This window comes from Nicotiana tabacum, chromosome 3 (assembly GCF_000715075.1).
Source record: "Nicotiana tabacum cultivar K326 chromosome 3, ASM71507v2, whole genome shotgun sequence".
In the NCBI taxonomy this organism is placed as follows: domain Eukaryota; kingdom Viridiplantae; phylum Streptophyta; class Magnoliopsida; order Solanales; family Solanaceae; genus Nicotiana; species Nicotiana tabacum.
The window spans coordinates 8121363-8193451 of record NC_134082.1 but is presented as its reverse complement, the minus strand read 5'-3'; the positions used below and the strand labels follow the sequence as shown (position 1 = coordinate 8193451).

Sequence of the window (72089 nt, the reverse complement as noted above, 5' to 3'; positions counted from 1 at the left end):
ATACCCGGATAAGTTGAAATTCCTTCTCTCTGAATCATCTTCAAAGCTGAGATTGAGGATAGTGAGTGGTCAAGACCCGTTTAGAATAGCTAACCCTGATTGATGAAAAGCGGATGGCCGCAGTTTGCCACGAGCAATTGTATCAACAAAGAATGGCCCGTGCCTACAACAAGAAAGTACAGCCCAGGAACTTTGAAGTGGGCCAACTCATTTTTAGACGTATTCTTCCGCATCACAAGAAAGCAAAAGGAAAGTTCGCTCCAAACTGGAAGGGCCCATACATTATAAGAAAATTATTGTCGAAAGGGGCATTGTATTTGGGAGACATTGACGGAAATAACCCTGAAACAACTGTCAATGCAGACGGGTCAAGAGGTATTACGTTTAACCCTTCTGCGATACCAATATTATCTAACTAGGATGACGAAGGCTTTCATTCTCGCTACCCCAAACACTTTAACCTCTTGCTAACCCTTTGAGCCAGTTACCTTTCTTTGATCACCCTCTTTGGAACTCGAAAACAGTTGTAATAAAAAAAATCAAAAATAAAGTTTCCCTGAACTACGTTTGACTTGATTCTGAAAGGATACGTAGGCAGCCTCTCTCTAGGGTTCAGTCACACCAAAATAAAAATCCAAATTCCCCCAAAAGTAAAACTAGGGCAGATGTTATAATGGTTCGGCAATGATCCCGCCGGAATAGTTCCAAAGTTGTAGTTCAATCCAAACTCTTGTTACCCAAAATCCTGTTCAAAGCTATTTGGATCGATCGGTAAAGAAGTTCATAATGGGAGGTTGTTGGATCTGATACAATCAAATGAGAGAAATAAAATGAGAGAGTCTTATTGGTGAAAACCTACATGGGCACCGTAAGGCGATGGTGAGCATAGAAACTGAAAATGAAAGAGTCTTGTTAGTGAAAACTCGCAAAGAGCACTATAAGGCGACGATAAGAAGAGAAACGAGAGAGGTCAGTTGGCGAAAACCCACAAAGGGCGCCATTGATCAAAAAGAAGGAACTCCCTACAAACATCGGCGCTGATAGAGTCCTGGAAAGGTTTCTCGGTTTTAAGATAGGAGTTATGATAGGTTTATGAGAGATTGAATGGTTGCGCAGATCGGGTATCCAGTCCAAGAAGCATGTTATTTCTATTGAAGTCTGCATGCACTCCAGATAAGTACTTCGTTCTTCCCCCGAAAGGGATACTTCTTGTTCGTTATCATGTCCTTTATTTATTTTTCTTGAATCCCTTTCAGTTTAATCCTTCTCCGAAATTAATATAAAGAAAAGGTGGCAAGATTGGTTTTACAGGGCTCCGTTTAACGAAAGCCAAAATTCAAGGAAAACCACCCAGCCTCAACAAGAGCATCAAGTCGATCTCGACTAGCCATGATGGCCGATGCTCCAGATTCTAAATTATTGAAAAGGAAAGAAATCCAAATTCAAGTGCCCATAAGAGCAGAATAAGATGAAAAGGCCAAAGCCCCACACGGGTGAACCATCATGTGAAATTTTGAAAAGTCAAGATCCCTGGGTTTAGAAAAGAGATCAATCCTCAGAAAGCCAACGAGCAATAGAGGTTTTCATCGAAAGAGTTAGGCCAAGATCAAAACAATCAAGGCCACAAAACCAACCACTGTTTCAAACTAAAAATTGTTCTTTGTTTGAAAACATGAAATAAGTGCAATCCAAAGCAACCTTGCAACAAGTAGGTGCAACCAAAAGAAGCTATGCAAGGGCTAGAAACAGTTTTGCAGCAATAATTAATCCAAAAAGGAAGTCTCTTCCAAATTTTTTCTTGCATTCTTACTCATTTTTTCTTAAATAAAATAAAAAAGAGAGAAGAAAATTCAAAAACATGGTAGCCTAGGGTCCCCAATCTCTAATTCCATTTTTTCCAACATAGGGTCTCCACTCCCTAGTTGAATTTATTTTAGACATAGGGTCTCCACTCCCTAGTCACATTTCCAACATAGGGTCTCCACTCCCTAGTTGAATTTACTTTAGACATAGGGTCTCCACTCCCTAGTCTGCTTTTTCCAACATAGGGTCTCCACTCCCTATTTGAATTTATTTTAGACATAGGGTCTTCACTCCCTAGTTTGCTTTTCCAACATAGGATCTCCACTCCCTAGTTGAATTGATTTTAGACATATGGTCTCCACTCCCTAGTCGCTTTTCCAACATAGGGTCTCCACTCCCTAATTGAATTTACTTTAAACATAGGGTCTTCACTCCCTAGTCTACTTTTCCAACATAAAGTTTTCACTCCCTAGTTGAATTTACTTTAGACATAAGGTCTCAACTCCCTAGTCATTTTTCCAATATAGGGTCGCCACTCCTTAGTTGAAGTTATTTTAGACATCGGGTCTCCACTCCCTAATTGATTTTATTTTAGGCGTAGGGTCTCCACTCCCTAGTCACTTCTCCAACATAGGGTCCCACTCTCTAATTGAAGTTAATTTAGACATAGGGTCTCCACTCCCTAGTCTGTTTTTCCAACATAGGGTCTCCACTCTTTAGTTGATTTTATTATAGATGTAGGGCTCCACTTCCTAATCTATTTTTTTCCAAGGATACACAATTCTGATTTTACTGCTTTTAATAAAGAAATAGTTTAAATTTTTGTTACAAATAACTCACGAAATTTTCCTAGTGAAAACTGGGGCAGAAAATTTCGTTCGTTTATTTGCTTTGGTGCCTGAACAGGTTTTCACCGTGAGGGACAAGGTTTGAGATGACCAAAAGAAGAAGTCTCAACCCAAATAAAAGAAAGGAAGAACAAGAAAAGAAGTTAAACTCTAAGTGCAGAAGCAGAGAAAAGATGCGGACTGCCCAAGATAAGATTGAAGTCACAAGTATTGCATGTCCCGCCTTGATCCGAAAAGTTGAAGAGAACCAACGGTTGCAGCTAACGAGCATCAAGATCCAAATCAGAGTCTACAGGAAAAACCGACCAAAACTTAAGATCAAGCTTTAGAAGGTTTATAGATAGGAATCTTGTAACTCGTAGTTGATAGGCTTAGCTAGTTTAGCTTTTCATCTTTCATTTTGGTGTAATAAGGAGTTCAGCAAGCAGAAACAACAACAACAACAACAGTGAAATCACAGTTTCCCAGTAGTCCCAGCTACCAAAACTTCCAGAACTACACTGACATGATTCCTTTATAGCCAAGGATATGTAGGAAACCTCTGAAGTAAGGTTCGATCAGAATTTTTCAAAAGTTGTTTCTCATGGAGTTTCAAACGGGTAAAAATCCCTCGTAATTGCTCATTTTATCTTTGCCCGAAAACCCTTTGTGTTTCCGAGCAAAGAGGGACAGCTGTGAGCATGTGATTTTTTTCCTATATTTAATTATTTGCCATTTTGTAGGATTTTCGTAGGATTTAATTAATTGTTTGCATTTTTGTGCACGTTTAGTTCTTATTAAAATCATGAAAATACCAAAATAACATGTATTGCATTTATATTTTATTTTTATACTTTTTAGGATTAATTAGTTAATTAATTGTATTAAAAATGAAAATCACAAAAATAGCTCATTTTACATTTTTTACCCTTTAATGTTTAGATTAGTGATTTTTCTCTTTTAATATAGGATTAAGTAATTTTATAATTATTGTAATTAGGTAATTAGTTTAATTTTGCAATTTAGATTAATTTAGGATTTTAAATTTAAGATTTTTAATTAAAAAAAAGTAGAAAAATTAAAATAAAAAGGAAATAAGGAGTTAATTGAAATGGGGTTCTAAATTCGGCAATTTGGCCATTTTTAAAGCCAAAAACCCGTCCAAAATTTGACCCAAAACCCAGGCCCAAAACCCCTTACCTGGTCCGTCCCCTTGTCATCCAAAACGACCCCGTTTCGTTCCCTCTCAATCATGACTGTTGGATCTTTATGATCCAACGACTCCGAACTCACTTTTTACTAACTATATCACTGTCTGAACCCACCCCTAACCCTAGAAACACTCCTCACTTCACAACCATCTCTGTCTCTAAACCAAAACCTAGCCGCCCCCAAAGCCTCATCGGCTCCGCCGCTCGGAAATCATCTTACGGCGGCGGAGCTTCACCAAATCAATCCAAATTCACACCTCATAACCCTGATGTCCTCCCAAACACCATCTTACTATCCATTTCCCCAAAATCACAGCACAAATCCACCAATTTTAGATCCAAAAATCGGACCCAAACCCTAACTTCTCCAAATCAACCCAAAACTTCACCATGCAATATCCTCCTCCTCCTCCTCTTCACAAATATCCCTTTGGTTCCTCTCAAATCAGCCCTAGCCTCGTCGAATCTTAAATCCAAGATTCTGGAACCTTAATGTCCCTGCTCGAGTTTTGTTTAAGGTGGGGTTATATGAACCTAAAGTGTCCATTAGCCGATTGTTCTCAACAAAGTACAGCCGATTAATGGACAAACAAGATCATATTTCCCCCTTTTCAAGTTTGGCCGAGTTCGAAGCTGCCTACGCCAAAGCCACAGGTCTTTCTTCTTCTTTTTCTTTTCCTTATTCTTGATATTTGTATTATCTTTGTGTTTTTCTTTCATGAACAAAAAGGTTCTGTTTCAAATAACCAGTAATTAGGTTTCCCCTTATGTTTAATTTCTTTACATGTTCATCTATTCTGTTGTTTGTTTTCTTTTGTCGATTAGGTTTAATTTGTAGTTAATTGTCAACTAATTGGTTAGTTTAGGGTTTCAGACTTCTTATTCCCTTGTTAATTAGTTTTTAATCTGCTATAATTAGTCAATTTTTGTTTTTAGTAAATCATGCAAGTTCAGTAGTTGAAATTGTTGATTGAGTTTGATTCTACACTTAATTGATTTAGCCTTAGAAACATTAGTTTAGATGATAATCCTTAGATTTTTCTTGGCTTCACCACCTTGATTTGTTTTGTGTAAAATAAAGGTTTTAAAATTAAGTTTAGACGTTTAAGTTTAGTCTTGTTTTGATTAGATAAACACTTTTGTCTACCAATTAGGTTAATTTTAGTTCAAATTGTATCATCTCTTTTATTTCTATTTATGTTGACATTTTTCAATTTGCATTTTTCTGATTTGTTGATAGATTTTTGTTTTGGTTTGCCCTAGTCTGTAAATCATTAGAACTTATAGGGACATAATTGAACTAAAGGAGAACTTAGGACAATTTTCAAAAATATCTAGGAAGAGGAAGTTTCTAGAAATGGTACAGCTGTCCTAGCTGTTACAAAAGATGCTGAAATAGGGTGAGGGGGAAAGCTGTATTGTACTATTTTTCAGACTTTAGGATAAGGAATATTCCCTAAAAATAACCATCCTAGGCAGCCTATATATAGAGACTCTCATTCTAAAAATGACACAGATTCAGCATCATTTTATTGCACAAAAGTTCTCTTTTCCTTTATGAAAAAGATCAGATTTTAGAAATTTTAGAAAAACATTCAAAACTTCTTATTCCTTGTTTTACAAGCTGAAAACATGGTTTGAAGTAAAGATTTTTTCTTAGATTCTTTAGCTGGGTTTTCTAGTTTTAAAGTTGGCTGGATTTGGTTTAAATTTCTGATTTCTTTTGGGCTGTTATTGTTGTTGTTTGATTTCTGCTCCTTCAAGCTTCAGCTGACTTTCTTTGTTCACCTGCTTACTTGCTGGTTTTATTGTTGTTTGTTCAAGGTACTATGTTTAACCTTTTTTCATGTAAAGCTCTTATTTGAAATGATATGAAACTGAAGCTGCTAGAATTCATATGATAATGCATTCTCATGATTAACTTGTGATTGTGTTGATTGGATTTGATTAGTTTTCTGTTTTATGAGCTTTTGATTTGGTCAGTTTGTTTAAAAGAACCTTGTAGTCTCTCCTTTTAGAAGTAATTTTGTGTGAATATGTCTTTTGGTCACATGGCTGTAATCTGCAGATTTGGCCACCATTTGGCCCAATTCAGCTAGATCTAAGCTAAAGATAGTATTCTGGTGGTTAAAGTTATACTGAAACTAATATTTTCCATGTGGTGGATCAGCTTGTGATGGACAAATCATGTCCAAAAGAGGCAAGGATTGGTTGGGTTGCTGAAAAATGTAATAGAGTAGTTTACATAATAGTTTATGTGTTAATAGATCTAATGCAGCATGTTTGGGATTTTTCTAAAAAAAAATTCTTCTTTCATTTGTTATTTAGTCGGGACTATAATATATCAGATTTTTATATCATGTTTAAGGATAAAAATATTTGCTTTAGGAGTACATTTGTTTGTCATTCCATTATCACCATTGTGGTGGAACAGGCCAAGTTATGAGCCATGTCCGTAAGGATAAAGGGTATCCTCTAATTCAAATGGGCTGAAGCTATGAGTAAGCCCAGATAAAAAAATACCAAAGAATCTACGCTTAGGCTATTGGGCATGAGCCACAAGCTTGAAAATTTGTCTGTCACCTGTAAAAGTTCCCTATATCAGTCAGATTATAAATATATATTTTTATGCATCTTGTAAACCATGTAATCAATTGATGAATTAGTGCTATGTTGTATATCCTGATTTTATTTAAAATCAAGTTGATTGTTAATTGTTATAAATATATGAGTAGAGGTGGACGGGCCTAGTTAGGAAACAAATAGTGACTGGGCCCGCCACTTACAGGCCCAATATAGGCCAGTTTTGTTCAAACAAAAATTTGGACTAGGAAGGGCCTGCTGGGGCTCTTTTGTTTTTCGGGCCAGGTCTTTGAGCCCAGATACAGCTTTTTAAAGCTGAATGTTTTCCGATTTAATCCAGTGATGAACGCCCAAGCTTAAACCCTTGTTTCAAGAGAAGTAATTTAAATGCCTAGCCTTCCCATACTTTAAGTTAAGAGAATGCTTAGTTTGAACTTCAAAATTTAGGATCCTTAGTCTTAATTAAATGAAATGCAACCCTTTGTTAAAATAAATTGAGGTGTGTCATACACAAACAAAACCCATAACCTATGGCCTTCACATTAATATTAACTTAGTATAGAAAAACACCTTTTTAAACACTCGCAGTTTGCTTTAATCGCGTTTATAATAAAATCATCATGGCTACGGGTACGGTTCCCGTGACGTAGCTGTGATACCTAATTACTAAATCCGGGAGTACCTTTATATGACCCGGCCACAACTTTGAATAACTTTTCATTAATTTAAACATGTTGTAGATCGTGGGTACGGTTCCCGTGACATGATTCGCAAAATGTAACAATAAATAATTAAAAGCGATTATAAAGTTTTAAAAATGCACAATAGGTTTAAAACATGTAGTAAATTAGATAATAGGCTAATTATTAATATTTTAAGCGACCGTGCTAGAACCACGGAACCCGGGAGTGCCTAACACCTTCTTCCAGGTTAACAGAATTCCTTATCTAGAATTTCTGGTTCGCAGACTTATAAGGTAAAGTCGAAATTTTCTCGATTTGGGATGGTAAAATAAACCGATAACTTGGGACACCAAATAAACTATTCCAAGTGGCGACTCTGAAATAAATAAAATAATCTCATTTCGAATAATGTTACTTTAATTGGAAAAATTCCCTTATATCTCATTTCGGATGGTAAAAAGGAGGTGACAGCCGGTATTCCATCTTACTCCACTTCTTTGAAGATAGTGGTACCCCAGATACACTATGGAAAATGTTCCTAGTACAAATCATGTCATAGTAATAATCTCTTCTTGTATTTCACTATGTTTGACTTATCAGCATTAGTAATCAAACCAGTGACAGTACTGAAATGGTCCAATACTTCTATAACTCTTTGAATAGATCTTTTATCCCTTTTGCAGAAGATCATGAGATCATCTACAAAAACTAAATGAGTGAGTTTGAGTCTCTTGCACATTAGATAAAACATGAAGTCAGGGAGCTCACTTATTCTCTGCATGGTTCTTGATAAATATCCCATTACTCTAACAAATAGTAGAGGGGGGGGGATTGGATCCTCTTGCCTTAGTCCTCTTATCCCCTCAAAGTATCCATGCCCTTCTTCATTCACCTTCACAAAAAAATTTGTAGAGGTTATGCATGTCATTATTAGTTGAACAAAGGAGCATGGGAAGCCATACCTAATTAGAGCCTCCTCTATGAAGTCCCAACTAACCATGTCACTAACTTTTTACAAATCAATTTTTATGAGGCATCTAGGAGTTGTCCTTCGGTTGTAGTGTCTCAGTATATCATGATAAATTAGGATATTATGTATCAAAGATCTCCCCTCCACAAATGCAATTTGCATATTTGTTACTAGCTAATTTAGCACTCTCTTCAATATGGTACAAAGAATCTTAGAAATGCATTTTTAAATCACATTGCAATAGCCTATAGGTCTGAATTGACTAGCCAACTAAGGATCTTGAACTTTAGGAATCAGAGATATCATGGTTGCATTTATTTACTTTAATAGCCTTCCATCTCTCAAAATCTGCAGCACTGCCTTTGTTACATCTTCCCATACTATATTCCAAGATTTCCTGAAAAAGTCAATACTATAGCCATCACGGCCTGGACTTTTGTTGATGTAAATACCAAACATAGCATGTTTCACCTCTTTCCCAGTGTACTCCTTCACTAATTCTAGTTGTTGATCTACTGATAAGGTGTATCCATTCTTCAAAAAACTGTTAAATGCTTTGATTCTATGCTCACATTTCTTTCCTAATAGTTCTTGGTAGAATTATACAAATATGTTGGCTATAGTCTCAAGTTTTGTCTGCATTTTACCTTCCCTGTCCTTCAACTAAACTATAGCTTGTTAGAGCTTTCTATGCTTATAAATGGCAGCATAAAAACATTTGGTATTATCATCCCCTAGTTTGATCAAATATGCATTTCTCCTTTGTTGAAGAAACACTTCTGCTAGATATGAGGATCTCCTAAACTTAAGGTATCTCTCATTTTCCTGTTCTTGCAGTCTCTGATCCAAAGGGTTGTTTTGCAATGCTAATTGCACCACAAGTAACTCTTTTCTATCCTTAGTTGCCTCAGAATCAACGTTTCTAAAATGTTTTCTGTTCGGCTCCTTTTGGCTTTGTTTTAGAAGTTTTAGCTTACTTACTACTTGTATCATAATGTACTGTCACGACCCAAATTCTCCCTTCGTGAACTTTTCGTGACGACACCTATTCTTTACGACTAGGTAAGCCTAACAATTTGCGAAAAATTAAGTGAAAACATAAAGGATAGCAACTAATAGTAATAGATAACTTAAATAACACATTTGAGATAGTCAACTCTCAAAATGTACATAAACTCTCCCAAAATCCAAATATCGTAAGTCACAAACTACAGAAAGAAACAGTATTTCTATACTCCAGAGTCTAAACAAAGGAAATACAAGAAGTGTTTGACATGGGGAAGAGTGGAAAGGGAATCCGAGGTCTGTGGAGGCGACAGATATACCTTGAAGTCTCTAAAGTTGTCTCGCCTTACTGATAATGTAGCTGATAAGCGGTACCTGGATCTGAACATGAAGAATATGTGCAAGGAAGGGCATGAGTACACCACAACAGTACTTAGTAAGTGCCAATCCTAACCTCGGTTGAGTAGTGACGAGATCAGGTCAGGGCCCTACTGGTATATATGTAATAAAATAAGACAGAAGGAAATATCATAGTAAAAATAAATACTGAATTTTAACAAGAATGTAATCATAGAAAAGCAAAAGCTCAGAACACAGAGATAACAATAGGGGACCTCACAGGATACCGCCTCGTAGTCCCAAACGTAATGTGCAGGGGGATCTCCCAGAATAATGTTTCGTAGTCCCAAAGTAAATATGCAAGACTGGAGGGGGAGGATCTCTCGGAATACCATTCCGTAGTCCCAAAGTAAAAATGCAAGGGGATCTCCCGGTATACCGTTCCATAGTCCCAAAGTAAATATGCAGCTCAAACAACAGAAATAATGATTACATTAAGAAACCCTGCAATTTCGACTAAGTACAAGCCAAAGAAAAACAAGAATTTCACTAAACATACTGCACAGAGTTCAGATAAGCAATTAAGGCAAGTAGACGTGCTATTCTAAGCTAACAGGATACTACACATGCTGATATAACTCAAATGAGAAGAAGAACAGGTTATTACTCAGTGAAAATTGGGGTTTTACAACAATTAGCCCGTGTGTACTCGTCACCTCATGTACATGGTGTCGTGCCCCCTTTTTCCATCGCGGAGTCCGAGTTTTGACATTCATTGGGAACAACTCGTTTCCTTTTGGGAATTGGGTATTTGAAGAGTTGCCACCTAACGGATTAAGGTGCGTTAGGGCACATAGAGCAAATTGACTCATATAACTAGCTTGCATTACCAGAGATTAGGGTAAGGACTCGAAATAACCTTGAGGAGAAGGTGTTAGGAACCCCTCACGGTCCATAACAGTGGGTCCCAGCCGAACTCAGTTATGTGAATTAGTCATTTAACAGATGAGCAGTCTAAGCACACATATATAAATAAAGGAGGTTTAACGGATAGGTAGTCTAAGCATACATATGTAAATAAAGGAAGGGAAGTCCTAGGTTTGTTAGCCTATAGGATTACATCTGTACAATACCCGATAAGCCTTCCTCAAATAGAGGGGTTACACGTGGCATTAACACACATGTCATCATATCCACTACTATCCGATTACCCTTCCCATTGGTCATAGCCTAAAATGTTCTAGCAATCTCAAGATGTATCATATGTGTGCACTACCTATCCCTTTGCTTATATAGTCCGGAGGTATTTGGGACTTCTAGTTAGGATGGGTCTAGACTATCCTATAGTAATTAAAAGGAGAAACTCTAGGCGACATACAAAACATATAGGACTACCAATTAAAGAACAATTAAAAGGGGCTCACATATCACCTCCATAAATAGAATAAACAAATGCACGTCTCGAACATCAGTGTTTTAAACATTTGAAAACAGTCCTAATGACAGGGTATCACAAGTCAGAACATATGTAATGCTAAGTTAAGGCAAAGTGTTAAAGACCTAATCAGTTTGCCTACTGATTTTAGGACCTGTTAAATCTGGGCAGTCACAATAAGCAAAGTAGTTTCATAATTTATTAAACCTTGATTACCTATAGGTTTTCCTAGGCGCGGATTAGCAGTAACATGTCATCTAGACATTAATGAAAGACCATAGTTCTAAATCAGTAATTGACATACATATTTTGTTTTTATTATTAAACCTCTATGCTCTCTAGGTGCTGAAAAACTTATCACAAGCATTACAGAATTGATTTCACATTTTTTATCTCTAAGAGTATGATGTCTAGGTATTGAGATTATTTTTATGCATACTCCTTATAGGCTAAGTGACAACTGATTTTTTACGCGTTCAAACTATAGGCATGGTTTTAAGTAAATGCAGTAAAAATCCTAGGAACATGGTCTCTAATGCACATAGAGCAGTTGTTGAACGTGATTATTAAGGACATAATTGATAAATGACCTGAGAACCAGATTTCAATGTAAGTAAGTGAATGCAGAATGTCAGTTTAGAATAGATAGTATAGTGATCTTATAAACATCTTTTCTAATGTATATAACAATCCGGTAGGCATGACTTCTAACTCGTACAAATAATCATAACAATCATATGAGCATGGTTTCTAATGCATCATAACAGTCCTATAAGCATGGTTTCTACCGCATATAAACAATCATAACAGTCCTATAAGCATGGTTTCTACTGCATGTAGACAATCATAACAGTCCTATAAGCATGGTTTCTACCCGATTACCACAAAATATATATAAAAGCCCCTCCCTTTTACTAATTTCCCCAATATATGTTTACAAAAAAATATTATTACAGACCAATAGTGAATGAATTACATAAATAAATATAAACTATCTATAGGAAGCCTGAATTAGGCCCAATAGTAAACATGAGGATGCCAGGCTATCAGAACAGTCTCAAATGCCAAAAGTCTCATAGCCAATGGTATGTCCTGGTGTGTCAAAGTTCCCTAAGGACCTCAAGAATCTCGGACAGTGCTCACACCAAGACCCTTTCTTGAAATAGAGAACCGGTTATGTGCAGTGTGGAAGGGAAAGCCCTGGTGTGCCAGAGTTTAGAGGAATCTCAAGGATTCCTAAGCAGTACACACACCAGAGGGGCAGAACTTAATAGTCTAAGAGTAAAGTGAGAGTGCTTGACATAGTTTAGAAAACACTTAGTAAAATTGTGTTGAAGTAAAACTTTCAAGAGTGAAAAAGGTTTTCAGGAATAAACACAGTTTTAGAAAAAATTATAAGAGTGGAAATAATTTTGGAAGCAATTCTGAGAAAACACACAATCACAACAAACAACTTAGAGTGCCCAGATTCAGAGCCATTTATTACTTGATTCTAAGTGAAGACAAATAGCTTTACAAACAAGGATCATGTGGGTTTGGGACATAGAGAGCTCAAATCAGAAACACATAAACATGGATAAGAGGAGAAGCATATAGACCAGCAAGTAGAAAGAACAAGTAGGAACTGATTGACATCCAAAACACAAAACTACTACTTCAAAGTGTTAACAAGGAATCATACTCAAAATTAGAATAGTAATAGGCAGTACGACATAGAGACAGGGTATGGGAGTGGTCATGCTGAGGACAAGGGTTTATTACAGAGAATTAGTCATGCCGCTTAGTGTTAATCAAGTACATTAGGAGTCTATGATACTAACATGAGCATACTAGTTGAGGGAAATAAACAAGAACTCGAGTAAACATGTTGGCTAAGTATCAAACAAGACAAGTGATACCCAGACATGTTGATTACACACTTTAACAAGAGAGGGCAAAACTTAAGCATGTTGAATAAAGCAGTAAACAAGAATGGCAATTAAATATATAAGCCATTAAATTAGTGCAGAAAGAGACATGGATTAACAGACATGGAGCACATAGAGTTGAGTTTCAGAATTGAACTAGGAACATACTGGTTAAGGAAGCAAAGTACAAAAAGTAAAGCAAGTAGAGTTCCACAGTCTAGCCTTGGCTTTCAGCCGGCTAGACAAGCAGTTAGCACAAGTAACAGAGAGAGAAGATGGATTTTTTTTTTGTATGTGGGTGTGGGTGTTTTTTAACTAATTGTTCGTGTCTTAAGAGGTAAAACAAGTGTGTATATATAGCAGTTTAAGAGTAGAACAAAATAAGGCAAAGGAAACAATATTTAATCAATTAAGGAAATCACAGGATCACAGAATCCAATCACATAAAAAGAGTTCAGAATAGACCCCTTGATTAGGGGTAATTGATCAAACGGTAATAATAGGGGTCTAATTAAGGAAAGAATCCCAATCATACCATGTAAAGGAATCAGTAAGAATCCCTGAACCATACGGATAGTTTACTATCGCAAGGCAGGTAAATATTGTAAATAAGGTAAAGGAAGTAACCAAATAACCAATCAAGCTTGATTGGGGATAGGAAATTAGGGAATTATACCATAAATAACTCTAATTGAATTTCAAATAAGGTAGGAAGTAGGTTTAACTGCCAATTAGGGTTAGAACTCTTAAATCCAATAATCAGTTTCACAAATAAGGCAACACGTGTAATTAGAGACTAATTAAAGGTTCAATCAACCCATAGATACACAAGAGATATCAATTAAGAACTTAAGATTAAGGAGAACAATCGAAGATAGTAAATTAGTTTGGTAAACAAAGGAAACCCTAGATAATTAGGCTAATCAATCAATTATTCAAATAATAACGGACAAGATGTTGAAATCAAACAATAAATAGTCAGACAATCGAACCAGAAACATAACCATGCAAGAAAGGGTTGAACACAAACATAAGACATTTCAGACAAATCTTTTGCGCAGACAGAGTAGAACCCCTGGATTTTTAAAAAGATACTTAAGGTTGATTAGTCCAAGGAAGATTATGTAAGCTTTAAAGAAATATCCATGGAAACAGAAAGCACCTCAAACATACAGAGATTTGAGCAACAAAAATCAGAGAAATCAAAAACCTAAATTATCATAGTTCTAAAAATCGGTTAATAGTAAAGGAATAAGATAAAATTAAAGAAAAATCATGGAAACTTGAAAACATTTCAAGTATGCAGAGATTCGAACAACAGATAACAAAGAACTCAAAAATATAAAGTAATATAGTGCTAAAAAAATCGGTTAATCAGTAGGGAAACAGAAGGACATTAAAAAACAATTAGTGATGAACTCGGAGTCTCTCTAGATCTACAAAGATCAGGAAAGATCCGTGTTTAAAAATTAGGCTTTTGAAGAAAGAGCGAAAGGGTAAAGGAAATCCCGTCTCAAACAAGAGATTTGGACTGTAAAAGCATCAAGATAGCAACACTCACAACCATAGAGGGACTCTCAAAGAGTCTTGCACCAGTTGGTTAGATCTCTTCAAGATTTTTTTAAGAAATCATAAGAACAAGCAACCAGGAGACGTAGAAGATTAGCAGGGGTCTCAAACACCCATGGAAACCCATGGATCTAGTGAGGATCGGAGGGATTAGGGCTGGTTTTGGGTGGCGGCGGCTAGGGTTAGGTTTAGGTCTTAGAGAGAGAGCTGAAGAGATGAGGGAATGAGGGCGGCTGAGTATGGTGAGAAATGAATTAGGTTAGGGGGCGTTTGGAATTAAAAAAGAAGGTTTGATCGTGGACCGTTGATCTAAAAGATCAACGGCCACGATTTAATGGGGTTATTGGGTCGGGTAGGTCTAGTTGGGTTAGGGTCAAATTTAGGCCTGGGTGTGCTTGGGCTAATTGGGATTGAAATTGGGCCATTTAATTAGGCTAAGTCTGAAATAAAAGGGGTCATTTGTTAAATACCCATTTAATTAAAAAACAATTTCTTAAAAATAGTTAATAAATTATAAAAAATAATTTTCATGCCTAAAAATGTTTTAAAATAATCACTTAATATTTTAAAAATATAAAAGGCTATTTTCCGGTAAAATAATGTAATGATGCATGCATAGGCTATAATTGCATAATAATTGCAATTGTAAACTAAAAAATACAAATGTGGCTATTTATGTAATAATTGAAACTCAGTACAAATACAAATGATAAATTTAGCCAAAAGTTATTATAAAACTATTTGTAACACAATCAGTGATATTTTTATAAATAAAATGCTAGGATAAATTAATTAGAATCTTTTAAAAATGCAGAATTTGTATGAAAAGTACTAATTGATGCAAATGCATAGTTTTGAAAATATTATAGGAAAAAATTGTGTATCAACACACAGTGCTCACATATCAAAAACAGTACAAATCCTAAGGGGAGTTCTCCCACACAAGGTTAGGCAAGCCACCTACCTCGAACCAAGCTCAATCAATCAGTCACAATGTCTTTCCTACGAATATCCGGCTCCGAGTGGCCCAAATCTAACCAAAATCAATTATATAACATAAATGTAACTACAAGGAACTAATCTAGCCAATGAAATCAAAGCTAAAGCAAGATATTGGAAAATCGCCCTAAAAAGCCTCCCCGAGCCCACGTCTTGGAATCAGGTAAAAGTCACAAAATACGAACATTCATTCACTCATGAGTCTAATCATACAAGAATTACTCGAATCCGACCTTAAATCGCCTTCCAAAACTCGAAATTTAGTCTATAAAGTTTCTACCATTTCCCCCCAAATTTCCAACTTAAATACTTAATTAAATGATGAAATTAACCATAGATTAGTGGAATACAACAAAAAACGAGTTAGGAATCATTACCCAATAGCTTCCTCTAAAAATCCTTCAATTTATCGCCTAAACCCGAGCTCTCAAAGTCAAATGATGAAAATGACATAAACCCTTGAAATCCTCTCTTTTCTACCCAGCAAACTCGCTTCTGCGAGCCTTCAACCGCACATGCGGGAAAATTATCGCAGGTGCAAAAATCACTTAAGGGGAACTAGGTCCGCATCTGCGAACAAGGGTTGCATCTACGAGCCCGCACCTGCGATCCTCTTCCGCTTCTGCATGTTAGCTTCTGCAGGTCTATCGCCGCACCTGTGACCCCAGCTGTACAGGGCCAAAACTGCTTTTGCGGCACCATGGCCGCTTTTGCGGCACTGCACCTGCGGCCCAAAGTGCGCAGGTGCGATTACACCAGGTGCAGCAGCTTCAACAACTGCATAAGTCCCAAACTCAATCTGTTAAGCATTCGAAACACACCAGAGGAATCCGGGGCCTCAACCAAACATACCAACCAATCTTAAAATACCATACGGATTTAGTCGAGCCCTAAAATTACATCAAACAATGTTAAAAACACAAGTCACCCTCCAATCCAAACTTAATAAACTTGAAACTTTAAATTTCCACAATTGATGCCGAAACCTATCAAATCACGTCCGAATGACCTCAAATTTTGTACACATGTCATAATCAACATTATGGACCTATTCTAGCTTCCGAAATTGGATTCCGATCTTGATATAAAAAATTCCACTACAGGTCCAAATCTCCAAAAAATTTGACTTTCATCATTTCAAGCCAAAATGAGCTACAAACCTCCAAAACACAATCCGGATACGCTCCTAAACCTAGAATCACCCAACGGAGCTAACAAAATCGACAGAACTCTATTTCGGAGTCATATTCACACAGTTCAGACTACGGTCTAAATCTTAAGACTCAAGCCTCCGTTTAGGGACTAAGTGTCCCAAAACATTCCAAAAACCAAAATAAAACCTCCCGGTAAGTCACAATAGTAGAAATTGATACGGAGGAAGAAGTTAATAGGGGATCAGAACTATAACTCTCAAAACGATCAGTCGAATCGTTACATGCACTCTCTACAAGTATTTGCCACACATTTGCCACTCTTGTTTGAAATTCTGGATGGCATGACAACACATTGCAACACTTGAAAGGCTTTTGTGAGTTCTTCTCATTCTTAATATGCTATATCTTTATAGGGCAATGATCACTAATACCCTCTGGTCGAAAGGTAGCTACAAAGTCTGGCATGATGTTTAACCAATATGTGTTTACAAACACCCAATCTATTTTTAAGTATACTCTACATCCCTCTGCTCATCACTCCAGGTATATCTGCTTCCCTTTGAGGGGAGTTCTATCAATCCACAGTTACCCACACATTGCTGAAAATCTTTCACCTGAGGTTATGCCATTAGACTTCCTCCTATCATATCATCCATATTTAAAATAGAATTAAAGTCCCCCATGAGCAGTCAGGGCAGGTTATACCTCTGATTGATATTCTTCAAGTGACTTCATAGTTCCTTTCTTCCGTATCTGTTGTTATAAGCATACACCATAGTTAGCACAAAAGATATCTTTAAAATGTAGTGTAATACTTGACAAGGCACACCTTAGGAATTATTGCCCAGTTGTATAACTTGAAAGTAATCTGACCTCTACACTACCATTATTCTACCATTGTAGTGATGATCCAAATTAGTGATACAATTTCAACCCCTAAACATTTTGTTAAGCACCTCATTAATTTTGTTAGCTTTAACCTTATTTTCAACCAAACCAAAAAAACTTACATTCTCCTATTTGCAAAGGATTGTGACTTCCTTTTGCTTATTAGGGCCATTAAGGACCCTAATATTCCAATACATGATACTATCCATTACTTGAGAGAGGTATTTTTTAGCCTCTTTCATTGTTATCTACCATGTTTCCCAATTGATAATTTGGTCCAGTTTTGTTGAGAACCTGAAAAGAGTTTTGTATTTGTGGCTGTTGCACTTGTCTATAGGTTTGCTTACTTATGTTTAGTGATGTAATCTAGCTTGCTACACTCGGCTGGTTCCTCCTACCACGATTCATCTCTGAAACTCCTCTATCTTGTGTCATTTCTTTAGTTCCTACTCCCTCTTTCATATTGTGCGCCTTCTCAACAATAGGACTGGCTGGTTTTGCACCCTCTATTGTCTTCTCCTTACCCTTCTCACCCTTTTTAGCTGCTTTAGCTGCCTGATTTTCTATTTGCTTTTCTGGAGATTTTGGTCTTGGTTGCTTCTTCCTGCAAGCTTCCTCATTATGGCCATATTTGTTGCAGCATTTACATAAGATAGGCTTCCAGTCATACTGAATCTTCTGCTCTATCAGATTACCCCTTTCATTTCTAAACATAATCTTCTCTAGCAGTAGTGTATCAATGTCCACGTCAATGATAAGCCTAGCAAAGTTTAGCCCTATCTTCTTTTCTGTTTGTTGGTCAATCATCGAAGGCTTACCAATTAGACTTCCAATTTTACTAAGTCCTTTAGGATTCCAATATGAATATGGTAGTTTCACACATATAGGAACAAAATACAACCCTTCCATATTGAATTCCATACTAGGATTCCAAGTTTTCATTATGAAGGTCTTGTTATCAAAGTGATATATTCTCCCTTGCACCACCTCAGTTTTCCCCATTTCAGTATCAAATCGAACTAGTACTATCCCATTTTTCAATATAGAGATCTTGTTAATTCCATGTTTTGCCCACATTCTTTGTATAAAGCCATTGAGTGGGTGTGCCCAAGTACATAGAACACCACAGTTTCTTCAAGTACAATAATTCAGTGAATCTACTTCTGCCTCAGCTTCATCAGCCCACGATAGCTTCCCCTTCCCCGTTGACTCATGATCCCTCACTCCTTCTAGCATGTGTGTGTTCTGTTGTTACATGCAATGGAACATTACCCTCTCCATTTTTCCTTGCAGTACCAGAAGTATCTTTCCGATTTATTGATTTTGGACTCGATACTCGTCTTACTTCTTTAGCTTCACCAATTGATTCCACCAGAGCCTTAAATTGCTCGGGCTCTTGTGAAACCAACTCACTTGCAACTTCAACTTCCAATTGTTCAAAATTCTCTAAATTGCGCATACTTCTACTCGTACTAGTTTGGTTTCCAGTTGGTTTCACATGTGTGTTGCCTCGTGCAGTAGTGGCTTGCGCCATTAGGGCTTTCTGAGAGGAGATTTAAGCTTTCTTTCCCATGGATGACATATGTTTGCTAATCTACGCCGATAGAGAATCATATTGTGCGCCTACCATTGATTTTGGCTAACTTGATCATAGACTCCTAAATTAATTTTTATAGTTTTGCAACCTTAAACTTAGGGTGCGTGGTTGATATGAAAGAAAAAAATTTCCAGAAAATATTCTTCAAATTTCTCATGTTTGGTTGGCTTAGATGTGAAGGAAAATATTTTCCCTATCAAGGCACGGTAAAATATTTTCAAATCTCTTTTTCAACCTTCCCACTATATTCCCCATCACTACCAGCCTACCCCCACACACCCCAGCCCCAAAACCACCCCTACCCCCACCCCACTATCCCTACCCCTAACCCCACCACGCCCTCACCCACACTAACCCTTGCCTACCCTAACCCCACCCTCATCACACATCCTAAATAAAAATATTATTAAGAGTACTTTCTTTTCATGTTATAAATAGAGTAATTTTTATTCATTTTTAACAAAACAAGTAATTTCTCTTCATGGTGTAAAAAAAGTACTTTCTTTCATTCAATAGAAAGCGTACTTTCTTTTCATGACGTATAACAAGTATTTTCTTTCATTTCAACAAAATGAGTACTTTCTTTTCTTGTTATAGAAATAGTACTTTCTTTTTTAATAAAAAAAAAGTATTTTCTTTTAGTTATGGATCTCCAATTTGAACATTGTTCTTGTATGAAAAAATAAAGCAGCATACTAGTTCCTTTTGGATTGTGTGAAATTTTTAAAGAATAATTAAATTCTTAAAGAAAATAGAGTCAAAAGTTGGTATTCTCATGGGAAGGGGTGGAGGAAGGGAGCAGAAAAGATATGGAGATTTGGGGGAAGAGGGCGAGGAGAGTAGCATAAAACGTTATTTTCCTACAAAACATGTTCTACTCTCTAACCAAACACTAGAAAATATTTTGCATAATTTTTTTCGCTCACCAATCAAACAAGGGAAAAATGAGTGATAAAACCATTCATTCTCCAAGAAAATATTTTCTATGAAAAATATTTTTCTTCATACCAAACACACCCTTAAGTGATTGGTTTTTAGGTTAGTGTTTAATTATTATTTTTGTGCATTTTGCTCTTTATTTACTTTATTATTTTGCGAAAGATTGATTTTCAAACTCGTAAAAATAAATAAGTTATTTCTATTCTTCTTCTTTTCTATTATTTATAGAAGTGTAGGAAAGAAGATAAACTTCTCAACCATGGGCCACAAATTTGAACATCAATATATTTTCTAGAATTTCACTTGCGTAAGTTCGAATCTAGAGTTTCAGTTTTATATAAGTACCATACCACACATAAAATTATCCTATTATAATTTTCTTTATATGTTTATGGATTGAAATGATCTAAATTATCCTTATTTTCTTAGGTACCTTTGGAATTTACTTGTGAGTTTCAGTTTCTACTAGTGAAACTTGGGAAGGAGGAAGAGAAGGAGAAAAAGAAGCGCTTTTTAGAGAAGAAGCTGTTGTGTGCCGCTAATATATGGAGAAGTATTATTATTCAAATATTATTTACTTATTGAAGAATAAATTTATTTCAATTAATTTAGAAGTAGTGACCGATTATTCCATCAACATCCATAAAAGTGGCTATTTGTCAAAATCATCCTCAAATATTGGGAAAAATGTAAAACTGGTCAATCGGCTGAAACTAATTGCATTCATAGCTAAAAATATAACTATCTTTTGTATATAATATACATATATATAAAAAATATTTTTTGTTGCTATAAAGGCTAAAAATATATATTTCTAAAAATATTGTGGGGGGAGGGGGTGGTGCACTGCAGCCGTACACTATATTTGTGTCACATTTTAACCTGTACCTTATTGTTAAAAATTATTGATTTGGTAGCCAGTTGACAAAAAATCCGTAATAATATAACAATTACATCTCTGATAAATCGCGTGATCTCCAACTTCATTCATGAAATGCATACTGAAGTTGTTTTACATTGAAGCATTAACATTAGCATGCTACTTCAGAGATGACCTCATTCGCATTAGCATACTGTAAAACAACCTCCGATAAACGTAGCAGCATGCTCATGTTTGGAGATGACGTTGTTTTACAGTATCAGGGGTTATTCATTAGCATGCGAGATGGTATAAAATTTTAGCCAACTACAGTAATAGCTGAAGCTATTTTACATTGAAGTTAAAACTTCATGCTAATGCATGCTGAAGTTATTTATCCGACAGTCTACAGTTTTGTCATGAGTTTTATTCGAAACTTCCGTCTAAACATGCTGAAGTTATTTAGTTCATTTGCTAAAACTTCAGTTTAAACATGCTGAAGTTATTTAATTTATTTGCGAAAACTTCAGACTAAACATGCTTAAGTTTTTGTCTTGCAGTATGTAATTTTCTAATGAGTTTTTGTTAATGCATGCTGAAGTTATTTAGTTCATTTGCTAAAATTTCACACTAAAAATGCTTAAGTTATTTAGTTCATTTGCTAAAACTTCAGTTAACATATGCTGAAGTTATTTAGTTCATTTGCGAAAACTTTAGACTAAACATGCTTAAGTTTTTGTCTTGTAGTATATAATTTTCTAATGAGTTTTTGCTAATGCATGCTGAAGTTATTTAGTTCATTTGCTAAAATTTCAGAGTAAACAAGCTTAAATTATTTAGTTCATTTGCTAAAACTTCATGTCAAAACACGCTGAAGTTTTGTCCTGCAGTCTACAGTTTTGTCAATAGTCCTGAAGGGCAAAATCATCTTTTTAAAACGCTTTTAACAAAAAAAATGGGTACGGATACAAACGAAAAAAATAAAATGGGTATAAGTTAAAAGGGGGAAATCAAATGGATGGCCGTGCAATTTTTACAATATTGTGCCTGCTGAATGGGTCAATTCTTAGGCATGAAGTAAGTTAAGCATATATCGGCCCACCAACCATTTTACCTGACGCATGCCCAGACGTAAGCCCATAAGGCCCAATCAATTCATTCACCTGTTAACAACTCCTACATAAAGAACGTAAACCCTAGGGTTTTCTCATAACCGTGTTCCTCAAGCCGCAGACCAATCGCAGAGAGAATTAGCCATGGGGAGAAGTAAGCTTTTTCCTCCCAAATCTCTCTATTTTTTACGTCAATTCTCATATTCTTATTCATTTAGCTATTATTGTTTCAATTTGCCCAAAAACTTGTTGGATCTATATGTTTTTGTTCATAGCTTTTGTGTTGTTTTTAGGATATTGATGAAATGATATATTAGATGTGTTTTTAGCATTCATTTTTTTTTGTCTTTTGTGCATTTGTCTCTGGTAAATGTAGAGAACATATAGTGCTAGAGAACCCTAATTTTTCGGCAAGACAAATTATTATTTCTGAAATGATATATTAGAGGTGATTTGAGATAGTAACCGGTTGAGGCTTTCATTTGATTTTCCATTATTCTGCTTTTTGTTCATCTGTTCATAGTAAATGTAGAGAACTTATAGTGTTTGAGAACCCTAATTTATCCATAAGATGAGTTATTATTGGGGGTTTCTCACTGAATCAGATATAGCGGAATGGATAATGGGACTCATATAGGGCTAGAGATAGTTGGGATCCAGTTGTAGTTGTATTCTTTGTCTGATGAACCCAGCATTTCCATCGCAAATTATATATATTTATGTAAAAATTATAAATTTTTTAACAGAACATTAAATTTCAAGCTCTAGTTCCAAAAGCACAATAAGTTTATTGGTAAGATTTTAAAGGTTACACACATCAGTTTTGAATCTTAGATCTGCTTCTGGGTAGAAAGAATACCTAGCTGGTGTAATTGAGTTGGCATTTTACATTTATTAAGCTTAAAGCTTATAGGAGTTTTATGGCCGTGCTACAGTTAGTGTCTTTGAGAGAAAATACTCCATATGGGTCCTAGAATTGATAAAATTGCTAAAGAAATATTATTTCTTATTTTGCGGGAATTTCTTGATTAATCCATGCAAACAATAAAGTTGGTGATAAAAAATGTATCTAAGAAGCATTAATTTTTTTGTATGGCAAGCGCTGACCACTATTTTTGGTAATCTTAATGAGTGAAAGAACATTCCTTAATTTTGCTGACAAGGCATTCTATACTATTTGTCTTTCCTTTTGGTGATAAGGAGGCTTTAAACTAACATGGAGTTATGAGTGCATTGTTGATGTAGACTCCTTATTTGGTATTAACTATTGTTTTATACAACAATTTGTTGACCCTATCCCGGTTACTTGTAGTTGTGTGAGTCATTGGCTGCATATGTAACTGGTTTGAATTTTTTCTCAGGACCTGCAAGATGTTATCGCCAGATTAAGAACAAGCCTTACCCAAAATCACGGTTTTGCCGTGGTGTGCCAGATCCAAAGATCAGAATCTATGATGTGGGTATGAAGAAAAAGGGAGTTGATGAATTTCCTTTCTGTGTGCACTTGGTCAGTTGGGAGAAGGAGAATGTTTCAAGTGAGGCACTTGAAGCTGCTCGTATTGCGTGCAACAAGTACATGACCAAGTCCGCTGGAAAGGATGCTTTCCACCTCAGGGTTAGGGTCCATCCCTTCCATGTTTTGCGAATTAACAAGATGTTGTCATGTGCTGGGGCTGATAGGCTCCAAACTGGTATGAGGGGAGCTTTTGGTAAGCCACAGGGAGTCTGTGCTCGTGTTGCTATTGGTCAGGTTCTTCTCTCTGTTCGCTGCAAGGATGGTAATGCTAACCATGCTCAAGAGGCTCTGCGCCGTGCTAAGTTTAAGTTCCCTGGCCGACAAAAGATCATCGTCAGCAGGAAGTGGTAAGACTTTTATCTAAAGCATCACCTTAATTTTTGTCACTGCACTGGTTTTTAGCAATTTATATCTTCCAGTTCTAAAAATGATTGATTTATGAAGGATAGGCATGTCATGGTGCTATTCTTTTATTATGACAGTTATACAGTTTTTAAGGATCAACATATACTAACCTCATATCACACAGAAGCTCATACTAGAGAGATCACAAAGTTTGGTCTCTCTTTTTTAATGTCGTTAATGGGAGATAAACTCCTAGGGGTCTGCTTCCATCCAAAACATGTTAAGTTCCTTGAAACCTAGCTTGCTCTACTTCTTTTAATGTAAATATACTATGCATTTTCACTTGCAGCCTCACTAGAAGAGGATCTGTTGTATAGGCTCGTAATGTAGCATCTTTGAGTGCTAAGGTGTCAAAAGTGTTGCATACTATTTCTCTTTTAAAAACTACATGATTAATCATTGTTAGGTTTCCAAAGTGCTCCACTGGATAGAAGTTGTGCTTGCATCACAGTTCTTTCTTTGATTGCAGGGGGTTCACTAAGTTCAGCCGTACTGATTATCTGAAATACAAGTCAGAGAATCGTATTATTCCAGATGGTGTCAATGCCAAGGTACGTTTTGTTCATAGTCCATTATTTACGCAGTAGAAGAATGGATCTTGTTGCCCGTGGTGGTATGTGAACTTATTGCTTTTCTTATGCTTTTGCAGCTTCTTGGTTGCCATGGTCGACTTGCTGCACGTCAACCTGGAAGAGCTTTTTTGGAAGCAGTAGGGAATTGAAGTTGCAGAATTTACCAAACTGAACCTGTAGTTTTCTATTTCTGTTGAATGAAATTTTGTGTCCTGATCATCGATCTACTTTTGAACCATTACTTGAGTTGTTACTGCTTTGAACATTTTAGTTTACTGATAAAGATTGGCTTGCTTTTATTTGGTTGAGTTTTGTTTTACATATATTCTTTCCTCCGCTGTTGACTTTGTTTCTTGTGGGAGCTATCTCATAATTCCTCCTACATTATTTTTGATGGATTGTTAAAGCAGCGTAAATCGCTTCTTAGTTCTGGGTCTCATTCCTTGGAAAAATTATCATTCTGGCCACCTAGGTGCACAAACACCAAAAAAAAAGTACTATCAACTTTGAGAAAAGATTTGAATGTAACAACAAATCCATTGTAGGGATCTGGAGGGTAGAAAAGAAATACAGCAGTGAATAAATCAGTGAAACACAAAAGTGAGAAAAGGCATGAATGTCCAGAGATTTTCAGGTAGGAAAAATATTTAAGGGAATGACAATAATCATAAATTTCTTGGAAAGCATCAGGTCTGGTGTGTGCGTATGAGGGGGAGGGGGGGGACACTTTAATGAGTCTTTGCAAGCGGAATTTAGGGTGTGTTTCGTACGAAGTAAATGGAAAATTAGTGGTTTTATCACTTATTTTTTCTTGTTTGGTTGGTTAGTGGAAAATATTTTTTAGTGTAGAAAATTCTTTTTTGGAAAATATTTTTTTATTCTACTCTTCTCACCCCCCTCCCCCCTTTCCCAAGTCTCTAAAAATTCACACAAACCCAAAGGAACTAATGTGTTGCTTTACTTTTTTATACAAAAATAACGTTGAAATTTGTCTCCATAACTAAAAAGAAAATACTCTTTTTTTGGTTTAAAAATAAAGTACTCTTTCTATAACATGAAAAAAATACTCATTTGTTGGAATAAAAAAAAATCTACCTATAACATAAAAAGAAAGTACTATTAATAATATTTTTATTTAGGGTGAGGGTGGAGGTGGGTAGATGGGGCATGGGTTGGAATCGGAAATAAGGTGGGATAGTTGAAGGCTTTAAACTAACAAACCGCCTACTATGATCCAAAGCAATCTTAAAAGGCTGCTAATGGTGGACAAGAATTGGGAGAAATTCTATCAATCATTTATTGGAGATGATCTGACACAAGACCATATAGACAGATTACTCACATAATAACACAATGAAAATGCTCTTACAATAGTAACATCAGTTGCGTCCGATAATTTTATTTTGTGTCTCATACAACTGACACTAGTTGTATGAGGCAACTTTTTTATCTCACAGTTTTGTGGACCCAAATTTCTGTGGACCTAGAAGTGTAAGATTGAGATCCACAAATTTGTGAGACAAAAAGGAGCCTCATACAACTAGTGTCAGTTGTACGAGACACAAAATAAAACTTCTCGCGCACTTGTAAGTATGAATCACTTAACCTTGACAAGCTAGTAAATTTTGTGCAAAAGAGCTACAGTTGTATTTCTTTCATAAGCCTTACGATGAGCTCTAGGAACTCTGAATAGTTTTTGAACAACGAGTTACATTTACGTACCGTTAATGCCAATGTCAAGAGTTTTCAGGGCAGTTGTCTAATTAGTTTTTGGTAAATGCAATTTACCACCAAAGGTTTGAACATGTCTTTGCATATTGTTTCAGTAAACTTGATATGCTTACCCCAACAAAGGTTTAAGTTTTGACATGCCTACAAAATGATGCTTCTTTACATGATTTACTTTCTTCTAGTACTGCGTCTCGTGGCTGAAGCCGCCACAGAAATCTCTTCTTTAGCTACCGTTGGAACTTCTGATTGCTTGCTACTTTTCTTCCTTTTCTTTGTCACACTCTTTGATGTTTCTTCAGCTTCATTCTCTCCTTTTTCTGCACCAGATTTATCCTCTCTACTTGAACAATAGGATGTTCGAACTATGTACACCTGTGAATCTCAAAAACGAGAGTTAGTAATGCATTGAATTTGAACTATATCAAAGGCTGGGCTAGGCTTCCGCTATGCACGAGATCCGGGGAAGGGTTGGACCACAAGGTTCTATTGTACGTAGCATTGCCCTGCATTTCTGCAAGGGGGGTGTTCCCACGGCTTGAATATGTGACCTCCTGGTCACATGACAACAACTTTACCAGTTACACCAAGGCTCCCCTTCGAATTTGAACTATATCATATGACTATATTAAAAGTTAGCTTATTTCATGGACAAAAGGATTGCATACTAAAATCCAACCTTGAATTTTGTTGCCTCAACCAATTCAAATACTAGAGCATCCCCATCATCCAGCTTATGATCTAGCGCAAACGCTCTCCATCCTCCGCTTAGTCCAGTTCTTTTGCCAATGAAGAGAGCTTCATACTCTGAACCTTCCTCATCCACTAACAGAACATTTACGGTGGATTTGGGAAGATGGTCTTCACAAAATCTAGTAGGAAGTCCCTGATATCATAGCATGCTTAGTGAAAACATAGATATATGTTGATGAAAGCTCAATGTCATCTCATTTCATAAGCAATCTATTTATCATAAATAAGAATTTTACGGAAAGGATAGACCATACGAATCTAGCAAGATTTTACTAAAAAAAAATTTCCTATTGTTATTTGGGAATTACCTCATTGGGATGCTCTCCAAAACTATAGCCAACACATGTATATGCTTTGTATGTCAAATGAATGTACATATAAATATGCATATTGTTTAAATAAATACATATGTAATATACATAATCCGTGTATATGTTTTTGTATATTTGGGCTAGCGTCTGTAATTAGTTCGGGCCAATAGGCCAAAAATGAAAAAAGCTCTTGTTGTTTCCTCCATGTATCCTTGGCTTTTGTAGCTAGAGTCTGTGGCAACTTACCAGCCAGAAACAACTGTAGACGTGAGATCGGACCATAGACTTGATAAAAGATGGATTTGCAGACTGTAGATTGCTCTGGAGCTTTTCTGCACTTTTGATAGCTTGCGCTCTCGCTTGACATGAAGCCATTTTTACTTCTTCCAATGGTCTTGCTAGATAACTGCCAACACAAAAGCAATTATTCCAGAACTGGGACGTAAAACAATGGTGTCAAGACTCAGAATTAACCATCTCACCTTGCCCATGAGGAACTCAATCTTGATCTGTTCCGAAAAGATGGAAGTTCCATATCAATCTGAGGTGATGATTGATTAGCAACAAATGAGAAAAATAAACAACTGATAACCAGAGGAAGAAAATTGGCAAACAAATCTTTGAGACGAAATTTTTTCACTAGCAACATAAGCAGTCCATTTCGTAGACTCTTAGCCCAAAATAGATCCCATGTTAGAAACAGCGGACAAACCATAAGATTATCCCAGAACTTTGTAACAAGATCACGTATCAAGTAAAGAATTGCTTCCATATACTTGATTAAATATTTCATGTAATCTCAATAATAATAATCACAATCTTGATGCTCTTTCCAGATTCAATATTGTGCATATAATTACATAGAAGCAGGATTTTTTGTAAGCGGTGTCACAATTAATCGGTAGACGGTGACTCATAGAAGTAGGGGAGATGACAAGAGAGATGGAAAGCCAAGTAGACTAGCAGCAATCCAACACATTCAAAAATAGCAAATCGTAAAGGAGTTTACCGAGTATTCAAATAAATAATTCTCATTGTGACTTAAATACCTATTGTGTCTGGTCTACTGGCTTGTTCATTATATTTTGTAGCAAGGGTCGGCAGTTCGAACCCGTGCAAACAGAAGCATCTATTTTTATTAGAAGCAAAAAATGCTCAAAAAAGTGAACTCATGCAAGCATAATCGAACACCCGAGCTCCAGTAGGAGAGCTAGACGCTGATAAGCAGTGTCACTTTACTTATTTTATATCTTATTCGTTTTTTATATATCCTCTATCATAAACGAATTTAGTTAAATTTTCCAACGAAGCGATGTCACGTGACACCGCTTGGGCCCACGTGCATCCGCCCCTGAGAAGAGGTGTACATCTAAACTAGTATTATGTCGAAAATGGCATGAGCATACAATTAGAGAAGTCTAGGTGGATTCTTATCAATTACTATCTTTATTCTGAAGGGTGCATCATTCACTATGTAGAATGTTCTGTGTACGGAAAGAAAAACATGAAATCTTACATCATCGCGGTATGATGGAACAGGATTTCTAGCCCGTCCAGACCTTCTTGGCTCCAACATGTAAACATCGTTTGCTTTTTGTCTAACTCGGGTTACCTATGCATGAAGAAAATAATATCAGCTAATGCATGCTTATATTAGAGCCACATTAAATCTTTATAGAAAGGAAAATATTCATAACATGTCACCTCGTATTTCTTGTCGGACTTCTTCTCAGACTTTGCAAGATCAGAAAGGTTTTTAGATATACTCAAAATACCCAGATCCTTCAAAGAAGAAAGCAACATAATAAGAGAAAGAGAAGGCAATCAGTATTTCTTGTTGGCAACAAAAGGTAGGTTTTATGAACACATACGGCTTTTCTCATTGTTCATAAAAACTAATCCACATATACTACTTTCCACCAAAATTGTTTTCGAAAACTTAAACCAAATCAAATCCAAACACCACCTAATATTTCATAAAGTTGATATTAGTATATCATCCACATGTAAGCCTTCAATCACTTAATTTCTCTTTCAAAGAAGCACCCAAAAGTACCATCTCAACAGAAGTAAAAGATATTTTGCCTTAACAAAATTACTACCTCAAATCGTTTCTTATTGTCCAGAACCCTTTGCCTTCGGACCTCCTCGTAACTAGTTGTGCCATTTTCATTTGCCATTGATTGTAGTACTCAAAAAACTTCCCTGATCAGAAGAAGAAAGAGTATTTACTGTAATGCAATTTGGAGCTGAAAAGTGAAACAAACACCTCTAACGTTTTTTCACCTGCAAATCATATTAAGTACAGGTCATTTGCTAATTGCATAAAGATAACCAACCAATCATGGGAAGCAGAAATTACTGTCGCCAACTGGAAGATTAGTTACTGTACTGTTTACCAATACCAATACATTCAAACTTTCTTCAAGAATGTTATACATGGATAACACCCTTATACTGCCAATACATTTCTAAGCTAGTGGCTTTGCAGTGCAGTACTATTTAAATTCCCAACAATTGACCAATCCAGCATTAACTAAGGCGAAAAGCGCATAAAAACTCTAATATCCTTTAAGCATTACGCGCAAAGAGAAAATAAAGTGAGGGCTTTAATGAAGAAAGGCACAAATTAAGAAAAACTATAAATATATATATATATATGTGTGTGTGTGTGTGTGTGTGTGTGTGTGTGTAGTCAAAAACTAATAATTATAAGCATGAATAACAAATATATGAATAAAGGAATTTTTTAAAGAAAGTTACGATAAAGTGAAACATCAACTATTTAGTATCGCCTCTTTTGGATTAAGCTCATTGGCAAGGAAAAGAACACCTTAGAGCCTTGATGACGAGCGACCGCTAAGCGAGGCAGAGTGCTCAGCGTGCTTTGCACCTCGCTTCAGGACTTAAGCGCGCTTTTGACAACATCACCAATCACGAGCTCTAATTTAACATAAAATCTAAAGGCCTCCAGAGGTGAACGAAATGAGCGTCTAGCAACAACTACAACTACTGTAATAACTAAGCCTCAATTACAAATTAATTGGGGTCGGCTATATGAATCCTTTATGATTCATTTCGCTCCATTTGGACATCTTTCATTCTAGTTATTCAGAATTTGTTTTCAAGACGACTAGTGTTTTTCTAATCTAACACTAAAGTTCTCTATGTTATAACAGAAAGCAAAAACTCTTGAATAATTATATCCCAACAGAAATATTTAGATGACTTCTTTATCAGCTAATGACCAAAATAAAATAAGAGAAAAACTCATACAACCCTGCTCACCTTTAGTAAATTCTAGTACAAAAAAGCACCAAATAGAGCTATAGTTAAACAACAGTCAATACCTCTCTAGTCCACTCTTCTACTCCACACAAAGAAATCCAATCAATCAATCAATTATGCCTCAATTCCAAAATAATTGAAAATTAAATTCATCATAATTGACTACTTTTATATTAGTCATCAACCTTCATAATTGACTATGCTTTTGGAAGCTCGCATAGACCGGGTTCAACCTCACATAAAAAATCCTTTTTTTTTATAATTAAAAAGAAAGAATTTTTTGGGGGAAAATTCAAAGATTGAGAAGCTGAAACACGAAAATAGCAATTAGCAAATCACTACACAAAAAAACCTTGTTTCGAGCAGCATTAGGAGTGGATGCAACCCACTATCTGGAACTCGGATTATATACATATGCTTTAAAAAAATTAAATTAAAATTTTAATTTTGTTCATATACATTAAAAGGATTCACTACTTTTAAATCCTGAATTCACCTCGGCACGACATACAATGCCATAGGGATGAGTCCGCATTTGAATAAACGCCATCTTTGTAGCAAAAAAAAAAAAAAAAGTCTCAGAAATGAATTCGCAAAATGAAAAATAACCATAGAGAATAAAATCGCCAGCCCTAAAATGAAAAACATAATTTTGAGAACAGGAATAATCAAACCTGAAGCAAAAATGCAGTGGTGTTGACTGTTGAAGGGGCCGAATGTGGAGAGACAGAGAGAAGAGAAAGGAGAGAGCGCCTTTTTGAAATTTGAAAACAGTGAGAGTACATGCGCCTTACTGCTTTGAATTTCGTGCAAACACTAAGCTAAAAAAGGATTACTTATTTATTAACCTTAGTTAAGTAATCCACTAGGTATCGTTTGACAGGGAAACAAGTTAACCCAAGATTAATATTTATATACTCCCTCCGGTTCACAATACATGACCAGTTTTCTTTCAGCACGCTCATTAAGAAAATATTAAATACTATACAAAAATGTCTAGTATGACTAAACTACCCTTATTAAATATTGGTCACATAGCTATAGTGAGGAGCGAGAAAACCTTTTAGGAATATGCACATAAAGGTAAAAGAGTAAAAACAATTCAATTTTTTCTTGATTACCTAACTGGACACTTATTTTGAACCAAAATGAAAAAGTAAACTGGTCACTTATTGTGAACCGGAGGGAGTATTAGTTATTTCGAAACTGTTATCATACCTTTTCATAAAGATAAAAATAACACTACAATTCTAGTATCTCAAATAGCCCTTAAATTTAAGATAAGTTTATTCTACATTTGATTAGAATAAAATCGTGGTATATCGATATGTAAAAGTATTAGTTATACCTTATTTATTATTGAAAATATATGGAAAAGTTATAGTCAAAGAATGAATTTATGGTAATGTCGTTATTCTTTTTTATACAAGTAACCTCTGTTGAGCATAACCAATTCAAATAATGGTTATGTCTTTCCATTATTAAGCTATTTTACATTTATTAACAGAGTTAACACCATAAAATCCGTCTAAACTCTAAACTATGTAATTTTTGTCACTTGCTTACCTAAACTATCATATGTTCCAAAAAACCTCTTGAACTATATCCCCTTAATTGTAAAACTAGTGGGTTAATTGTAAAAAATTCATTTTCTCTTTGCATTCATAAGAGACTTGCTCTTTCATCGAAGAATGGCTACACTAATCTCTCAGTAGCGATTTTCTCCATAAATCTCGGTTCTAACCTCGATCGCACTGTCTATTCTTGCATCCGTTCGAAAATCGGGATAAAAACTAGGGTTTATGCTCCGAAATCGATATATAAGATTAGGGTTTTGATAGACCTAAATTCTGAAGATTGTTGAAAAGAGATACCTAAATTGTTAAAGAAGATCGCTACACACAGGTCCTATTTCATTATTTCCCAGTTTCTTTGAAAAGCATTAAACCTCTTGCTCCACAAATGCTTGAAAGAGTGTTTCTTCTTTCCAATAAATTTAGGTAAGAATGAAGGATGGATAGAACGAGAAAGATAAGAAATAAAAACAGAGTTAATAAGAGAGAGAATTTCAGATGGATTCAAATGAAGACATGGAGCAGAAAGGTAAAAAAAAAAAAAAAAAAAGAGGAACAAAGGTGAAATATAAATAAAAAGAGGAGAACATAAAAAGAAATATAAACTTTTAAAAAAGAAGAGTTAATTAGCTATTAGACACGCCATTTTGATGATCTTTTTAGCCGTCACACACTCTTTAGGCAATTTATTACACACATAATTCCACATAAGCGACGAGGGAATTTTATCATTAGAGGGTTTTAGAGAACATGCGATAGTTTAGATAGGCACCTGACAAAATTGTATAGTTTGAGCAGGTTTTAGAGTATTAACTTTTTAATGAGTAGCTTATTTGAATAACTTTTACGGTGTCATGATATATTTATGAAGTTAGCTTTATCATCACTACTACTATTGTCGTATTAGAGAAGCAATTATTATTATTAATTCTTAATATAATATACAAGTCAATTGAGCAAATCCGAACCCGATTAAACCGGAGGATGCAATACCGTCTTTTACTCTTCTGTCCATTTACTTTTATATCTCATCTCAAATTGAACAGGTGCAATAAAATAAGGACGTTTATAGCTCAAAAGTTTAATGGCAAGGACCTACACAAATCCAACTTCCAACAGAGGGTAATTGTAGACCTTCCAACAAAGTACAAGGACAAATTTGGAATTTTAACCATAGAAGTGAAAGAAAAAAACTATCCCACTGAAAATTTATTCCATTTGCTCCAATTCCCAGAGCTTTCTTTTTACTAAAATTACATTTTGCATCAAATTAGCGAGCTACACGAAGCTAAATTTTGGAGACATTCCCATTTCTCACATCTTTCTATTTTATTTTAGCAGTGAAGAATTGCTTACTACAATGGAGTACAATGTAAAGACAGTCCAAGTGCAAGTGCAAGTCTTCAAACATACAATATCAACAGATTCTACAAAGTTTGTGCCCGGACTATATTTTCTTGGATACCTGCTACCGCCCACTAGCACAAATACGAGCTATAGCTATCAATACTTAGACAAATTACAAGAAATCAGCTAGCATTTTTTCTCTCAGCTGGAAAACTAAGCGAAAAGCTCATACCAGCTCATAAAAAGTTGAATCCATTTCGGTAAACTTTAGCCAAAAGCTCATAAAATGCTCATCCTAGTTGGAAAAAGTGACATTTCAGCCTCACAGGAATAATGCCTAGCAAATTTGTTCTAAATGCATGTACCAACTAATTGTAGTATCAAAATATCAATGGTAAATTCAGTGTCCCGGTACTCAACAAAATGGAGTCGAGTTCTCTCAGATGCACACACCTTATTAGCAAAGTGGTTTTGCCGTGACCTTTAAATAAGCTATAACACACACAGAAGAGCAGCACCACAAACAATGACAAGTTGGAAACTTCATCCAACTTGACTTCACCAAACCCTGAACCCCCCCCCCCCCCCCAAAAAAAAAAAAACCCAAAAAATAAAATAAAAAGCAGAGAACGAATGATCACGACTAAAGACTCTGAAGATAAACAAGGCTCATTTTCCAACATACACCATATGCAAAAATAAAATAAAAATGCAGCACCCTTTTCATGCCGTCCCACATGGCAACACAACTTATGTGTTATGACCATTCCCTTAAACTCCTAGTCAAGCGAAAGCCACAATTTAAATAAACATATTTCCTTGTCCATGGGATCTAACAGCATGTCAATGAAAGGTATTACAACTTATTTTTTCCAGACTCCGTTTCTGGATAAGATTAGGATGCACAAAAATTTCAAAAGACCATACAGAGGTTAACTGCAATTTATAGGCCATAAAAAGTGAGTATCTCCAGAATGAGAAGTTCCAAAAAATAACAAACAATAGTAACTTATTTCCGGTTGAAAATGGCAAAAGGAGATAAGAGGTTTTCTTCAGACATATGAAGAACACAGATTTAGTATCTGTGTTCTAACTTCTCCTTTTCCTGGTAGTACTGGACATATCTGCATGCATAAAGAATGAAGGAAGGCATCAGACACTCAAGGTTATCAACTAAATCAAACTCAAGAGCCAGATATATATTTAGTTGGATATCTTTTTTCTTTACACATATATTTTTTAGAATATCAACCAACATATATGAATCTCTAGCACCTCAACTGGTCAAAAGAATTTATGGTAACTTGTAACCAATGAGGTTGAAACAAATTTATGTAGCAAGGAGGAGAACAAGTTTACTTCATAATTAGCCAAAGGAACTAGAGAAAGGTAGGCGAGCTGCCTGATGTAGAAAGCGATGACAAAATAAAAATTGAGAATTTAACTCGAGAGTAACATCCTCATTTACGGAAATTTATTTATCACACTCGAAAGGAAAAAGTAGAAGATAAACATTCGATGACATTCTGTTTGATCGAATAATGAATGTGAAAAACAGGGAACTTTGAGTTTCACTTTATAAAGCATGGTATGACGAGAGTTGTAAACTTGGCTCATTTATGTTTGCACAGAATTGTGTTTTTACTACAAAAAAGGAAAATATCTTAATAACATAAAGTATCTTGAACTTTCTCTGAAACATTATATCATTGGTGATCAAAATACATTTATCTATTAGTGTGAAAATCTTCATCCCCTTGTAAAATTTTAAAAATATTCTAATAAAACTGCTCATCTACATTACTGAGTTAACCTGAGCTTAATCTCGCTTTAAAACTCATTAAATATAGGGTTGGACCCTCTACATAAAATCTCTAGATATGTCTTCCACTGTGTCATCATATTATGCTCTGAGAGAATAGGCAACAGAATACTGACTACTCTCAGTAAGAATAAAGATCACACAGGCAGAATGATATCACACAACAGGAAACTCCAAACAAAAATTTATCTCCAGTGATCTCCACCAATCAAGGTATATGTCCATTTCAATGCCTTTTCCAGTCCATGCGTATATTTGAAAGAAAAATGGATCTCGACTTCAGCAAAAGTTTGGAACTGTGTTCTGCAATTCATAACATGTGAAGGGTACAAAATTTTGATAGGTCATCTACCAGCTTAACCACGGTCCGGTTTGCTGAAAAAGAGGAGTTTAGAGACCATAGTCTTATGCATATTCTCTCTACAAGTGGCATATCGGGTATTGCAACCCGACTAAAGCCCAAGTAAGAGTATGTTTCTGCTCTAATCTACACTCCTCAGTCGGAGTTACATTTTGTTATTCTCATTGTTTTTTAGCACATCGCAAATATATTGTAAGCAGATACAGAGGCGTTTTTATAACGGTTCTAGTTATTCCGCTATTCTAAAAAATAAAATGATATAGAGAAAGAAGTTGTTTTCCCTGTCTATGTTGGTTGCGGTTGCTTAAAAAGTTAATTATTTTCTTCAAAATATATATCTATACTAACTCCACTATTGTTGTCACACAGATATAGTGAATGCAGCGGTACTCCACAATCTTTTGATTTAGAATCATGGACCCACCAATGAGCAGCCTCGAGACTAGTTCGATAGGAATTAACCACTCCATTAGCTATAGTCTAGGAAGCAATATCTAGGAAGACTAGATCAATCAAAAACTTTAAGCCTTAATAATACATGTAAAAAGATAAGTATATTGAAGTCTTTTCCACACACTTCATAAACTATTCATGTGGTCAAGAATCCGATCAGTGATTGTTAAGGAGGTGAAGCAACACTTCCATCCTCTCTATATCATACACAATCAGTCAAACCATCAATAACAGCATCAATCTACGCAATCAAATGGTAGAGACGTTCAAAATCAGAGCCCCAGGAGAAGTCAATCTCAATCACCTAGACCTCAATCTTAAATTAGTTGGGATTGGCTATATTTTTAAGGGCAGCCCAGTGTTATCAAAGGCGAAAAGCGCAAAAAAACTCTAAGGTCCATTGGGGCATAAAGTGCAAATAAAGCGTGGGCTTTAATGAAAAAAGGCGCAACCGGAGAAAAAGTAAACATATGTATATGTAGTCCAAGAACAATAATTATAAGCATAAATAACAAATATATGTGCAAAAAAATTGAAAAAAAAATTACGATAAAGTGAAATATCAATTGTTTAGTGTCGCCTTTACAGGAGCACACTCATTGGCAAGGAAAAGTATGCCTTCGAGCTTGATGTGACACTGAAGCGCCCACAAAGCGAGGCGAAGCGCTCAACATGTTTTGAGTCTCGCTTCAGAGCTTAAGCACGCTTTAAGATCGCCTTTGACAACACTACAGCCCGGTGCACAAGGCATCCCGCGTTCACGCAGGGTCCAGGGAAGGGTCGCACACCAAGAAGAGGTGTGATATAGATAGACTACCCTAATACAAGCATTAGCGTTTGTAAGTCACACGGAGATAACTTTACCGTTGCTCCAAGATTCCCCTTAATAAATCTCCTATATACATTATGCTCTATTCAGGCCAAAGTCCCAAGACAAAACAAGCATTTCCAAGCCTCGATACTAAATTAGTTAGGATTCCCTATATATATTTCTTTTACGACTGAGAAATCTGCGGTTTCAGCTTACTCAATGGATAATGGCCCGCCCTTCTTTTGCCAACTAAACCAAATCCATGGAGCCATAAGTCACTTAAGATCACCATTAGGTTAACAGATCCCCAAGACAAAACATTCAATTAACCACGCCTCAATACTAAATTATTTAGGATCAACTACATGAATCCATTATATCCAATTTTTTATGACCAGTAATCTGTTGTTTCAGCTCCAGAACTCCATAGGTAACGAGGCCTCCTTACCATTGTCAATGCCGTGAAGCCATAAATCCTCCATATCCATTTCACCCTATGAAACAATCAATTAACCACGTCTCAATACTACATTAGTTAGGGTCAGCTAAATAAATCCCCTATATCCATTTTTTATGACTGAGAAATCTGCCGTTTCAACTTCCAAATGGATAATATGCCATAAATCCCCTATATATCAATTTGGCTCAATTCACATCAAAGATCGAGAAAAGAACAACCAATTAATCACACCTCAATACTAAATTAGTTCGAGTCAGTTATAGAGATCCTCCATACCCATTTCGCTTTATTCATGTTCGACCCTAAATTAAATGCCAATTGAACCAAACCCTTGGAGCCATAAATTCCCTATATCATTTAATTCTGTTCAAATCATAAACTCGAGAATAAAAAAAACAATCAACTGGCTCAATCCTAAATTACTTATCTCCTATATAAATCCTATACACCCATTTCGCTCTATTCAGGTCCAAGCCACCCAAAAAAGAGACAATAAATTAACCAAAGAAAACACAAACATGTACTTACAAACACACCTCAATACGAAATTAGTTTGAGTCGGTTATATAATTTCTCCATATCCATTTCACCTTATTCGAGTTGGAGGCCTAGATTAAATGTCAATTGAACAAAGTCCCAAAGCCATCAATCACCTATATTTCACTCTATTCAATTCATAACTCGAGAACAAATCAATCAATTAACTGTGCCTCAATACTAAATTAGTCCAAATCGATTATATAAATTCTCTATATCCCTTTCGCTTTATTCAAGTCCGAGCCCAAAAGAAAAACAAGTGAATTGTGAAAAAATGAACCAAACAACACAATCAATAAGTACTTATGAGTATGCCCCAGTACTAAATTAGTTCGCATTATATAATCTTCTATATCCATTTAGCTCTGTTGAGGTTCAAGCCCAAAACAAAAACAAGTAACTTCTAAAATATTAAGCAAAGAAACCACAATCAATAAGTACATAGAACACCTCAATATTAAATTAGCTCAAATCAGTGATATAAATCCTCTATATTCATTTTGCTCTATTCAGTTCCGAGCTCAAAACAATAACACATGAATTACATAAAAAAATTAAGCAAAAATAAAATAAAATAGAAAAGTACTTATGAGAAAGTTCCTCAATACTAAATTAGCTCTACGAAAACAATCAATCAAGTGTTACTCGATAATAAATTAGTCCAATCGATTAAATATAAATTCTATATATCCATTTCGCTCTATTCGAGTCTGAGCCGAATACAAAAGCAAGTGAATTTAATAAATTGAGGGGAAAAACAACAATAAACACAGTAAAAAATTGAGCAAAAAACACAATAAAAATTTTGAGCAAAAAACACAACAAACATAATAAATAACTTACGAGTAGGTTCCGATGAGGGGAGCGAGCAGGAGAGTAGCACTGATCCAATTTTCGGAGACTTTGTGATGGATCTTACCAGGAAGATCCTTCCATAAACCTGGCATTACTTTCTGTTGAAATGGCGATAAAGCGTAAACAACTGCCTTCAGCTTCACCGGTTGCTTCCCCATCGCGTTATTGCTCCGATCGTTCTTTGTTGGTTGAAAGTATTCTAGGGTTTGTGATTTGAGATTGAGAAGAAATGGGGGTTGGTTTTTGGTACAAGTGCTTGGTGAAGAAACGCTTGGGCTTCTGGGCTTAGAATAATGGGCCCTTATATTTGTCAGTTAAATCTTCTAAAGTCTTTCTTCCCATAATAAATGGGCCGTTTGCATGTTTGGACAAGTTACACATCTGATCGGTCGATCAAAAAAATTACATCTGCTAGCCAAATATAAAAAAAATACTATTAATATACAAATAATATATAGTACTACTTTACCAGCACTAACAATGGTTGAAACTTGCTATACCATTTTTCATTTCTGGAAAACATGGCTATACTATGTTTTATTTAAAATCAAAATTCCTTCCATTTCGCCTAACTCCTTAATTGGCTAAAAACGGTAAAAAAAAATACGTAAACATTGATTAAAATGTGTTATAAAAGTAAATGAGTTTATTTTGAATTTATAACTAGTACGGGCATCTAGTCTAATTAAACTTTTCCTTATTTTTATGAAGAAAAAACAAAGGCCGGCTTGAGTTGCAGCCAATCGACCTAGCGGACCAAGTGCAAAAGAAAATATTTGGGCCCAACGGTGGAAAGGTGCAGGTGATGGTGATGGTGAAGTCCCATGCGATGATATTTTTTGTTTCTGCTCGATATTTGATATTTGTATTAAAATTTGATTAAATTTGTATTTACGTCAGAGTGTCCCACATTGAAAATAAGCACGCCCTAATACAAACGATTTCATACCCAAGACTCCAACCCAAGGTCTCAAATTAATAATAAAGAAGTACTTATCACTGGCAAAGGTTGCAGAATGATATGTTTCCTCTATATGTAGATTGTCTATGAGGCACAATTGATCAAGTGTATCATGTTTTGCCTTAAATTATAAAATGCTTTTGGCAGGGCGAAACTAGGTGGGCCGAAGGGGGTTAGTCGAACCTCATGTTGGACTAAACTAACCCAAATGTACTCTTAACATGATGTGATATTGTGCGCTTTAGGTCAAGCCCGAACATTTTTTCTCTAAAGGTCTCACACCATTAAGAATATTCAACTCCTTATAGGTAACTTATTGTTCTTTTCTACTTTCTTACGTGGACTTTGTTCACACACACCTAACAATCTCCTTCATGGACTAAATTCTACATGACTTATCACTATTTATGGGCTAATTTGGAGATTAACTATGAGCAATCCACATGATCTTGAGTATTTACGGACACCAAAGCGCAAAGACTGTGTATGTGTTTTCAAAGCTACGTGTAAAGGTCGTAAACCCTGTGGACGAGCAAAGGCACTAAGTCGGTCCCCCACGCCACACTCCGTCATCTCCATAGTCCCGCCAAACCATTGGCTCTTATACCAATTGTTAGGCAAAACGGCTCAAAGATACTCCTAACATGGTGTGATATTGTCCATTTTGGGCCAAACCCGCACGATTTTCACCAAAATGGCCTCACACTAATAAGAGTATCCAATTGCTAAGTAGCTTTAGAGTTGTCAAAACGGGCCAGCCCAGCCCAGTCCAAGCCTCGCGGGCTTTTAAATTTGGTGGTCTGGGACGGGCCGGCCTACCACATGAACGAGCCTTAAAATGGTCGGCCCTTCAATTTTTTTAAGAAAAAAGAATTTCTTTAAATCCTTAAATATTTTTTCGTGACATAGTCAATTAATCATGTAAATAATTTCTGTTTGCTTAGAGCGTAAAAAAACTTGATATTTGACGAGGAATCTCGTAGTTGAACTGCAAATATCTATATCTCTAACTCTTCTTTTTTAAAGTTACATGAATATTTTCTTAATGCTTTTCTTTCATTTTCCTCAGATTTAGGTATTGCTTCAATAAGTTTAAATGTTGAGGTTTTTTAATTTAGGATTAATATCATTTGCTAATTTCATCATTATAGGCCATAAAATTTTTAAAATTCCTGAAATTTGCTAGTGGTCAATTGTTGTTTTTTGGGTGTATTCAAAAATGTTCTTTTTCTATACTAAAGAGCACTTTAAATATTAATGGTATATTAAAGTAATCCAAACTGATCATTGGCCACTTAAAGTAATATTTTCTTTTGAAAATTGATTATTATTGGCCAACTAAAATTTTCCGAGTTCGTTATTAATTAAGCAAAAGAAAAACTAATTTTGTCATATTACATGCATGTCAAAAATGTAAATTCTAGTTGATATGGAAGGGTAAATGAGCAATCTAGGGTTGGGGATTATAGTTAATAGTTTTTTTAGTTTTTACTTTTTTAAATATTAAATATTTAATTGTTAATTTTTAACCCACGGGTCTGCCCAAGCCTATTCAAGTAGCGGGCTGAGTTGGGCTGGCCTCACGGGTTAAGCCCATTTTGACGGTTCTAAGTAGCTTATTATCTTTTTTACTTTCCATATGAGACTTTGTTCATACACATCCAACACCCCTTTCGCTCGAAAATAACACCATTTATATAAGGTTAAATATTTTTTTTATGTTTATATATTAGATGTTGACTATCCTTATCTTCTTTGTTAGTTTACTTTTTTTATTTTTTGAATCCCCTCAATAAAAATTCTACTTCAGCCACTTGTTTCTAGTGGATAGAAAGTGTAAGATTTCTAGCTTATCAAATTTCTATTTTATTTGAACAACCACGAATGGAAGTTGGTTTCGAGGAAAATGCATAAACAACATATGCCGTTCAAATAAGAACCTACGGGCTACGTAGTTGGATCTAACAGTTAAACAAATTGAAGTTATCTAAGAAGATTTTGAACAATAAATGCCAGTCAAAAATTGCAACTGCTGTCTGCCTACCCTAACCCTAACCCTAACCCTAACCCTAAGTCGGGCTGCTTTCGAGTGATTACTAGCTAGGCATGCACAAGGGTCGAATTTTATGTTAATATAAATTATTTATAATTTTTTTTAACTTATTACTCTCTCCTGTCCATACTAGTATGTTACCGTGGTTACTAAACATATCTGGTCCAATTTAGTTGTTACTTTTAAAAAATTAAGATATAATTATTTTATTTTTTCCATTTTGCCTTAGTATTAAATGTTCTTGCAAGTAAAAGCATTGGCTATAGTATAAGAAACTTAGAAGTGAAGGGTATTAAATAAGAGAAATGTAACAACTAAAATGGATCGTTGGGAGTAGTAATTAATTTTTTAACTACCGTAGAGATTACTTCAATGATATACTCGCTCTGTTTCATATTATGTGTCGTGTTTCTCTTTTACACGTCCCTTAAGAAATACTATTAATTATGAAAGTGATTGAATTATTCTACTCTTATATATGCCTTAAACTTCTAAGATGACAAATAATTTATTTTGTCTTAAATTTTTAAATTGACAAATAATTTAAGACAATTATTGTTTACGGTGTCAATTTATAGAAGTGAAACCCAAAAAAGAAATGGTGGAGCAACAAGAAGTCAAGAAGTAGTTGTTTAACTAATTTAATTTGTAAGAGTCGAATGATTTGAGTTTCCAAAAGCAATAATAGTGATCCATGATACTTTCTTTCAATTTGATGTTACTTGTTGTTGTTGTCGTCCTTTTCTAATCTTCTTTTTGAATTTGAACGGTAGCAAATTAAATACTATTAATGAAGTGATCGAACAATAAAATAACAATTTTTAGTTGTCATCACTTAGCAGCTAATAGCAATTATGTTAGTGGTAAATTTACTAATTAAGAATATTAAAAAGAAATAAAGAAGATGTCAGATTTATAGATTCAGATTTGTGATCTAAAATAATTTTTGAAACGTCTTTTCACTATGTTTAAGATTTCATCTATGTCTAGGGAATTCAAAAACTTGCATATATACAAAAAAAAATAAAAAAATAAAAAAATCACTATACTATTTTTACTCTATTATACAATATAGTACTTAAACGAAAGGGATAAACGAAAGGGATAAACGAAAACATTTACATTGAACTTAGCTCCACCGCTGAATGTATATATTTTCATGTAATAGATACAAAATACACAAGTTATTATGCAAAGATTTTCTACTTCAAATTCAAACTTTAAATTAAATACTTTTATTCACCTATTTTTAATACATATATTCGTATCTCACATATGATCTATAAGATTATACTCCAATAATTCCCGGTATAATTTCTCAACTATTTATACAGCGTTACTATTGCACACCAAACAAGTCAGATTCGTTACAAGAGACTAAACACTACTGTTAGCCCGTTTGACAAAGCTGCAAAAATAAACTTATTTTGAGAAATGCTTTTTTTCAAAAGTATTTTTCTCAAAAGTACTTTTGGTGAGAAGCAGTTTGTGTTTGACTAATTAGATTGAAAAACATTTCTGAACAGCAATTAGTGTTTGGTCAAGCTTTAAAAAACTGCTTTTAAGTGTATTTTTCTCAAAAGTGTTTCTCAAAAAAGTGCTTTTGGAGAGAAACTACTTTTTCTGCTTCTCCAAAACTGCTTCTGCTTCTCCTCAAAAGCACTTTTTTTCCTTCAAAAAGCTTGGCCAAACACCTGAATTTTTGGCCAAAAAGTGCATTTGGCAAAAAAAAAGCAATTTTGGCAAAAACAAAAAACTTGGCCCAACAGGCTTTATATCAGTGATATAAAATAGCGCTTTATGGTTAAAAAAAATAAATTAAACACTGTATTAGTTAGATGAACCTTACCACCAAAGGATGTGGTGCAGTGGATGATACTGCTCTTCCCTTAACTAAAGATCTTGGGTTCGAGTCATGGGTATGGAAAAATCTATGGTAGGGAGCGCTTTCCCCCGAATGGGGCCTTACACGGTGCGAATTCGGATATAGTCGGACTCCAATGCGGGTACCGAACACCGGTGGAAAACCCAAAAAAAAAAAGATGAACCTTCGTATATGATTAATTGTGTACACGGCTAAGGTTTCGATATGGACCTTTTCATTTGATATTTATATTTATTGGCTCGATTAGTTCAGGTTTGTGCCAAATAGGCAAAAAAATCATCACTCCATGCCAATAGCTCCAACCGACATTATTCCTAATTAACCATTGCACTACAAGGTTGTTTGGTACAACGAATTCCATGTAGGGATGGCAAATGGACGAGTTATGATGAATTTGGGCGGGTCAAGATGAGTTGAGTCATTAAATAAGTCATTGCTTCACCCATCCCAAAATATACTTGGGCTAAGATGGGCTGAGTCAAAATGGACTAAACAATGAGTCATAGTCCAATCCGCCCAACTTGACTCATGTTTTAGAACCATGCTCCATCCTGCATAAACAAAATCTTTTACCTTTTATACACCTATGTATATTCCATACTTTTTTAGCTTCCTCATAATTTATTCATTCTATGCACGACGATGAATTGCTATATATCTAATTTTAAATTTTTAGCTGAGAAATACATATGGATTAATATACTCAACTATTATTTATGAGCCTTTATAACTTTCTAAAACTAAATAATTAAAAGTGTAAAAAAAACAAATTAAGAAAATAGCAGTTGAAGAAAAAAAGATAATGTTTCAGAAAATCTTTTGAATTTTTTTTTGTGCAAGATAAAAGTTTAGCTAGTTGAATTTTATTTTCGATTTCTTTTAGAGAAAAACAATCACACAATTTTTTGTACAAACTTTAATTTATATATATTTATGTAGTTATTTTTTTTTTACAATGTAACACAAGAAGCCCTACTCCCCACTTAAGAAGTACTCCCTCCTTACCAAAAAAAATATTTGTATACGGTCGAAATCAAGTATGCCCGATTTCCCGGGCTTGAGGTGTCGCCTTAAGCCCGAATCTAGGATAGATCGAGTTCGAGCTCGATGGACCAATCTCGAGCTCGATGACAGAGTACAAGGCTCGAAGAATTAAGTGTTCGAGGAATGTCAAAGCCTAATATGACTGGCCTCGAGATAATGGCGTTATAGATTTGTAACAGAATGAGCAAGATTCCTGCCACGTCCCCAAGATCATGGCGTAAATCTCGGAATAGATTTGTACGAATCTGTACTAGGCGGTTAGACAGCTGTCCCAATAAGATTCTTTATTGTAAATATAAATGTACCTTATTTGAGGTTCCCCTATTATATAAAGGTGTCCACAATCATTTGGAAACATCATCAATCTTTGGCAAAGAATATACTCTCTTACTTTCTTGTTCATTGTTCATCAGAATTGTCCTTTAGTTTGATTGTTCTTACTTTATTGTTCATAACCCGCCTCGAACCACCTTAGCTCGAGGTCGACACGGGCTTGCACACTGGTTTGATTTACTTATTTCCTTTATTTATACGTTAGTTTTCTTGGTTATTAATTAGTATTGGACTAAATCACGTATTTTTAAAACCATAAATCAAATTTAATTGTTACTCATATTTTTGAGGTCAATAGTTTGGCATCCACCATGGGGCTAAAGAAAATAGTGATTATTTTAGTATTGATTCTGATAACACACGTTATTTTCACACTTTTTCTTGTCAAGAATTTTTTTTCTCGGGAAAAAACATGTCAAACTCGCAAAACGTACATGTACACGACAACGATGGTTTTGGATTTCATGGGTAAAATGACAATGTAGGGGTCGGTGTACCATCAATAAACCCTGGGTAAGTGCCAAATGTGGAACCAGTTAATGTTAGTTCACACATTGCTTTGAATGTGAATCTAGCTGCAAACCCCGGAGGAAGTGTACGCAGGGAAGTCCGATCCTGGGGGCAAGGAACACATGGTGTATGAGATGGGGAAATCAGCGCCCAAGTAATATTCGAGATTATACAAGCTCAACAGATTGCCATCACTCAACTTCAAAGTCAGAATATCATGTAACACATGGCCATAGGACTGAAGATTGCAGGCAACTCAGAGAAGAAATAACTCGGTTGTTCAACGAGGATCATCTTCGAGAGTTCCTCAGTGATCGAGCTAAGAACCACTTCAGAGAAAGAGATGCAAACGGAAAAAATGAGCAGGAAGAATCGCAACATGTAATCCATATGATCGTTGGCGGTGTTGAGGTTCCACAAAGACCCATATTCAAACGCACCAAGGTGTCGATCACCAGAGAAAAACGGACTCGAAGCTATGTGCCCAAGGGCATCCTAACATTCAATGACGAGGAAGCGGAAGGAATACCTCAGCCGCACAATGAAGCCCTGGTAATTTCTATTTTGTTAAATAAAGTTCAAGTTAAACGTGTTCTAGTGGATCCAAGCAGCTCAACAAACATAATTAGATCGAGGATCGTAGAGCAGCTCGGCCTACATGACCAAATTGTGCCTGCCTCTCTAGTCCTAAATGGCTTCAACATGGCAAGCGAAACAACAAAGGGGGAGATAATCCTACCAGTAAACGTAGCCGGAACCATCCAAGATACAAAATTCCATGTCATCGAAGGCGATATGAGATACAACGCACTACTCGAGAGGCCATGGATTCACAACATAAGGGCGGTACCTTTGACCCTTCATCAGATAATGAAATTCCCAACAGAGGATGGTGTGAAAACGGTTTACGGAGAACAATACGCCACAATGGAGATGTTTGCAGTCGAGGAGGTGACTCCGGCACCAGTGCCTTCGACCTCGAAAAAATTGAGCATCAAAGATAAACAGACAACCATATAGCAACCACCGACTCCAGCCTCGACCGAATCGGAGGAACAAGTAATCGAAGAAGAAGAAGAGGATTGCCTTAATCCTCGAACTTTCGTCGTTCCCCAAGAGTCAGATGCAACAAAGTCAACGGACGAGGAACTAGAACAAGTCATAATGATCGAGTACATGTCCGAGAAAAAGGTATACCTGCGAACGGGGCTAACCCCTGAACTCAAGAAAAAACTCATTCAATTTCTTATCAATAATATGGATTGTTTTGCTTGGTCCTATATAGACATAAAAGGGATCCCACCAAAAATAACTACACACCGGCTAAGCATTAACCCCAGATTCAAACCGGTGAAGTAAAAGAGAAGGCCCCACTCCGAGGTGAAGCATGCATTCATAAAAGAAGAGGTAACTAAACTGCTTAAAACAGGATCCATTCGGGAGGTAAAATACTCCGAATGGTTAGCAAATGTAGTTGTAGTCCCTAAAAAGGGGAACAAACTTAGAATGTGCATAGATTACAAGGATTTAAATAAGGCATGCCTTAAAGACTCTTGTCCACTGCCTAACATCGACCGTATGATCGATGCCACGACCGACCACGAGATCCTTACCTTTCTCGATGCCTAGTCCGGGTACAATCAGATTCAGATGAACCCAGGGGACCAGGAGAAGACCTCGTTTATCCCTAAGTTTGGAACTTATTATTACAATGTAATGCCCTTTGGGCTAAAAAATGCAGGAGCTACATACCAATCCCTAGTTAACAAAATGTTCGAGGAACAAATAGGTAAATCGATGGAAGTTTACATTAACGATATGTTGGTTAAGTTCTTGCGCACAGAGGACCATTTAAATCATTGTAGGAAACATTTAAAATCTTGAGGAAGTACAACATAAAGCTTAACTCGGAAAAATGTGCCTTTGGAGTCAGCTCGAGTAAGTTCCTCGGCTTTATGGTATCAAATAGGTGGATCGAAATCAACCTTGACAAGATCAAGGCCATCAAAGATATCATAATCGTGGATAGTGTGAAAGCCTTGCAAAGGTTAACATGACGAATAGCCGCCTTGGGTCAATTCATTTCGAGGTCATTAGATCGAAGTCATAGGTTCTTTTCCTTGCTAAAAAGGAAAAAAGGATTTCGCATGGACCCCGGAATGACAACAAGCCTTAGAAGAATTAAAGCGATACTTATCTTGCTCGTCTTTGCTTCACACCCCGAAGGTAGGTGAAAAGCTTAATTATTTTTGACTATGTCCGAGATAGTGGTAAGTGGGGTACTAGTTTGAGAAGTGCAAGGTACGCAATTCCCTGTTTATTATGTAAGCCGAACTCTAAGAGATGTTGAAACTAGATACCCTCACTTAGAAAAATTAGCACTTGCATTAATAAGCGCTTCTAGAAAGTTAAAGACATATTTTCAATGTCATACCATATGTGTATTAACCACTTATCCTCTCTGAAATATTTTGCATAAGCCCGAACTATCAGGCCGATTGGCTAAATGGGCAGTCGAACATGGCGGGTACGATATCGAATATCAACCCCGAATGGCTATCAAGTCTCAAATCTTAGCTGACTTCGTGGATGATTTTACGCCGACCCTCGTACTGAAGTGGAGAAAGAACTTTTGTTAAAATCGGGTATATTATCGGGGGTATGGACCCTTTTCACGGACGGTGCCTCGAATGTGAAATGGTCCTGGCTCGACATTGTTTGAAACCACCAACAGGTAGTACTATTAGACAATCTATTAAAACTTCTAGGTTGAATATTAATGAGGCCGAGTATAAGGCCGAGTATGAGGCCATGATTGCAGGTCTCGAGCTAGCTAAAAGCCTGGGGGAAGAAGTCAGCGAAGCCAAGTGCGATTTCGTGTTGGTCGTAAATCAAGTAAACAAAAGCTTTGAAGTTTGAGAGGATAGAATGCAAAGATATTTGGACAAATTACAAGTAACCTTGCATCGTTTCAAAGAGTGAACTCTAGACCATGTGTCTCGAGAAGAAAAAGTGAGGCCGATGCACTCGCTAACTTGGGGTCATCAGTTGAAGATGATGATATTGTCCTGGGGACCATTGTCTAGTTATCGAGATATGTGGTCGAAGAGGGTCATGCTGAGATAAATTATACAAGTTTGATGTGGGATTGAAGGAATAAGTATATCTAGTATTTAAAAAATGGAAAGCTCCCATCAGATCACAAAGAGTGGAGGGCTATGCGAACCAAGGCTGCCAGGTTCACGATGGATAAAGATGGAACATTATACAGAAGGACATTCGATGGACCATTGGCGGTATGTTTAGGACCGGGGGATACCGATTATGTTCTACGAGAAGTCCACGGAGGCACTTGTGGAATTAATCACTCCGGTGCCGAGTTTTTGATTCACAAAATTGTTACAGTAGGGTATTACTGGGATAACATGGAAAAAGACACTAAGGAGTTTGTCAAATAATGTGATAAATGCCAAAGGTTTGCACCGATGATTCATCAGTCCGGAGAACAACTTCACTCAGTTCTATCCCCATGGCCTTTTATGAAATGGCAAATGGATATCATCGGCCCCCTGCCAACGGCCCCAGTTAAAGTTAAGTTCATTTTGTTTATGACTGACTGCTTTTCTAAATGGGTGGAAGCACAAGCCTTCGAGAAGGTCAGAGAAAAAGAAGTTATTGACTGCATTTGGGACCATATTATGTGTTGATTCGGGATACCTGCCGAAATCGTATGCGACAATGACAAGCAATTCATCAGCAGCAAGGTAACGAAGTTCCTTGAAACAGACAAAATAAAGAGGATCTTATCAATACCATACCACCCACCGAGAACGGACAGGCCGAGTCAACAAACAAAACTATCTTCCAAAACCTAAAGAAAAGGTTGGACGATGCAAAAGGAAAATGGAGAGACGTTCTACCCGAGGTTCTTTGGGCATATCAAATGACATCGAAGTCCAGCACAGGGGCTACTCTATTCTCTTTAGAATATGGCTCCGAGGCCTTAATCCCGGTCGAGGTCGGAGAACCCAGCGCTAGGTTTTTACATACATCGGAGGAGTCAAATCACGGGGCTATGAATACTAGCCTCGAGCTATTAGATGAAAAGTGAAAAGCCGCACTTGTTTGGATGGCGGCGCAAAAACAAAGAATCGAGAGATATATAACAGAAGGACTAACCTTCGACATTTCGAAATCAGGGACTTAGTTATACGGAAGGTCACCCTCAATACTCGAGACCCGAACAAAGGGAAATTGGTCCCAAATTAGGAAGGATCGTACTGAGTCATCGGAGTTGTAGGTAAAGGATCTTACAAACTTGGCACGATGGGAGGCGAACAACTACCAAAACATTGGAACGTATCACTACTCAAATGATACTACTGCTAAGGTATGACTTTCTCCTTCTGTACATTTAAATTTAAAACTAACTCATTGCCGGTGTTCGATTGAAGATATCGAGGGCACCCTTTTACACGAAGACCTTAGGTTTTAAAGCACGTGTTGCACTCTTTTTCTTTTAGATCAGATTTTGTCCCAAATGGGTTTTACCGGCAAGGTTTTTAACGAGGCAACAACTATGTGCTACCTAAGGAGAACTCAACAGTATCTAAGGCTTATTTTCTATCAACCTCGAATACTGGGGGCATCACCCTCGGAGATTATATTTTTGAGAAAATACTTCATGCCAAAGAAGGTTTGGATAGGAAGATTTTGTAATGGACCAAACGGTCAGATGAACAGTGTCCATATAGAATAGTCGAGCCCCAACGGAAAAACATGTACGCATGTATCAATTACTAAAAGAAGCATTCTTTCTATATCAAAACACTTTGTGTCTCAAAGAAATTTGCTACTATACAAACATCATGCTTGTGATTTTGCAAGAAATGGCTGAAGGGCCAAAACACGAATACACCTCGAATACTCTGGGACTGTCATCGACAGTCAACACATTCGAGTCACCTAAACTCGAATTCATAAGACCTCAAAGAGGCGTCCCCTCGACATCAAGGCCAATACCATCATAATCGGGGACTAACCTTTTGAACAAGTTCAAAGGGTTATTGGGAAACAAGTCCAAGAGACACACCCCAAAGGCTACTGCCATATTAAAGGCTATGACCACATTAAAGACTACGGTCATATAAAAAAAAGGCTACAGCCGAAATAATGCAGCTCAGAGATGTTCGACTTCCGTCATAAGTTAAAAACCTTCAAATACTTTGAAAAACCGGTTATACTAAGCTACCCTTGGCAAAAGCAATTAAGACAGGACTTCGATAAAATCAGTCCCTCGAATAATTTAAAGGCTTCGATAATATCAGCTTTCAAAAAGGCCTCAAGAGGTGTTAAATTATTGTAACACAAACGGATTACAAATGGGGTTTTGATCGATTGAACCTTCGAAAAATCCAACGGGTACAAAAACACATGTTAAGGCATAAAGAAATTTTCACTAAGTCTTTTAGCCGAAAAAAGGAAAAAATTATAGCCTTCTTAGAGGCCGAGTTGGCCCAACTTAAAGAGCCTAAGGGCCAACCTAAAAGAGTTTAAGAGCCAATATAAAAGAGCCTAAGGGCCGAAGCATGCGGAGTTCGAGCTTTACTCTCACTCAACTCGGACTTAAGAATCCCATCATCCCGAGCTCGCAAAATTGACTTAAACATAGCTCGAGCGTTGACAATAACCTTAAAAGGTACTCTATTATAACTTTGAAGATCGCCTATTGATCACTAAAAAACTAAGGGTTTGTTATATTCAGAATCCTAGTCAATGTTCACCGGATCACTGAAGTTATCAAAAATTTCCACAAAAAGAAGACAAAGCAGAATTCGATACACATCGAAAATAAAGCAAGAAGAAAGGGAATTACTTATATTCATATAGAGTATTTACAACGTCCACAAAGGGCCTTACACAAAATTAAACAAAGGAACCTAATCTACTTCGGGGCTGCCTCCCTGGGATCCACATCTTTGGAAGCCACGTACTTGGGAGCCAAATCATCGGGAGCTCCATCCTCAGGAGTTGCGTCTTCGGGAACTTCCTCCTCGGGGACTCCATCTTTATCTTCCCTACTCTCGGAACTATTAGCGGAATCTTCATCATCGGAAGAAACTAGTAACCTGGCATCGGTCTCAGCGCCTTTGCTTGGGCTATTTCTTCAATGAGGTCAAACCCTCAGGCGTGTATTTCTTTGAGAGTCTCCCTCCAGGATTGGCACTTGGCCAAATCATTACTCCATTTTTCCCGGTCAGAGGCCTCCCCTAGTTTTTCTTGAACAACCTCAACATCCCTTAAGTACACAGTGATGGTTTTGTCAGTCGTGGCCTTCGTCCTCTCCACTTCGACCCTAGCTTCCGCAACCTCGGCCCTGGCTTCAACAAGTTTGTCCTCGAGCTCCTCAATTTTCTTGGTTTGGGCCAAAATTTTCACTTTAATACATCAGAGCTGAGTCTCAGCCAAGGCTAGTAGGGCTAGAGCAGCTTTTTTATCAGCAGCAAGCCGATCCATATTCTCCTTCCATCGGTGACAATCAATCTTAACCTGATCGACCTCGCCCTGGAGCTGCCCGATCATCTCCAACTTTTGTTGCAGCTGAGACATTGAAGTGTTAGCCTCCATAGTAAGGCCAAGAAGATAATACTTTTTCAAAATCATGGTTACCTACTTGTACATATTACCTCATTTTTTCGAGCTTTGGCCAAATCAGCCAAAAGGTCCTTGAGCTCCTCCTCCTTTTGGCTACAACGGACCTTAGGGCCTTCTCTTAATTCGAAGCCTTCCTGAGCTAGGCCTTAAACTTGGTGATGGCCTACACATCAAACAAAGAGATATTAGTCAAAAGAAGAGGAGAAGAAAGAAAATTACAACAATAAAAGTTAGTGTTTACCCGAGAAAAGAGATGATGAGCCTCTCCAAAGAGGGTGGATGGGTCATTAAGGTCGGCGATATCTTCAACCCCGGTGAAACAATCCTAAAAAGGACCTTATTCGAGAATCTTGCTTAGGTCGGGAATTCGCAGAGCTCGAGCGTCCTTTATCGCCTCCTTAGAATAAGATGGTAGACAAGGGGAATGATCTATTGCCATAGCCTCGAGCTCCTAACTCGGGGAGCTCTAGTTAGCTTCGGGATTCTCGGCACTTGCCCTCTCCGGTGTACTTGTTGAAAGAGGGGGAATGATCTCGATCTCAGGGGACTTGAGGGCTTTGCCTGAGTCTTTCTTCATAGTTTCCTCACCATGAGGCAAAGTCTCCAGTTCTGAGGGCTCGATGGCTTCAACCGGATTCCTAGTTCGGGCATCAACGTCGACTTTTGCCCTCATTTTCTTCATCTTCCATAAATTGGAGGACCAAATCTACGTTCACTTGGATAAGATTCCTCCGTGGCTTTCGAGTAGGAACCCCCTGTAATATCCCATAAATTCAGCTTAGGTATGAATGAGTTAAAGGAGTAGTAAGTTATATTTTAGACATGTGAAGTCCCATAGGGATGATTATGGGTAAAATAGTTGTTTCAAAATCAAGATGGAAATTGAGGTGCATAAGATTTGACAAAATCGACTTAATTTGCAGAAGGTATGTTTTCCAGTAGGGTTTAGTGAAAATGTGTATGGAATTTGAGAAAACTCAAAGCACAAAAGTTATAAGCCTTTGAAATATATTTCCAACGATGTATTACGTATCCCGAAAAGATCTCTGTGCAGAAAGTTATGCATGTTTTACAGAATAGTATGCAATATGCGTGCCTTGAGCGCGCCCCGAGCGCGACCGTGCTCCTGAGGCAGTGTTACTGCCATTTTGCGCAGTAAGGTGCACAGTCAAGCCTACCAGGTGCGCGGGGGCACTCATGGGGGGTCATTTTAAGCCCTACTTCGTCCCCCACAGCCCCAAAACATAAAAACTTGCTCTAGAAAGGGAATCTCTCAAAAACCTAACTCCTTAAGGGTCCCTCCACCACCCAAGGTAAGTTCTAATGATGATTCTAAGTTAATTTCAACTTTCTAACATATTATTAACGTGGGTAAACCCTCAAAACCATTATATATTTGATTGGGACATCATTATTGAGAGAAGGGACCCTAGAACTCGAATTCAAGAAGATTGAACATCAAGAAGGCAATATCTTCACCCTATAATTGATTATAGCGTTGGGTTAATGATTGTAGACTACAAGTTCATGATATATGAGTTGATGAGTTTGATAGAAAAGCATGAATAATTATAGGTTTGACTTGTTGGTTGTTGATTTTTTTATTAAGGGTGTTGTTTACCTTATGGGTGCTAAAGAATAATGTTGATTATAGGAGCAAGAGAATGCGTTATTGGGTATAGAGACACCATTAACAAGGACTATAAAGCTTTATGTCACCAAGTGTTTGAGAAAATGCTTAAGTGACCAAAACATGAGAATTATTGCTAATATGGAATCTCTTTGACTTGTATTAATATAGATTAAAGTTGAGAGGGGTGGTGGATGTTGTATTACGCTCAAGAGTAGTAAGTTAAGGTATGTGAGGCTAACCCTCTATGTTTGGGAATTTTAATGATTCTCCCTACACTACGTTTCTTTTACGATGTTATCAATTGCCTCAGAAATATAGTTAAGCCTAGTTCCTTGAATAGTTGTAAAACTTCTATTCTCTAGCTTCATAACTCGTTCACCACTTTCATTTTGAATGTTGCGAGCTTAGTGCATATTCAATATAGACTTGGGTTTGATGCCCCCGAGTCTCAGAATAAATTACTCAGTATGCCATAAACAGTTGAAGTTTCAGTTTTCATAATTAGTTCAAGAATATATGTGTTAGTCTAGTCCTATTCAATATTCCAGTATTATGTAACTCAGTGTGATCCAATATTCTAGAATTATGTAACTCAGTGTGATTCAATATTTCACTATCATATATTGCAGTTTGATTCTTAGTTCCTGAATATTGAACACCTGTATTTGAGTGTGAGGCCGTAGTTTATATGTTTTATGCATACTTGGGCCTGAGGATGTTGTTTATGTTTTATGCATATTTGGACCTAAGGCCGTAGTTTATGCTTTATGCATTTTGGTCCTGAGGCCATAGTTATGTATGTGTATACTTGGGATTGAGGCTGTAGCTTGTGCACATATATATTGGACCCGAGGACGTAGCTTATTTAGATAAATAAGTTGTTCATCATTCAGAAGAGGGAGTATTCATATCCTTACTTCCTTTATTATTTCAGTTATTAGTTATCAGTTTAGTTACCAATTATCAGTTTAGTTATTAGTTCAGTTATCTGTTATCAGTTATCATTTCAGTTTCAGTTTCAATAGTTATCATTTGAGTTATCAATTACCAATTCTCAGTTATTTGCTTAGTTTCAGTTTCAACAATTTTTAATACTTTCTTTCAGTTGCTTTACATACCAGTGCAATTCAAATGTACTGACGTCCCTTTTGCCCGGGGTTTGTATCTCACAATGCAGGTAATGATTTACAGGTTGACGATTCAGAGCGCTAGGAGTTTCGTATCAGCTGTTTGGTGATCCCCAGTTCTTTCGGGGAATTATAATTATCTTATAGTCTTTAGTATTTTCAGACAATCAATGTTTTTAGTACTTCATTAGAGGCTTCATAGAATAGGGTAACAATTAGATAGAGTCACATGTTTTTCATGTTAAGCTATGTTAGCTACAAATATGTTTCAGAATTGTATTAGTATTTCCGCACTTTGATTTATATCATCCAGACTTTCAGTATATCAACATGTGTTAGTTTATCTTCTGTATTTAGTATGTTATGATATCACATGTTAATTCAGCCAGCCAGTTGGTTTGCTCGGTCATATGTAGTCAGGCACCGGATGCCATGTTACGTCCAGGCCCAGGTTCGGGGCGTGACAAAGCTTGGTATCAGAGCACTAGGTTCAAGAGTCTTAGGGAGTCTATGAAGCCATGTCTAGTGGAGTTTCCTTTATATGTGTGTCCCGGCCACTAATATAAACGGTTAACTACCAAGACATCCAGGATTGTCTTATTTCCTTATACTCTAGATCGTGCCATGAAGCTTAGAGTAATAACATCTTATTAACATGGGTAAACCCTCCAAATCATTAGATATTTGATTGGTACATCATAGTTGAGAGAAGGAACCCTTGAACTCGAATTCAAGAAGATTGAACGTCAAGAAAGTAATATCTTCACCCTCTAATTGATTATAGCGTTGGATTAATGATTGTATACTACAAGTTCATGAGATATGAGTTGATGGGTTTGATAGAAAAGCATGAACAATTATAGGTTTGGCTTGTTGATTGTTGATTTTTTATAAAGGGAGTTGTGTACCTTATGGGTGATAAAGAATGATGTTGATTATAACCATTTGAGACTTTAGAATTTATCTAGGAGCAAGAGAATGGATTATTGGGTGTAGAGACACCATTAATAAGGACTATGAAGCTTTATATCACCAAATGTTTGAGAAAATGCTTAAGTGTCCAAAACATGAGAATTATTGCTAATATGGAATCTCTTTGACTCGTACTGATATAGATTAAAGTTGAAAGGGTTGGTGAATATTGTATTATACTCAAGAGCAGGAAGTTAAGGTATGTGAGGCTAACTCTCTATGTTTGGGAATTTTAATGATTCTCCCTACTCTACGTTTCTTTTACGACGTTACCAATTACCTCAGAAATATAGTTAAGCCTAGTTCCTTGAATAGTTGTAGAACTTCTATTCTCTAGATTCATAACTCGTTCTCCACTTTCATTCTGAACTTTGTGAGCTCAGTGCGTATTCAATATAGACTTGGGTTTGATGCTCCCGAGTCATAGAACAATTGAAGTTTTAGTGTTCATAATAAGTTCAAGAATATATGACTCAATCTAGTCCTATTCAGTATTCCAGTATTATGTAACTCAGTGTGATCCAGTATTCCAAATTCATGTAACTCATTGTGATTTAGTATTTCACTGTCATGTAATGCAGTTTGATTCTCAGTTCCTGAATGTTGAAGACATGTATTTGGCCCTGAGGCCGTAGTTTATGCTTTATGCATGTTTGGGCCTGAGGCCGTAGTTTATGCTTTATGCATTTTCAGTCTGAGGCCGTAGTTATGTATACGTATACTTGGGCCTAAGGTCTCCGCTTGTGCACATATATATTGGGACCAAGGCCGTAGCTTATTCAGATAAACAGGTTGTTCATCATTCAGAAAAGGGAGTATTCATATCCTTACTTCCTTTATCATTTCAGTTATCAATTATCAGTTTAGTTACCAGTTATTAGTTCAATTATCAGTTATCATTTCACTTTCAATTTCAATAGTTATCATTTCAGTTATCAATTATCAATTCTCAGTTATCAGGTTAGTTTTAGTTTCAACGTTTTTAATTCTTTCTTTTAGTTGCTTTACATTCCAGTACAATTCAAATGTACTGACGTCCCTTTTGTCGAGGGACTGAATCTCACAATGCAGGTAATGATTTATAGGTTGACGATTCAGAATGCTAGGACTCTCGTATCAGCTGTTTGGTGATCCTAGTTCTTTCGGGGAATTATAATTATCTTATAGTCTTCAGTATTTTCAGACAATCAATGTTTTCAATACTTCACTAGAGGCTTCATAGACTAGGGTAACAGTTTGACAGAGTCTCAGACTTTTTATGTTAAGCTATGTTGGCTACAAATATGTTTCAGAATTGTATTATTATTTCCGCACTTTGATTTATATCATCCAGACTTTTAGTATATTAGCATGTGTTAGTTTATCTTCTGCATTCAGTATTTTATGATATCACATGTTGATTCAGCCAGCTAGTTGTTTTGCTCGGTCACATGTAGTCAGGCACCGGGTGTCATGTTACGTCCAGGCCCAGGTTCGGGGCGTGACAAATCTTGGCATCAGAGCACTAGGTTCATGAGTCTTAGGGAGTCTATGAAGCCGTGTCCAGCGGAGTTTCCTTTATATGTGTGTGTCGGCCACTCATATAAACAGTTAACTACCAAGATATTCAGGATTGTCTCATTTCTTTCTACTCTAGATTGTGCCATGAAGCTTAGAGTAATAAACTTTCTCTTCCTATCGAATCCAAATGTATTGGATGCCCAAGTGACGCACAAGAGAAATCCAAGTTTCTAGAGAGAATGATTTCCCATTGGGATATAATTACGGAGTACAAGTTAGTAACAAATGAGACTTGAGAGGATGTTGGAATTGGGATGCAATGGATAGTAGTACAGATTAGAGCATAACCTTATCAGAAAGTACAAAAGCAGTTATCATGTTTTATGGCTATCAGTTTATCCCAATTACCAGTTAGCGGCCTTTCAGCTAGCAAGTTTATGGTTATTCAATATGCTAATTATCACTTATTCAGTTACCAGATCTCCTATTTTTAGTGTATCAAAATTATGGTGACTAGTGAGTATACATTGATGCATATGGGCTCTCAAAGAAAATGTAGGTAACAATGATTATAGCGAAACCTTTGCATATTTTAGGTCTGGAATAAAATCAAGACTCACCGGATGGCGCAAGGGGTGATTTATTAAATAATTATATACTCTAATTGAGAAGTTTGTGCATGGTAGTGTATTCATATGTGTTTTACCTTTTAGAACAACTTCATTTAATTCTTGAAAATGGAGCCATAAGTTGGATGATGATAGTTCAGATGTCAGACCCTAACATTGGTCACTATAGTTTTGGACAGAAAAGAGCCTAACGGTAAAATATCTAGGAGTCAGGAATGATTGTTATTATTAGGGATGTATTTTTCGTACGACTCATGTATATAACTAAAAAGACATGATGTACGAAATGAGAACCAAGAGCATCCGATGTTAAATTTCAGCGAAAGATTTTAAGTTGTTTAGGTTTATTCAAATCAAAATTAGAAGGTACCATGCTAGTGAATTACTATATGAAGCCTCTATTATTATGAGATAAAGGTTAGGATAGTTCCCCCTTAGGTTATATGACTAAGTGTTTTCCCCAGATGTTTTAGTCTGATATGATTTCGAAGTGTATAGAAAGTTTGGGGTTAGATATTCCAATTTAGTTTAAGACAGATAAACTTTTCCTAAGTGTGATCCATGTACATTGTTCAAAAAAATAAAAAAATAAAGATAGTATGCGACCATATAATAGAATCAGATGGTGAGGAAAGTTAGAAATAACCTTATGCTTCACTTTAGTTATTCAAAGCAGAGTAAGAAAACATGATGCTAGCAGGTGGTTAGTAAAAGAACAATAAGTAAGTTTTGAGTTGGTATAGTGAATTAGCACTTTCCGCAGAGCTAGTAGAGGTACAATTTGATTTACTTAGCCAGGATAACTCTAGTGAGTGGATGACAGTTTGAAATACTGAACGTGTGTTAGAACCCAAAGAGTTTAAGTTAAACCCGAAATACAGTGATAGTGGAAAAAAATTAGCTAGCAGTAAGAGAGCAAACTACAGAAGAATAGCTTTTAAGAGTTATTGAAAAGGGGTTTCCCCAAGATTGACAGTGTGAGTAGAGTTAAATCATTAATTTTGTGTATGATAGTTGTGAATACATTAACTTTCCATTTATGTAAGTAAATTAGTTTTTCTTAGTAAGGAAGGTTGCTCAGAAGTAAGTTGGAAGACGAGAGGTCATTGACGTAAACTGCAAAGAGTTGCAGAAGATAAAGAAAGTTGTTAGGATCCCAACAAAAAAAAGGAAGGATCAGCAAGTATAAGACCTTTGGTCTAAGGGGTGATGTGAAATTTTTTAGTAAGTCCAGTTAGTTAATTGAAACCCGGATAGTTAGCATGGTATATGAAAAAGAAAATCAGTTTGGTACTGAGGGAAAACTATATAATTACCACAAGGACTATGTCTAGCATGTTGTTGGAGCACAAAGTGAGTAGAATGATCACCTAACTTAGTTATTGATGATATAGGGATCACAGAAAAGCTATAAAATCGTGCCTATTTGTGTTATGAGGGTAGTGCCATTGCACGAGACTCTAAAATTTAGAGTACATGTCAAAGACTTAGCTCACAACAATTCTATAAGTGTTTTTAAGAAGTGCTTAAGAAGATAAAGTGTGGTAAGTATAGCTCATGATTGAGGTAGATAAGATAACTCTGGTGAAAGAAGTTCACCAGCCAAGATAGGTGTTCGACTTCGAACTCCGAAGATGACGGAGTTGTTGTCTAGAACATGACTTGTTCCCCCTTAGTAGTCGAAGAGAAGGAGAAACAATAGGATGATCCTTATGTGCTGAAGTTGAAAGAGGAGATTCACAAGTATAAGATGATGTCTTTTTAATAAGGGAGAGATGATGGTACTCTGAGGTACCAAAACAGATTGTGTGTTATAGACATAGATGGACTTAAAGAGGAAGATCATGTTAGAAGCCCATAATTCCAGGTATTCTTTCTATCCAGGTTCACCAAATATGCATCATGACCAAGGAGATTTATTGGTTGAGCGACATGGAAAAGAACGTCGCAGACTTTGCGGGCAATTGTCTAATTTGTAAGTGAGTGAAAGTCGAGCAGCAGAAAGCCTAGTGTTTTATCATAAAATACATATATTTTGAGTGGAGATGGTAAATATGGAGTTTATAACATGGTTATATTGCTCATCTTGAAAGCATAATTTGATTGGATGATTGTAAATCGACTTACCAAGTCAACACGCTTCTTGTCAATAAAAACTACAGATTCAGTAGAAGATTATACCAAATTGTACATTGAGTAAATCGTCTGATGTATGGGACTCCATTGTCCGTCATTTCGGATTGTGGTGCTCAGTTTAAAATCAACTTTTATAAGTTTTTTCAGAAATTATTAGGCACACGTTTTTCATCCTTAGAAAGATGGCCAGGCAGAGCGCATTGTTCAAATAGTTGAGGATATGTCCTTGATGTTAAAAGTAATTGGAATGATCACATACCTCTCATTGACCTTGATAATAACAACCTACCACTCTAGTATCAAGATGGCACCATACGAAGCTCTGTATGGGCGAAGGTGTAGATCACCAATTGGTAGGTTCGAAGTTGGAAAAGTGGAGTTGTTAGGCCCCGATTTGGTCTATCAGACTATAGAGAAAGTTAAGTTGATTCAAGAGGGTTTGAAGAAAACTCAAAGCCGCCAAAAGTCCTATTCGAGCATACGACATAGAGACCTAGAGTTTCAAGTTGATGATTGGGTGTTTCTGAAAGTTTCGCTTATAAAAAACGTTACGAGATTTGGGAAGAAGGGAAAGCATAGTCCCTACTATATTGGAGTTGCCACCATAATTAGTGGTGGTACAACCAGTATTTCACATGTCATTTTATAACATTCAAGTTTCCAATACTCAGATACTCATGTCAGTTCAACACTCAGATACTCAGATACTCATGTCACCTCAATACTCAGCTACTCGTGTTTGTCCAATACTTAAACATTCAGCCAGCTTAGTACTCAGATTACTCAAATATTCGTGCCTGTTCAATATTCATATATCCATGTTAGTTCAGTATTCATGTATCTATGTCAGACCAATATTTAGTCAATCCAATAGTCATTCGGTTCAGTATCGCAACAATTTAGTAATCATGTATTCATTTAGTTTAGTATGAAAGTGTTAATGAAAGTTCATGTTTCCACCAGACCTGTTTAAGGTCCAGAGTTAGCAGAAGTTATAGTCAGGACAATCATTCAAGGAGGAATGATCCCAAAGGGGATATAATGTAACACCCCGTAAATTCGGCTTAGGTATAAATGATTTAAAGGAGTAGTAAGGCTATATTTTGGACATGTGAAGTCCCATCGGGATGATTATGGGTAAAATAGTTATTTCAAAATCAAGATGGAAAGTGAGGTGCATAAAATTTGACAAAATCGACTAAGTTTGCAAAAGGTCTGTCTTCCAGAATGGTTTAGTGAAAATGTGTAAGGAATTTAGGAAAACTCAAAGCATGAATGTTGTAAGCCTTTGAAATAACTTTCCAACGACATATTATGGAGCCCGAACAGATCTCTTTGAGGCTAACTCTCTATGTTTGGGAATTTTAATGATTCTCCTTACACTACGTTTCTTTTACGACATTACCAATTGCCTCAGAAATATAGTTAAGCCTAGTTCCTTGAATAGTTGTAGAACTTCTATTCTCTAGCTTCATACCCCGTTCTCCACTTTCATTCTGAATGTTGTGAGCTCAGTGCGTGTTCAATATAGACTTGGGTTTTATGCCTCCGAATCTTAGAATAGTTGAAGTTTTAGTGTTCATAATAACTTCAAGAATATATCTCATTCTAGTCCTATTCAATATTCCAGTATTATGTAACTCAGTGTGATCTAATATTCCAAAATCATATAACTCAGTGTGATTCAGTATTTCACTCTAATGTATTGCCGTTTGATTCTCAGTTCCTGAATGTTGAACACCTGTATTTGGGTATGAGGCCGTAGTTTATATGATTTATGCATACTTGGGCCTAAGGCCGTAGTTTATGCTTTATGCATGTTTGGTCCTGAGGCCCTAGTTTATGCTTTATGCATTTTGGGCCTGAGGTCGTAATTATGTATACATATACTTGGGCCTGAGGCCGTAGCATGTGCACATATATATTGGGCCCGAGGCCGTTGCTTATTCAGATAAATAGGTTGTTCATCATTTAGAAGATGGAGTATTTATATGCTTACTTCCTTTATCATTTCAGTTATCAGTTATCAGTTTAGTTACCAGTTATTTGTTCAATTATTAGTTATCCGTTATCAGTTATCATTTCACTTTCAGTTTCAATAGTTATCATTTCAGTTATCAATTATCAATTCTCAGTTATCAGGTTAGTTTCAGTTTCAACATTTTAATTCTTTCTTTTAGTTGCGTTACATTCCAGTACAATTCAAATGTACTGACCTCCCTTTTGCACAAGGCCTGTATCTTACAATGCAGGTAATGATTTATAGGTTGACGATTCGGAACACTAGGACTCTCGTATCAGTTGTTTGGTGATCCTAGTTCTTTGGGGGAATTATAATTATTTTATAGTCTTCAGTATTTTCAGACAATCAATGTTTTCAGTACTTCACTAGAGGCTTCATAGACTAGGGTAATAGTTAGACATAGTCTCAGACTTTTCATGTTAAGCTATGTTGGCTACAAATATGTTTCAGAATTGTATTAGTATTTCTGCACTTTGATTTATATCATCTAGACTTTCAGTATATCAGCATGTGTTAGTTTATATTTTGCATTAAGTATGTTATGATATCACATGTTGATTCAGTCAGCCAGTTGGTTTGCTCGGTCACATGTAGTCAGGCATCGGGTGCCTTGTTACGTCCAGGCCCAGGTTCGGGGCGTGACAAAGTTTGGTATCAGAGCACTAGGTTCAAGAGTCTTAGGGAGTCTATGAAGCCGTGTCCAGTGGAGTTTCCTTTATATGTGTGTGCCGGCCACTCATATAAACGGTTAACTACCAAGATATCCAGGATTGTCTCATATCTTTCTACTATAGATCGTGCCATGAAGCTTAGATTAATTTAACCTTATCTTCCTATCAAATTCCAAATGTATTGGATGCCCAAGTGACGCGCAGGAGAAACCCAAGGTTCTAGAGAGGATGATTTCCCATTGGGATATAATATAGAGTACAAGTTAGTAACAAATGAGACTTGAGAGGATGTTGGAATTGGGATGCAATGGATAATAGTTCAGATTAGAGCATAACCTTATCAGAAAGTACAAAAGTAGTTATCATGTTTTATGGTTATCAGTTTATCTCAGTTTCCAGTTAGCGACCTTTCAGCTAGCAAGTTTATGGTTATTCGGTATGCCAATTATCAGTTATTCAGTTACCAGATCTCCAATTTTTACTATATTAAAATTTTGGTGACTGGTGAGTATACAGTGATGCATATGGGTTCTCAAAGACAATGTAGGTAGTAGTAATTATAGCGAAACCTTTGCATATTTTAGGTCTGGATTAAGACCAAGACTTATCGGATGGCGCAGGGGGTGATTTATCAGATAATGATATACTCTGAAGGACAAGTTTGTGCATGGTAGTGTATTCGTACGTGTTTTACCTCATAGAACAACTTCATTTAATTCTTGAAAATGGAGCCACAAGTTGGATGATGATAGTTTAGATGTCAGACCCTAACATTGGTCACTATAGTTTTGGACAGAAAAGAGCCTAAGGGTACAATACCTAGGAGTCATGAACTATTGTTATTATCAGGGATATATTTTTCGTACGACTCATGTATATGACTAAGAAGACACGATGTACGAAATGAGAACCAAGAGCATCCGATATTGAATTTAAGGGAAAGATTTCAAGTTGTTTAGGTTTATTCAAATTAGAATTAGAAGGTACCACATTAGTGAACTACTATAAGAAGCTGCTATTATTGTGAGATAAAGGATAAGATAGTTCCCCCTTAGGTTATATGACTAAGTCATATGTTTATAGTCTGATATGATTTCAAAGTGTATAGAATGTTTGGGGTTAGATATTCCAATTTCTTTTAAGACAGATGAACTTTCCCTAAGTGTGATCTATGTACATTGTTCAAAAAATAAAAAAAAATAAAGATATTATGCGACCATATAATAGAATCGGATGGAGAGAGAAGTTAGAAATAACCCTATGCTTCACTTTAGTTATTCAAAGCAGAGCAAGAAAATATGATGCTAGCAGGTGGTTAGTAAAAGAATAATAAGTAAGTTTTGAGTTGGTACAGTGAATTAGCATTTTCCGCAGAGCTAGTAGAGGTACAATTTGATTTACTTAGCCAGGATTACTCTAGTGAGTGGATGACAGTTTGAAATACCGAACATGTGTTAGAACCCAAAGAGTTTAAGTTAAACCTGAAATACATTGATAGTGGGAAAAAAACCAGCTAGCAGTAAGAGAGCAAACTACAGAAGAATAGCCTTTAAGAGTTATCGAAAAGGGGTTTACCCAAGATTGACAGTGTGAGTAGAGTTAAATCATTAAGTTTGTGTATGATAGTTGTGAATACATTAGCTTTCCATTTATGTAAGTAAATTAGTTTTTCTTAGTAAGGAAGGTTGCTCAGAAGTAAGTTGGAAGATGAGTAGTCATTGACGTAAAGTGCAAAGAGTTGCAGAAGATAAAGAAAGTTGTTAGGATCCCAACAAAAAAAAGGAAGGATCTGCAAGTATAAGACCTTTGGTCTAAGGGGTGATGTAATTTTTTTAGTAAGTCCAGTTAGTTAATTGAAACCCGAATAGTTAGCATGGGATATGAAAAAGAAAATCAATTCGGTAATAAGGGAAAACAGTATAATTACCACATGTACTATGTCTAGCATGTTGTTGGAACACAAAGTGAGTAGAATGATCACCGAACTCAGTTATTGATGATAAAGTAATCACAGAAAGCTATAAAATCATGCCTATTTATATGTTATGAGGGTAGTGCCATTGCACGGGACTCTAAAATTTAGAGTACATGTCAAAGACTTAGCTCACAACAATTCTATAAGTGTTTTCAGGAAGTGCTTAAGAAGATAAAGTGTGGGAAATATAACTTATGATTGAGGTAGATAAGAGAACGCTGGTGAAAGAAGTTCACCAGCCAAGATAGGTGTTCGACTTTGGACTCCGAAGATGACAGAGTTGTTGTCTAGAACATGACTTATTCCCCCTTAGTAGCCGAAGAGAAGGAGAAACAATGTGATGATCCCTACGTGTTGAAGTTGAAAGAGGAGATTCACAAGTATAAGACGATGGCTTTTGAATAAGGGAGAGATGATGGTACTCTGAGGTACCAAGACAGATTATGTGTTATAGACATAGATGGACTTAAAGAGGAAGATAATGTTAGAAACCCATAATTCCAGGTATTCTTTCCATCCAGGTTCCCTAAATATGCATCATGACCAAGGATATTTATTGGTTGAGCAACATGAAAAAGATCGTTGCAGACTTTGCGGCCAATTGTCTGAATTGTAAGCAAGTGAAAGTCGAGCAGCAGAAAGCCTAGTGTTTTATCATAGAATACATATATTTTGAGTGGAGATGGTAAATATGGAGTTTATAATAGGATTATCTTGCTCATCTTGAAAACATGATTTGATTGGATGATTTTAAATCGACTTACCAAGTCAGCTCGCTTCTTGTCAGTAAAAACTACAGATTCAGTAGAAGATTATACCAAGTTGTACATTCAAGAAATCATCTAATGTATGGGACTCCGTTGTCCGTCATTTCGGATTGTGGTGCTCAGTTTAAAATGAACTTTTAGAAGTTCTTTTAGGAATGATTAGGCACGCGTTTTTCATCCTCAGAAAGATGGCCAGGCAGAGCGCATTGTTCAAACACTTGAGGATATGTCCTTTATGTTAAAAGTAATTGGGATGATCACATACCTCTCACTGACCTTGATAATAATAACTTACCATTCTAGTATCAAGATGGCACCATACGAAGCTCTGTATGGGTGAAGGTGTAGATAACCAACTGGTTGGTTCGAAGTTGGAAAAGTGGAGTTGTTAGGACCCGAGTTGGTCTATTAGACTATAGAGAAAGTTAAGTTGATTCAAAAGTGTTAGAAGAAAACTCAGAGCCGCCAAAAGTACTATTCGAGTGTGCGGCATAGAGACCTAGAGTTTCAAGTTTATGATTGGGTGTTTCTGAAAGTTTCGCTTATGAAAAATGTTATGAGATTTGGGAAGAAGGGGAAGCATAGTCCCTGCTATATTGGGTCATATAGATTCTTGCGAAGCATCGGTCAATTAGCTTATGAGTTGGAGTTGCCACCATAATTAGTGGTGGTACAACCAGTATTTCACGTGTCATGTTATAACTTCAAGTTTCCAGTACTCAGATACTCATGTCAGTTCAGTACTCAGATACTCATGTTAGCTCAATACTCAGCTACTCATGTTAGCCCAATACTTAGACATTCATGCTAGCTTAGTACTCATATTACTCAAATATTCGTGCCAGTTCAATATTCATATATCCATGTTAGTTCAGTATTCACGTATCCATGTCAGACCAATATTTATTCATTGTAGTAGTTATTCAGTTTAGTATTACAACAGTTTAGCAATCATATATTCATGTAGTATTATATGCAAGTGTTAATGAAAGTTCATGTTTCCACCAGGCCTGTTTAAGGTCTGGAGTTAGCAAAAGTTACAGTCAGGACAATCATTTGAGGACGAATGATCCCAAAGGGGAGATAATGTAACACCCCGTAAATTCAGCTTAGGTATGAATAAGTTAAATGAGTAGTAAGGTTATATTTTGGACAAGTTAAGTCTCATCAGGATGATTATGGATAAAATAGTTGTTTCAAAATTAAGATGGAAAGTGAGGTACATAAGATTTGACAAAATCGACTAAGTTTGCATAAGGTCTGTCTTCCAGCAGGGTTTAGTGAAATTGTGTAATAAATTTGGGAAAACTCAAAGCATGAAAGTTTTAGGCCTTTGAAATAACTTTCCAACGACATATTATGGAACCCAAACGGATCTTTGTGCAAAAAGTAATGCGTGTTTTACAGAATAATATGTGATATGCGTGCCCTGAGCACTCCCCGAGCGCGACCGCGCTCCTGAGGCAGTGTTACTGCCATTTTGCGCGGTCAGGTGCGTAGTCCATGTGTGTGGGGGCGCACGTGGGAGGTCATTTTAAGTCCTACTTCGTCTCCCCATCCCCAAAACATAAATATTTTCTCTACAAAGGAAAACTCTCAAAACCTAACTCCTTAAGGGTCTCTCCACCACCCAAGGTAAGTTCTAATGGTGATTCTAAGTTAATCAACTTCCTAACATCTTATTAACTTAGGTAAACCCTCCAAATCATTAGATATTTGATTGGGACATCATTGTTGAGATAAGGAACACTAGAACTCGAATTCAAGAAGATTGAACGTCAAGAAGGTAATATCTTCACCCTCTAATTGATTATAGAGTTGGATTAATGATTGTGGACTACAAGTTCATGAGATATGAGTTGATGAGTTTGATAGAAAAGCATGAACAATTATATGTTTGGCTTGTTGATTGTTGATTTTTTATTAAGGGTATTGTTTACCTTATGGGTGATAAAGAATAACGTTAATTATAACTATTTGAGACTTTAGAATTTATCTAGGAGCAAGAGAATGGGTTATTGGGTGTAGAGACACTATTAACAAGGACTAGGAAGCCAAATGTCACCAAGTGTTTGAGAAAATGCTTAAGTGACCAAAACATGAGAATTATTGCTAATATGGAATCTCTTTGACTTGTATTGATATAGATTAAAGTTGAAAGGGTTGGCGAATGTTGTATTACGCTCAAGAGAAGAAAGTCAAGGTTTGGGAATTTTAATGATTCTCCATACACTACGTTTCTTTTACGATGTTACCAATTGCCTCAGAAATATAGTCAGGCATAGTTCCTTAAATAGTTGTAGAACTTCTATTCTCTAGCTTAATAACTCGTTCACCACTTTCATTCTGAGCGTTGTGAACTCAGTTGGGTTTGATGCCCCCTAGTCTTAGAATATATTACTTAGTATGCCATAAACAGTTGAAGTTTCAGTGTTTATAATCAGTTCAAGCATATATGTTTCAGTCTAGTCCTATTCAGTATTCCAGTATTATGTAACTCAGTGTGATCCAGTATTCTAAAATCATGTAACTCAGTGTGCTTCAGTATTTCACTATCATGTATTGCAGTTTGATTCTCAGTTCCTGAATGTTGAACACTTGTATTTGGGCCTGAGGCCGTAGTTTATATGTTTTATGCATACTTGGGCATGAGGCCATAGTTTATGCTTTATACAAATTTGGGCCTGAGGCCGTAGTTATGTATATGTATACTTGGGCCTGAGGCCGTAGCTTGTGCACATATATATTGGGCCTGAGGCCGTAAATTATTTAGATAAACAGGTTGTTCATCATTCAGAAGAGGGAGTATTTATATCCTTACTTCCTTTATCGTTTCAGTTATTAGTTATCAGTTATCAGTTCAGTTATCCATTATCAGTTATCATTTCAGTTTCAGTTTCAGTTTCAATAGTTATCATTTCAATTATCAATTATCAATTCTAAGTTTCAGTTTCAGCATTTTTAATTCTTTCTTTCAGTTGCTTTACATACCCGTGAAATTCAAATGCACTGACGTCTCTTTTGCCCGGGACCTACATCTCACAATGTGGGTAATGATGTACAGGTTCACGATTCAGAGCGCTAGGACTCTCGTATCAGCTGTTTGGTGATCCACAGTTCTTTCGGGGAATTATAATTATCTTATAGTCTTTGGTATTTTCAGACATTCAATATTTTAAGTACTTCATTAGAGGCTTCATAGACTAGGGTAACAGTTAGACAGAGTCTCAAGCTTTTCATATTAAGCTATGTTGGCTACAAATATGTTTCAGAATTGTATTAGTATTTCCGCACTTTGATTTATATCATCCAAACTTTCTGTATATCTGTATATGTTAGTTTATCTTCCGCATTCAGTATGTTATGATATCACATGTTGATTCAGCCAACCAGTTGGTTCGCTCGGTCACATGTAGTCACTAGTCAGGCACCGGGTGTCGTATTACATCCAGGCCCAGGTTCGGGGCGTGACACCCTCTCATCCTGGGGGTCTTCGGGCTTCAAAGCCCTATTTCTCTTATTATTTTTTCCTGATTATGGAATCGAGGACTCGATATCTTCCCTGGGTGGGGCTAGCCTCATTTTGGAGACATCTCCTATGCCTGCACAAATAAGCATGAGTGAGATGACATCTCCAATAAAAGAAAAGCATCAAAAACCCTAGGAAGAGAACTTACCATGATATTTAGCCTACCATTTGCCCTTTGATAGTTCGCGCCATTTACGCTCATCATACGAGGAGGTTGCAACAAATTTTTGGACCAGTCTTCGAGGTCGGGGATCGTGTGGGGCATACAAGCAACAACTGCAATAAAGGTAAAGGCATTACGAAACACGGAAGTGGAATACGAGAGGGTATTTGGAAAAGGACTTCGCTTACAATTGAAGTTTCATTTTTCCAGGAATGGCATTTTTCCCCTAGAGGTGACGTCCGAGGTCCTCACTCTAACAAACTGGCTCATCCAGCCTCGATCTTTATCCTCGTCGTTACTAGCAAATAAGGCCTTTTTTAATCGACGTTGAAGCTTGATAATCCCTCGAAACAGTTGAGGTCCATACCACTGAATGACATGGTTGAGGTAAACTCTGATCCTTCGGCCTTGCTGGAGAAATAACGCATCATAATCTCGATGCGCCAAACAGAGGGAGGGACTGACTGTGAGTAATCTCGTACTTTTTGCAAAAATCAATCACCACGAGATCAAGGGGACCAGTGTGAAGGGGTAAGTGTAAACACTTAAAAAACCCTCCACGTGAGTAGTTATGCTTTCCTCGGGGTCGGGGATTTGTACCACGACCTCGTCTCCCCAGTCGCTGTCCTTCTTCATGGATGCTTCTTCGACATCGAACTGATTTTGCATCGGCCTAGGATATTGGGGGGATTTTCAATATTGAAATCCTTCTTTATCACACAGGGGCAGGGAATAATTTTGTGATGGGCCGGTGCCACTAGTTTGGTCGGCCGGGAAGAAGAAGAAGATAATGACTTCTCTTTTTGGGGGACTATTTTAGATGTTTTGTCCATGGTTTTAAGCTGAGAGAGGCAGATGGTAGCCGAGCGTGGTGTTTTTAGGAGCTTGGAATTTTGCGGCACTTAAAGGGGCGGTGGAAGTAAATGATGAGATAAAGAGATAAAGAGGAAAGGGGATTGCAGTGAATGTAATGAAGAAGTAAAGTTCTTAATTCAAAGATGGAGCCCGTATTTATAGATAAGCGGAGATGGTTCGGCGGCGCTAGTGGCCTACCATTACTGGTATGCATTTAATATTTTGGGGAAGTGAACAGACGGGACGTTTCGGTCACTTCGAGCGCCTATATCACGGAAATGACATCATCATTAGAGACTCCAGAAAATCGAGGTTCAAATTGTTTCTTATCATCTTACTCTAAGAAACGCGGGGACTATCTGTATACAATCGAAATCAGGTATGCCCGATTTTCCGGGCTCGAGGTGTCGCCTTAAGCCCAAATCCAGGATAGATCGAGTTCAAGCTCGATGGACCAGGCTCGAGCTCGATGACAGAGTACAAGGCTCAAAAAATTAAGTGTTCGAAGAACGTCGGAGCCTAATATGACTTGCCTCGAGATAATGTCGTTATAGATTTGTAACAGAATGAGTAAGATTCCTGCCACGTCCCCAAGATCATGGCGTAAAGAATCCGTACTAAGCGGTTAGACAGTTGTTCCAATAAGATTCTTTACTGTAAATAGAAATGTACCTTATTTGATGTTCCCCTATTATATTAAGGGGACCTGAATCGTTTGGAAACAACATCAATCATTGGCAAAGAATACTCTCTTACTTTCTTGTTCATTGTTCATCAAAATTGTCCTTTAGTTTGATTGTTCTTACTTTGCTGTTCATAACCTACCTCGAGGCCACCTTAACTTGAGGTCGAGACGGGCTTGCACTTGATTTTACTTATTTCCGTCATTTATACGTTAGTTTTCTTGGTTATTAATTAGTATTGGACTAAATCACATATCTTTAAAACCATAAATCAAGTTTCATTGTTACTCGTATTTTTCGAGGTAAACAATATTATTAGTATTTGAGAATCAAAATATATATTTTTAAATAACAAATTAGTATTTAAAATTTGTAAGTTGAAAAATATCTTATGTTATTTCTAAATAAGTAAATTTCACCATAACTCAGTTACAAAATTATTCATATTTACATCAAAACATAAAAACCTTGATTCTCATTTTTAAAATTAGATTCATGAGTAATAATGGGGTAACTAAGTAAATTTTTAGAAAAGCCTTCAATTGGGTTGAAATCTCATTATTTTGGGTGAGCTTCATGGGTTGTATTTGGCCTACTTCATGGGTCATAGTGGGCTATAAAAATTGATGGGCTAACTTGGGCTCAACCAAAATAGACCCATGAGTTAAAATATTTGCAACCCAACTCATTAATCTCTAGACGGGTTGGGCGGGTTGGATGAGTTTGGTCTCAAATTGCCACCCCTAATTCTATGATATCTCATGGGGTGCGATATTCCATGGGATTAGTTATCCCACCTTCTATATGGGATAGCTAATTCTATCATTTTAGTATAAAAGGTTATTCTGAAATTAGCTAACACTCAAGGCTCAGACCAAACGTGGGATAAAGTTAATGTCAAACTTTATCCCTGGATTATTATTTTTATTGATAAATGATAAAAAGTACATGCTTTTTTAGTATGTTTGCATATTCTTTCTTTTATGAGTTGCGGAAAATTACATAATTTTTGAAGTGAAATATGTTCATTATACGGTTCTAGTATGTGGGAGTAAATTTGGATGATACGTGATCAAAAGATGTCATTTTGTTGCAAAAAGAAAAAGAAGAATGAATTGGGAGCTCGTCCATTCTCGCGCATGGCACGAATAGAGACAAAAAAGGAGACAATGGAGTGCACAAAACAATGAACTGAAGTGAAGACACAGATCACTTTGCAGAATGGAAAAAAAGTCAAAGGTCGAACCGCGTCAATGGGTGCGCGACGCGTGAGCGTGGACGCGAATTCTAGCTTTCTTGCCTGAGATTGGATT

General features: G+C 36.5%; 2 protein-coding genes across 3 annotated transcripts; one reads left to right on the top strand and one right to left on the bottom strand.

Annotated features, from left to right (window-relative positions):
- The first annotated feature begins 21898 nt into the window (after nucleotides 1-21898).
- On the top strand, nucleotides 21899-24672 carry LOC107782233 (large ribosomal subunit protein uL16). The gene is made up of 4 exons (XM_016603099.2): nucleotides 21899-22034; nucleotides 23242-23743; nucleotides 24271-24352; nucleotides 24451-24672. The coding sequence occupies exons 1-4, from the start codon at nucleotides 22025-22027 to the stop codon at nucleotides 24520-24522; spliced, it is 666 nt and encodes a 221-aa protein (XP_016458585.1). The 5' UTR covers nucleotides 21899-22024; the 3' UTR covers nucleotides 24523-24672.
- A 1329-nt stretch (nucleotides 24673-26001) lies between these two features.
- LOC107782234 (putative B3 domain-containing protein At5g58280) lies at nucleotides 26002-31282 on the bottom strand. 2 transcript variants are annotated; one of them, XM_016603100.2, is made up of 8 exons: nucleotides 31128-31282; nucleotides 29268-29370; nucleotides 28870-28947; nucleotides 28682-28777; nucleotides 27648-27706; nucleotides 27412-27571; nucleotides 26781-26987; nucleotides 26002-26476 (listed from the first exon to the last, which is right to left on the bottom strand). In XM_016603100.2, exons 2-8 carry the CDS (start codon nucleotides 29343-29345, stop codon nucleotides 26273-26275), a joined length of 882 nt encoding a protein of 293 aa, XP_016458586.1. In that variant the 5' UTR covers nucleotides 29346-29370; nucleotides 31128-31282; the 3' UTR covers nucleotides 26002-26272. The 2 variants fall into 2 exon arrangements, with proteins under 2 accessions (XP_016458586.1, XP_016458587.1); XM_016603101.2 differs by having other exon boundaries at nucleotides 29268-29451; nucleotides 31128-31267.
- Between the last annotated feature and the right edge of the window lie 40807 nt (nucleotides 31283-72089).

Excerpts from the sequence above, each read along its gene's own strand:
- LOC107782233 (XM_016603099.2), top strand. Across the intron at positions 23,744-24,270 it reads ATCATCGTCAGCAGGAAGTG|GGGGTTCACTAAGTTCAGCC; the intron begins GTAAGACTTTTA and ends CTTTGATTGCAG. Across the intron at positions 24,353-24,450 it reads CAGATGGTGTCAATGCCAAG|CTTCTTGGTTGCCATGGTCG; the intron begins GTACGTTTTGTT and ends ATGCTTTTGCAG.
- LOC107782234 (XM_016603100.2), bottom strand. The coding sequence starts at position 29,345 with ATGGCAAATGAAAATGGCACAACTAGTTACGAGGAGGTCCGAAGGCAA. Across the intron at positions 28,948-29,267 it reads ACAATAAGAAACGATTTGAG|GATCTGGGTATTTTGAGTAT; the intron begins GTAGTAATTTTG and ends TCTTCTTTGAAG. Across the intron at positions 26,988-27,411 it reads TCTACAGTTGTTTCTGGCTG|GGACTTCCTACTAGATTTTG; the intron begins GTAAGTTGCCAC and ends CTATGATATCAG.